Source organism: Haliotis rufescens, unplaced genomic scaffold (genome assembly GCF_023055435.1).
Source record: "Haliotis rufescens isolate VD_foot unplaced genomic scaffold, xgHalRufe1.0.p SCAF_1, whole genome shotgun sequence".
In the NCBI taxonomy this organism is placed as follows: domain Eukaryota; kingdom Metazoa; phylum Mollusca; class Gastropoda; order Lepetellida; family Haliotidae; genus Haliotis; species Haliotis rufescens.
Window position 1 is genome coordinate 1,952,993 of NW_025963779.1, and position 72,089 is coordinate 2,025,081.

At 45.0% G+C, this 72,089-nt stretch overlaps 5 protein-coding genes across 6 annotated transcripts; 2 read left to right on the forward strand and 3 right to left on the reverse strand.

The window, feature by feature from the left end:
* The first annotated feature begins 2,671 nt into the window (after positions 1 to 2,671).
* Positions 2,672 to 12,585, forward strand: LOC124146985. Its single transcript, XM_046517573.2, has 4 exons — positions 2,672 to 3,124; positions 10,237 to 10,622; positions 10,870 to 10,977; positions 11,682 to 12,585. Exons 1-4 carry the CDS (start codon positions 3,122 to 3,124, stop codon positions 11,860 to 11,862), a joined length of 678 nt encoding a protein of 225 aa, XP_046373529.1. The 5' UTR covers positions 2,672 to 3,121; the 3' UTR covers positions 11,863 to 12,585.
* A 3,268-nt stretch (positions 12,586 to 15,853) lies between these two features.
* Positions 15,854 to 17,181, reverse strand: LOC125372553 (beta-mannanase/endoglucanase A-like; the record flags this gene model as incomplete). The annotated part of the gene is made up of 2 exons (XM_048382943.1): positions 15,854 to 16,474; positions 16,507 to 17,181. Coding segments are annotated over 2 exons (1,296 nt in total), but the record flags the coding sequence as incomplete, so codon positions are not given.
* Positions 17,182 to 22,917: 5,736 nt separating this feature from the next.
* On the reverse strand, positions 22,918 to 34,338 carry LOC124147041 (calcium-activated chloride channel regulator 3A-1-like). Of its 2 annotated transcripts, XM_046517642.2 has the most exons (14): positions 34,278 to 34,338; positions 33,531 to 33,690; positions 32,034 to 32,328; positions 30,636 to 30,901; positions 29,819 to 30,103; positions 28,596 to 28,826; positions 28,258 to 28,441; positions 27,994 to 28,103; positions 27,293 to 27,415; positions 27,078 to 27,182; positions 26,717 to 26,990; positions 25,483 to 25,647; positions 24,598 to 24,807; positions 22,918 to 23,806 (listed from the first exon to the last, which is right to left on the reverse strand). In XM_046517642.2, exons 1-14 carry the CDS (start codon positions 34,280 to 34,282, stop codon positions 23,220 to 23,222), a joined length of 3,000 nt encoding a protein of 999 aa, XP_046373598.2. In that variant the 5' UTR covers positions 34,283 to 34,338; the 3' UTR covers positions 22,918 to 23,219. The 2 variants fall into 2 exon arrangements, with proteins under 2 accessions (XP_046373598.2, XP_048251091.1); XM_048395134.1 differs by lacking the exon at positions 34,278 to 34,338 and having other exon boundaries at positions 33,467 to 33,568.
* Positions 34,339 to 37,192: 2,854 nt separating this feature from the next.
* Positions 37,193 to 39,780, reverse strand: LOC125372555 (S-antigen protein-like). Its single transcript, XM_048382950.1, has 3 exons — positions 39,694 to 39,780; positions 38,530 to 39,252; positions 37,193 to 38,428 (listed from the first exon to the last, which is right to left on the reverse strand). The coding sequence occupies exons 1-3, from the start codon at positions 39,778 to 39,780 to the stop codon at positions 37,193 to 37,195; spliced, it is 2,046 nt and encodes a 681-aa protein (XP_048238907.1).
* Positions 39,781 to 51,577: 11,797 nt separating this feature from the next.
* On the forward strand, positions 51,578 to 66,752 carry LOC124147039 (calcium-activated chloride channel regulator 3A-1-like). Its single transcript, XM_048395193.1, has 14 exons — positions 51,578 to 51,677; positions 53,028 to 53,187; positions 56,426 to 56,720; positions 57,199 to 57,464; positions 60,301 to 60,585; positions 61,402 to 61,632; positions 61,785 to 61,968; positions 62,097 to 62,206; positions 62,816 to 62,938; positions 63,049 to 63,153; positions 63,241 to 63,514; positions 64,164 to 64,328; positions 64,882 to 65,091; positions 66,068 to 66,752. Exons 1-14 carry the CDS (start codon positions 51,673 to 51,675, stop codon positions 66,586 to 66,588), a joined length of 2,934 nt encoding a protein of 977 aa, XP_048251150.1. The 5' UTR covers positions 51,578 to 51,672; the 3' UTR covers positions 66,589 to 66,752.
* The last annotated feature ends 5,337 nt before the right edge of the window (positions 66,753 to 72,089 follow it).

The window sequence follows — 72,089 nt, forward strand, 5'->3', positions numbered from 1 at the left end:
CATGTAGGTCACCAAGATGAAACATTAGTAACATGTAGGTCACCAAGATGAACCATTAGTAACATGTAGGTCACCAAGATGAACCATTAGTAACATGTAGGTCACCAAGATGAACCATTAGTCACATGTATGTCACCAAGATGAACCATTAGTAACATGTATGTCACTAAGATAAACCAATGTGAACATGTATATCACTAAGATGAACCATTAGTAAAATGTATGTCACCATGATGAACCATTAGTAACACATATGTCACCAAGATGAACCATTAGTAACAGGTATGTCACCAAGATGAACTATTAGTAACATGTATGTCACCAAGATGAACCATTAGTAACATGTATGTCACCAAGATGAATCATTAGTAACATGTAGGTGACCAAGATGAACCATTAGTAACATGTATGTCACCAAGATGAACTATTAGTAACATGTATGTCACCAAGATGAACCATTAGTAACATGTATGTCACCAAGATGAAACATTAGTAACATGTATGTCACCAAGATGAACCATTAGTAACATGTATGTCACCAAGATGAATCATTAGTAACATGTATGTCACCAAGATGAACCATTAGTAACATGTATGTCACCAAGATGAACCATTAGTAACATGTATGTCACCAAGATGAACCATTAGTAACATGTATGTCACCAAGATGAAACATTAGTAACATGTATGTCACCAAGATGAACCATTAGTAACATGTATGTCACCAAGATGAACCATTAGTAACATGTATGTCACCAAGATGAACCATTAGTAACATGTATGTCACCAAGATGAACCATTAGTAACATGTATGTCACCAAGATGAACCATTAGTAACATGTATGTCACCAAGATAAACCATTAGTAACATGTATGTCACCAAGATGAAACATTAGTAACATGTATGTCACCAAGATGAACCATTAGTAACATGTATGTCACCAAGATGAAACATTAGTAACATGTATGTCACCAAGATGAACCATTAGTATCATGTAGGTCACCAAGATGAACCATTAGTAATATGTATGTCATCAAGAGGAACCATTGCGAACATGTATGTCACCAAGATGAACCATTAGTAACATGTATGTCACCAAGATGAACCATTAGTAACATGTATGTCACCAAGATGAACCACTGTGAACATGTATGTCACCAAGATGAACCATTAGTAACATGTAGGTCACCAAGATGAACCATTAGCAACATGTATGTCACCAAGATGAATCATTAGTAACATGTATGTCACCAAGATGAACCATTAGTAACATGTATGTCACCAAGATGAACCATTGCGAACATGTATGTCACCAAGATGAACCATTGCGAACATGTATGTCATCAAGAGGAACCATTGCGAACATGTATGTCACCAAGATGAACCATTGCGAACATGTATGTCATCAAGAGGAACCATTGCGAACATGTATGTCATCAAGAGGAACCATTGCGAACATGTATGTCATCAAGAGGAACCATTGCGAACATGTATGCCCCCTGGGCCGAAATATTGTGAGCAAACATGTCCCCAAAATGAAACACACCTAAAGTGATTAGTGTACATCCGAGAATACAGTCAAAACAAATGTGCAGTTTAATTCTTTGAAATAGTCATAGAAAAAGCCTTCTTGAATTACCTGAAAAGTTATCAACAACAGACGCCAAAGACGGCACTGAGTCGTCATGGATCGGGTGACTTGGTTGATTTATATACATAATAATATAATAAGATTCAAACAATTTCCTCAATATTCCACGGTCTTAAACTCGTTACTCCCACACTTCCCACACAGCTTGCTCACGTTAGCAAAACGTTACGAGGCTGAACAGTCGCCGAAACAGTGCAAAATGAGTGAGTGAGTGAGTTGGGTTTAACGCCGTTTTAACAGTATTCCAGTTATATCACGGCGTGTCAGCTTAATGTGGGAGGAAAGCCGAAAGTGATGCAGATCTCAGACGTTTACCTCTTCAGTGAAACCCACGAGCACGGGTATGGTGCTGACAAATCTAGAAACATAATGGGGGCGAACCGGGATTCGAACCCACAATCATAGGTTTCTGGCGTACCCAAGGGACGCATAGCTGCACAGCGAATCGCGGCGCCTTGGACGACTGGGCCGCCCGTGCCCCAAGTGCAAAATGAAGGTCCAAAACAGAACTATGATACCCCTATCAGATCCATCGCCATCGAATAACAATATCTTGATTGTTTCATTTTTAGCCACCGTCAAACATTGGTCTATTCCTCTTTTGCCAGGTACTTTAGGACGAATATGTCAATGTGCAAGTATCTTCCCATGTCCACAATTACCCGTTTCAGGTTCCCGTACTCAAAGTAATGATTTGGTCAAAAGGGTTACGTTGTTTCAAAACATCGTACAATATAAGTTCGTGTTGAAGTGGCAATTAGCACAATCTTGTTCTCCTATATTGTCATCTAAATGCCATATCTAAACGGCAGTTATTGAATAATGGTTTACGCGATATAACATTTTAGGTAGACCTATGACGTATAACACGATATATGAAAAAACCTTACACGTCATACGACCTGCCACAAAAATATCATTGAATCTCAGAATGATGTAATTTCTACAGCCAATGGCTTTACGACCTATCAGCGGACAGAGTGCCGAGTTATCTCATATCCCTCCGCGGTGCGAGAAGGCCCAGAATTGATGTGTCCTTGTCTCCGCTAATCACACCTGTGACAGGTAACACGGAGTAGGCGGAACACAATGTACATAAGAAACAAGCCGAGCCTTTGGGAACAGTTGCCGAACAGACAGCGGAACTGACGAGAGTAACCGTTACCATCTAAAGAAGGCTTTTTCATAACAGGGGAAGTATGGCGATTTTTTGTTGACGGATAAAGATGCGATTTGCGTCAGCTGATTTTATTAAGCGAAATATACTCTGAGGTAACAAGGACGTTCCTGCCTTACACCCCGGAATAAAACGTTTTCAATCAGTACATCGTCAAGCCAATAGAAGGTTCTTCCAGACAAGACACTCGCTATAAAGAGAGTGAACCTCAGGTCCAGGGACATACAAGACACTCGCCATAAAGAGACTAAACCTCAGGTCCTGTGACATACAAGACAAGAGTACTGGGACAATGGTATGTAGTCGATGGTGTGTCGGTTTTGTGTCGGTGGAGGTATTTCTTTGACATATAACCGTAGATCTGATTGATTTATTTCATTCTTACAATGCATTTAACCATTTAAAATTGTCCACATTGCCTGAGTATGGTCGTTGTAACCCTAACCTTGAAGTGGCATGTGTCCCCTAAGACATGGCATACATGGTGTTTCGCGTGATTCAGATATAGAAATTGTTAGACTGTGATTAGTAAGTGTTATTTCTATGTCTGTGTACGTATTTCCAATAAGCGTCAAACGACAACAGTTCCACTTCCAGTTGCAGATACACGTAGCAGGAAATAATGTGGTTGTAATTGCCTTCCGTCACGTGTCTTAATTCTGTAAAAAACAACTCATAATTCTACTGTTTCTTCTGTTTCTATTGCACATTGCAATGAACTGCACGCCAAATTACAGGCTCGACAGAATAAGTGGCATTAACTGATCCCTACAATCCCGGCGTGTGTTATCCGTCTGTTATTACCGCCATGTTATCCTGTGTCGTACTTAGACAAACGATAACACGGACGTCACTCCGCTACAGCTGTCTGTGGACGTGCGTCACCTATCTGATGGTCACATATGTTAAGGTACTTTGTTCCTCGAACAGGGCCACCTTCACTTCGTACCCAGCCCTGGTGCAGCATTTATAGAAATAGTTCCGTCTCTTTATGACCAGATTAATAGTTTCTTTTTGATACGGAGACAGGTGACAAGTTTACGTCCATCATTTTGTAATATATAACCAAAACCGGAACACTAGGATGTTCTCGCTTGTCATTTATGAAATTTCATATTTCCCTGAAGAAACATGTTTGTATATTTAAGAGACGTGACGAAATCGCAAATGTACAAGGTCATGTCAGAATATAACTGCATAATATTAACTGGGGCACTACTTAACAGAGCAAGATCGTTTCTAAATAAAAGAGCTAGATAAAGTGCCCAGACTGTTCAACCCTTGCTTTGCCCTGGCTGTCTTGGTGTTTCCTGCGCGGACACATGACAATGTTTCTAACCATAGATTGCTCAAATGGTGAACCCCACAACACTTCATGAATTGTTCAGATATAGGTGTTCATAACCACAGTTATACCAAACGTCTTCCACCATCAACTGCCAGTGGCTGCTAATGTCTGTTGTACCACCGGCCGGCCTGAAGCGTAATCCAAGCCTCTCCGAAGCCGCGTATAACAACGCGTCCGCCGACAGTTTACAAACCTGTAGTTGACAAATCTCTTTCTTCTTGAAACCTGAGCAGCTTTATTTTCTAGGTTTATCAAAACGTGTTTCTTAGAATGACACGAACACTTCAAACAAATGCTAATGCTTGACGATGTCACGTGCACTTTCAACTTCTTTTGAACGAAATGCAATCCACATCACCTCAACTTCTTAACTAAACTTAGTTGTGCGAAAACTTTAACTCTGTCATAAACAGCTCTCTATCGTGTTCATAAGACACTATCGCACTATCACTCGTATATCCTGATATATTTGTTTGTTGTTAGGTGCGAGGTAAGGTGAAATGGTTTGTTTGTTTGTTTGTTCTTTGACGCTGCACCCAGCAATAATCCAGCTACGCGGTCTGTAAATAATCGAGTCTGGACCAGACAATCCAGTGCTTGACATCATGAGCATCGATCTGCACAATTGGGATACGATGACATGCAACCAAGTCAGCACGTCTGACCACCCGATACCGTTAGTCGCCTCTAAAGACAAGCATAGCCGCCCCATAAGATAAGCAAGGGTTTTTGAAGACCTATTCTAACCCGGATCCTGATAAGTGTATTAGTGAATCGTGACTATTGTATATTAGTCGTACATACTCTAATACCCTGTAACTTAAGGTAACCTGGAGTCTTTTCTGAACCATATATAACGGTGCATATTATATGTGTAAAATGATATTTATCTAAAAAAAAAAACAGCGGTCAAAATCACGGCGAAAACATTGGGACCATAGTACTGGGATTACGGCTGTTAGCTATTCGTCTGAATTTAAATGATCTTTTGAATAAAAAAGCTGACATTGGTAACTGCATCCTGAAGCAACGGCATTTCGCATGTGCAGTTTCATGTAATCAGCATTATAACTATGTTAATATAGTGGCTTATAATATTAGCCCGCATGGTGGCTACATGTATGTACTGGCTTGTACATATCGTCCAACATTGATATCCCGGTGGTCATTGCTGAAGTAATTAACTCAACTGATCTCAACGAGACACACCGCCTCGAATACGGCGTAGAACAATACTTCACTTACTCACATCTGTACTATGAATATTGCTCGGTTAAACTTTATACCAGACTGTAAAGGGGCATGGGAAGGTCCCTTTAAATGATGTAGACTTCACCCAGAAAGGCATATGCACAAATACGTATTTTTGCTAAATTGCACGCGAAGTAAACCTGCATCATCATGCTGAGAAAGCATTTTCTTGCTATTCATCATGAGGCAACATGTAGTTTATTATCAAGCCCACTTGCTTCCGAGAGTAGCTTTGTTTGACGGATGGCTTGACAGATGCACACCGCACAACCAGGCGGAACCATTCTCTTACTGGGCCATAGCAGCCCTAGGCTTACATGGCTGACCGACATGACCCTATGGGGTGGTCGAGTGTATTACAGGGCCATAGCAGCCCTAGGCTTACATGGCTGACCGACATGACCCTATGGGGTGGTCGAGTGTGTTACAGGGCCATAGCCTCCCTATTCTTACATGGCTGACCGACATGACCCTATGGGGTGGTCGAGTGTGTTACAGGGCCATAGCGTCCCTAGGCTTACATGGCTGACCGACATGACCCTATAGGGTGGTCGAGTGTATTACATGGCCATAGCAACTCTAGGCTTACACGGCTGACCGACATGACCCTACTGGGTGGTCGAGTGTGTTACAGGGTCATAGCAGCCCTAGGCTTACATGGCTGACCGACATGACGCTATGGGGTGGTCGAGTGTGTTACAGGGCCATAGCAACTCTAGGCTTACATGGCTGACCGACATGACCCTACTGGGTGGTCGAGTGTGTTACAGGGTCATAGCAGCCCTAGGCTTACATGGCTGACCGACATGACCCTATGGGGTGGTCGAGTGTGTTACAGGGCCATAGCGTCCCTAGGCTTACATGGCTGACCGACATGACGCTATGGGGTGGTCGAGTGTGTTACAGGGCCATAGCGTCCCTATTCTTACATGGCTGACCGACATGACCCTATGGGGTGGTCGAGTGTGTTACAGGGCCATAGTAACTCTAGGCTTACACCGACATGACCCTATGGGTGGTCGAGTGTGTTACAGGGCCATAGCGTCCCTATTCTTACATGGCTGACCGACATGACCCTATGGGGTGGTCGAGTGTGTTACAGGGCCATAGCAGCTCTAGGCTTACACCGACATGACCCTATGGGTGGTCGAGTGTGTTCCAGGGCCATAGCGTCCCTATTCTTACATGGCTGACCGACATGACCCTATAGGGTGGTCGAGTGTGTTACAGGGCCATAGTAACTCTAGGCTTACACCGACATGACCCTATGGGTGGTCGAGTGTGTAACAGGGCCATAGCGTCCCTATTCTTACATGGCTGACCGACATGACCCTATGGGGTGGTCGAGTGTGTTACAGGGCCATAGCAGCTCTAGGCTTACATGGCTGACCGACATGACCCTATGGGGTGGTCGAGTGTGTTACAGGGCCATAGTAACTCTAGGCTTACACCGACATGACCCTATGGGTGGTCGAGTGTGTTACAGGGCCATAGCGTCCCTAGGCTTACATGGCTGACCGACATGACCCTATAGGGTGGTCGAGTGTGTTACAGGGCCAATATTAACTCTAGGCTTACACCGACATGACCCTATGGGTGGTCGAGTGTGTTACAGGGCCATAGCGTCCCTAGGCTTACATGGCTGACCGACATGACCCTATGGGGTGGTCGAGTGTGTTACAGGGCCATAGCGTCCCTATTCTTACATGGCTGACCGACATGACCCTATGGGGTGGTCGAGTGTGTTACAGGGCCATAGCAGCTCTAGGCTTACATGGCTGACCGACATGACCCTATGGGGTGGTCGAGTGTGTTACAGGGCCATAGCAACTCTAGGCTTACATGGCTGACCGACATGACCCTATAGGGTGGTCGAGTGTGTTACAGGGCCATAGTAACTCCAGGCTTACACCGACATGACGCTATAGGGTGGTCGAGTGTGTTACAAGGCCAAGCAATTCTAGGCCTACATAGCTGACCGACATGACGCTATAGGGTGGTCGAGTGTGTTACAGGGCCATAGCAACTTTAGGCTTACATGGCTGACCGACATGACCCTATAGGGTGGTCGAGTGTATTACATGGCCATAGCAACTCTAGGCTTACACGGCTGACCGACATGACCCTACTGGGTGGTCGAGTGTGTTACAGGGCCATAGCAACTCTAGGCTTACATGGCTGACCGACATGACCCTACTGGGTGGTCGAGTGTGTTACAGGGTCATAGCAGCCCTAGGCTTACATGGCTGACCGACATGACCCTATGGGGTGGTCGAGTGTGTTACAGGGCCATAGCGTCCCTATTCTTACATGGCTGACCGACATGACCCTATGGGGTGGTCGAGTGTGTTACAGGGCCATAGCGTCCCTATTCTTACATGGCTGACCGACATGACCCTATGGGGTGGTCGAGTGTGGTACAGGGCCATAGCGACCCTAGGCTTACATGGCTGACCAACATGACCCTATAGGGTGGTCGAGTGTGTTACAGGGCCATAGTAACTCTAGGCTTACACCGACATGACCCTATTGGTGGTCGAGTGTGTTACAGGGCCATAGCGTCCCTATTCTTACATGGCTGACCGACATGACCCTATGGGGTGGTCGAGTGTGTTACAGGGCCATAGCAGCTCTAGGCTTACACCGACATGACCCTATAGGGTGGTCGAGTGTGTTCCAGGGCCATAGCGTCCCTATTCTTACATGGCTGACCGACATGACCCTATAGGGTGGTCGAGTGTGTTACAGGGCCATAGTAACTCTAGGCTTACACCGACATGACCCTATGGGTGGTCGAGTGTGTTACAGGGCCATAACGTCCCTATTCTTACATGGCTGACCGACATGACCCTATAGGGTGGTCGAGTGTGTTACAGGGCCATAGCAGCTCTAGGCTTACATGGCTGACCGACATGACCCTATGGGGTGGTCGAGTGTGTTACAGGGCCATAGTAACTCTAGGCTTACACCGACATGACCCTATGGGTTGTCGAGTGTGTTACAGGGCCATAGCGTCCCTAGGCTTACATGGCTGACCGACATGACCCTATAGGGTGGTCGAGTGTGTTACAGGGCCATAGTAACTCTAGGCTTACACCGACTTGACCCTATGGGTGGTCGAATGTGTTACAGGGCCATAGCGTCCCTAGGCTTACATGGCTGACCGACATGACCCTATGGGGTGGTCGAGTGTGTTACAGGGCCATAGCGTCCCTATTCTTACATGGCTGACCGACATGACCCTGTAGGGTGGTCGAGTGTGTTACAGGGCCATAGTAACTCTAGGCTTACACCGACATGACCCTATGGGTGGTCGAGTGTGTTACAGGGCCATAGCGTCCCTATTCTTACATGGCTGACCGACATGACCCTATGGGGTGGTCGAGTGTGTTACAGGGCCATAGCAGCTCTAGGCTTACATGGCTGACCGACATGACCCTATGGGGTGGTCGAGTGTGTTACAGGGCCATAGCAACTCTAGGCTTACATGGCTGACCGACATGACCCTATAGGGTGGTCGAGTGTGTTACAGGGCCATAGTAACTCTAGGCTTACACCGACATGACGCTATAGGGTGGTCGAGTGTGTTACAAGGCCAAGCAATTCTAGGCCTACATAGCTGACCGACATGACGCTATAGTGTGGTCGAGTGTGTTACAGGGCCATAGCAACTTTAGGCTTACATGGCTGACCGACATGACCCTATAGGGTGGTCGAGTGTGCTACAAGGCCATAGTAACTCTAGTCTTACATGGCTGACCGACATGACGCTATAGGGTGGTCGAGTGTGTTACAAGGCCAGGGCGTCCCTGGGCTCACACGGCTGACCGACATGACGCTATGAGATGGTCGAGTGTGTCAGTAGGACTACCTCCGGGCAGTGGGACGTCAGGAACTACAGCCACATCAACTGTCACACCCTCAACATCACGTCGGCAACAATGCCCCTTATTGTCAGCAACTGCCTAGGGCGAGATAGACCATATACGCCCATAGATTAAATGGCCGAGATTTATGTTGTCCACTGACGTCGGTAGAGGTTACTACAACCAAATGTTTTCCCATAGACTTCTATAGTAACCTTATTTTTTTTTAAAAATAACTAAGCATTCAACAGCCATTACCTGTACATGTGTGCTCAGTTTGGCCTTAGAGCAACAATAATAACAAAAATAATAACTAGCTTAGACAGCTCTTTTTCCGAGTACAGAAATCTCAACACACCACCCCCAGTTCCGCACCAAATGCCTTTTGCTTGAAAATATCTGTGGTCATATTCAGCATAAGTCATCATGTTATAAAAAAAACCCTCTAAACGTGGTCAGTTTTAATTACTGGATGGATGTACATTTCAAAAACATCAAAATCTTACACAAAATCATCCAATCACAGCTGCCAGAGGATTCAACCGGCACTGAAGAAAACTGCTTGTTGAACGACTCATTCTCTTGTGAAGTAGTAGATCTAGAGTAAAGTAGAAGTATTTAAAGGAGGTCGTCAGTTTGCTGTTAATGGTACTATAGAGTCAGTGTCCAGCCCATACACTATCTCAGCTTGGAATTGTGGCTGCTTCTGTATTTCGACATATAGTGAAACAATAAATGTAAATAAGTTTACAAACAAATAACTGTTATCTAGTTTCTGGGTTACTGTATCTAGCATACTATTACACGTTATTAGAATGTCCGGGAATGACCATTTTTATAGAAGAGTACTTGTCAGGTTGATCACGTCATTGGCAAGGCGCTGAACTGAACACACCCTCTTCGAAGCAACTATGTGTTAAATGAGTACAATTTCAATTGCAGATGCCACCACAATTCTCGTTCCTCGCCACACTACTCTGCATCACTGCACACGTCCCTTGGGCAGTCTCCATGTACTACAACTGGCAACCTCTGCGCCCGCAGGTCATGAGGTCACCATTTCAACCGTTCAGCCAATCAATGATGAACCTCAACAACGCGTGCTCCATGCAGCGTCCTAGTGATGTTCTGCGCATGCTCCCAGGTCGCTTCCTGTCAGACGATGACCTGCTGAGTATGGTGCCGGAACCTCATATCCTGTCACGCACTCGCAGACCGACATTCACCGCTCTGAGGCGTGTGATTATGGGGTCGTTCAGCTCCAACTCCCCCTTTAAGACGGGCAACGTCAGCTACATCAATGACGGACTCTGCGGCTGTTGTCTAACGTACGTACCCACTGAGTGAGTGAGTGAGTGAGTGAGTGGGGGTGAACTTCTTCTTTATCAATTTTACAATAATATCACGATAGGTACACAAGAAATGGGCTTCACACATTTTACCTAAATGGGAAATGCTCTACCGCTCCTATAAGCTGTGAAGCTACACTGGTCTATGGTTAAACATAATTAAGATTATATTAATATGATTTTAGATGTGATTGTTTAGCTGAGACTGTTTGTCTTACGTTGACAGTGAAATCGGTTACGAGGTGATAGAGACGGTGACTGATTTCCAGGGCAGGAACCACACCCTCATCAACTTCAACAATAACTTCCAGTTCATCCCAACTGGCAGATGCTCGTAAGTAGTCTAATGTAGCGGCGGGATAATGAAGCTGCAGTATTACATCCTCGATTACCAAGTACATTGTATCGCCAGTCTGTTTGTTCCACATACCCTGGGCTGACCCAAACTGTGTGAGTGAGAGATGGAGATGAGGACGTCATTTCCCAAGCGATGCGATGATAGCAGAGCTTCGAATGATACTTATCTTTATAGAACGCACAATGCAGTGTATAATCAAGAATGTTCAATCAGGGTATTATTATTATTTTGATGATGATGATGATGTACATTTATTATTATTATTTTTATTTTTATTATTATTATAATTATTATTGAATCTTAGCTACATTACCATTTAATTCTGTACCTGACGCATATTTTTTATTCGCATTCAGGCATGTAACATAAATACTTTCAGACGATATTTAATAGTAATATAAATCTTACATTACACCTAGAAATGTGATATTGAGATGTGTTGAACTTGTAACCAGACTGCCTGTTGGCGTGTATCACACTGGTGGCACCGGTTCTGCCAATTTACCAATAAAACAATCAGGAGATAAACCTACTGTGACGTTGTCTAACTGTAGATTTGATACTTCTTATATTAATTTAGATCCGAGGCATTTAGAATTTAATACCAAATTTTAATCCTACTCTGACTGATCAGAATTGCAGTAACAGTGCTGGTTCATCATGTTGTTTGCACCTTTCAGGAACGAGGACGCGCCATGTGGGGGAGGGGGGCGGGCACGCTGTAAGCAGGTGACCCGGGCTCACTGGAGCCTTGCGTGGACCCCGGGGGTCGGGGCTCAGCTCATAGCACATGAAGTACCCTCCCACTGTCAGTGTCTCAATATCGGAACGACCGGAAGTAACCCTCCCACCACTGGCTAGTGCGCATGCTAGCAGACAGTGTACAAGGGAGACAAACGTTACACAGTGTTCCCACATACTCGCGGTACGGAACTGGTTGTCTCACGCCAATCGACGGTGATAGGCGGAAGATACCCGCACAGTGACACCCCGCCATATTCCACTCTCACGGGCAAAGGTGGATCAAGCATTTTTTAAAGGGAGGGGTCCAAAATATCAAAATCCCCTCCCAGCTGGTGGGGGTGATTATCTACACCATACTGTTTGTCAAGGGGAAAGCGGACCCCCTGGACATTCCCTCTGAATTCGCCAAATCGGAGGTTAAACTTTCCTGCAAAGAACATATCATATATACAAAGGGACGTAACTCCATAGTGATGATTCATAAATCATCGGACAATGACTATGCGAACATTAACTTCCGGATTAAAATGTGCACGTGTAAACTCATAAACTGTGTATGTTGTATATACATTCTGCCTGGAAAGCACTGAAAAGTCCATCTTGCTTTGGAGACTGATTTCCAGGTCTTGTAAATATCATGTATATATCGATTCAGATTGATGGATTAAACCTATTAATGTATTGTGATTTCATTGGTTTATAATAAACCTGTCTGTTGATATCTCCAAGTGTATTTACCATGGTAGTACGATTGTACCGTTGTGTATAGATGGAAAGCTGGCGTATTGTGTGATAACATAAATTGAAATGCGAGTCATCTGTTTGGATATGTGCTGTTCAATTGGGTATATTTAAATGATTTCAATAAACTTTGCGTTAAAACGAATACAGTCTTGCTGTTCTATGTCGCAGTGTGGTTTCATCATTTCTGCCAAAACAGAGGCATGCTAAATAATGTCCCTGTCATACTAAAACTTGAACATACACGACAAGACAATCACCTCTGCTGAAAATAGTGGACAGCCCCCTTACTCAACGGACAGGCTCCTTACTCCACAAACAGACCCCCTTACCCCACAAACAGACCCTAGTACGCTTCAGAAAGACCCCCTCACTCAAAGGACAGACCCCTAACTCCACAGACAGACCCCCCTACTCAACAGACATACCCCTTACTCCACGTAGAGACCCCTTGCCATGCCAACTGACTGAAGTGCCTGGCTAGCCTGCCTGATTGTGTGTCAGGCTGCCTGGACTGTGTGGCTCGTGGCCCGTGTTGCGCTTAACCGGTTCGTCTCGATGGGCTACACAGGGCGGCTCCCGCCTTGAGCGTATGGCAACATTCATACGCTTGTTCTATCCTCGACGTCGGCGACCCACATCCGACATTTGGCACAGTTTATCTGTTTGCTTGTTTCAGTACATCCATCGGCGTGCACAGGTACTCATCCGTCCTAATTACCCCCTTCAGATTAGCGAAACCTCGCTTACTCGAACTATGTTTATTCGTTGTCTTCTGAGACGACGTGACTTTGTGCAACCAGCAGATTTTTGTCGTCACTATAGTCTCATATCACTACACTGCTTGTCTCGATGTAATTCAGTAACTCGATAATTCGAGCATTTGTCATGTTCCCGGAATGTCGACTAAACGAGTTTCCCCTGTATTAATAATCCGCATATGATTTCAAGGCGGAGCTGGTTGTGATACAACATTCAATAAAAATGTAGCATGATTCAGAATACAGGCATGTTTAAGATCGTGCGTAAACTGTCAAACACATGACATATAGTTTGCTTTGGACGTCTATGTGATCCGCTGAGCGAGGCTACATCGTCGGCTGCTTTGAGAATGTTGCCGTGAAAAGAACTGCACCGAAGGACCTGTTTTTCGACGAGAAAAATTGAATGTTCTTAGTCGTAAAGTGCGGTTTTAGTGCAAAAGGAGAAGAGTGTCGTATAAATGGAACATCTACCACGTCATTATATACACTACCCACTTCACTGGAGCATCCGGACTACGACCTACAGCCTGGTATTTCCACAGTGAAACTAATATTGTGTGTCATGGGGTTAACTCTTGTAATATCGGCATAGACAAATCGAGTAACTAGTTGTTCGAGAAGCGCGAATGCAACTTTAAGGCACTGTGTCGTTGTGGTGAATTATCAATAATATTATTAAGTACAGATAAAAAAAAAATGCTGCAAAGAGGGTTTGGGTGATCCTGCCACAGTCAGGCTGGTTAGGCTCATCATCAGCTCAGGGTCCTTGCCCCCTCTACACGCAGCCCAGACAGCGAATGGGACTTCTCCCAGGAAGCGCTGCCTAGTCAAACCCACCCAGAACTTTTCGGAGAATGTGAAGACTCTCCAAACACTGCAGCCTTCTGCATTACCCAGATTGTCAGAAAGGCTTTTTTCCTGGTAGCAAACCCGGATACTCTCCCGATTTCAGTCAACAGATTGGGGGTACCAAACGTAAGGCACCGAGAACAATGGGGTGTCGGACAACTTGGTGACTTGGGATGCAAGCGTGACATTTCGAAAGCGAGGTCTGCATATTTGCAATCTTTTTCCTCAATCTTGTCAATCAGATAACTGTCAAAAGGGACAGAAAATTCAATGATATAAATGATTTCATTGGATTTATCAAAAAGGACAAGATCAGGTTTGTTGGCCTGGATACGACTGAGGCTGTAAACTGGCCTATTCCAAAGGATTTTGTATGCATCATTTTCCATGACGCCCTCTACATATTCTGGATCGTAAAATGGATGGACCTATGTGTCAAAACCACAAGCATGGCGAAGACGGCAAATGACCGAGCCACTCCTTGGACATTACGACGCAAAATCGGTAGAACAACAGGGCCGATGATCTCGTCGCGGTAGCGCTGTCCATTGAGATTTCCCTCTACCACTATCAAACGGGTCCTCTGTCTTACTGTAATCCCACCCCATACCATAACGCTGCCGCTCTCGAACCGATCTTCTTCCATGACACAATGATTGACGTAACGTTCACCTCGACGTCGGTACACTCGAATCCGTCCATCGCCGTGGCTGAGGTGAAAACGAGACTCGCCATTGAATAGAACTTGTCCCCACTGCATGGCCGTCCAGCGTAGACGCTGTCTGCACCACTGTAGACGTGCTTGATCGGTGGTTTCCTGTCAAAATGGGACATCTGGCGGGTCTTCTGACGACAATCCCTGCATATCTGAGGCGACGACGTACGGTTTGTGAAGATATTCGTCGAAGGCCAGGGATGCTTCTTGCAGTCACTGTTGCTGGCTGGAATCGATTTCGTACGTGTGTTGTTCGAATCCAGTTGTCTTGTCGATAATTGGTTTCGCGTGGCCTGCCACTCCAAGCATTGTCTCTGACAGCATTCGTCTGTTGCCAGCGTTGCCATAAACACCAAATGGTGGTTCTGTGGACGTTAAATTGTCTTACAAGATCACGTTGACTCGATCCTGCTTCAAGTATACCAAAGGCTCGCAGACGCTCATTTTCGGACAGGTGTAGCATTTCATAATGTTGAATAATTACGTAATGTTTTGTTTTTTTGAATGGTTGTTGTCAGCACGATGCAAAACAATGCATATGGAATCCCGTTGACAGACATGTTTGTTTACCCATTCTTGGGTAATGAAATGCATGGGGCTTGCATAAAAGTCAACTTTTGCATGCTTTTCTGTAGCAGTTGCGTTTTTGTGACTTGATTCCATACATGTACTACAATATTGAAAACCGAACTTTACTTGTTTGAAACAACACACTAAAATATTGGTGTCACAGGAACTTTTGTTGTTGAGTATACATTTGTTGGTAAGATTTATGCTGTAACTGTTAATTCATAATTCTCTGAAGATAGTAATTGACTAAGGTTCTAATTGTGGTTATGTTTTATTATGATATGTAAATGATTGATTAGACAAAGCGCATAAAGATTGACCAAGACTAGGTGATGCTCTTAGTTATTTTAACTAAGCTAATTCCCCGACCACAAATCCAATTCTTGGTATAACAATCATCCTAGACCAAACAAAGCTTCAAAGGTTAATTTATAGGTCAACAGGTTATGTCATGACTGGAATCGACGCATCAACATGATGAATTCCTCCGAATCAAATTTCTCCTCCCACAGAAACCAATACCAACACCAATAGCAACAAGAGCACATGTCCCCACAACACTGACGGATATCACCACTGGGACAAACTTGTCTTTGAGGCTAAATGATGTCACTGGGGATGCAGGTGTGGGTGGCTGTAAAGTCGCTGTTACACTGTAGAAGTCGGTGTTGCAGTAGTAGTCGGTGTTGGAGTAGTAGTCGTTGTTGAAATAGTTATCGGTGTTGGAGTAGTAGTCGGTGTTGCAGTAGTAGTCGGTGTTGAAATAGTTATCGGTGTTGGAGTAGTAGTCGGTGTTGGAGTAGTTGTCGGTGTTGGAGTAGTTGTCAGTGTTGCAGTAGTAGTCGGTGTTGGAGTAGTAGTCGATGTTGCAGTAGTTGTCGGTGTTGGAGTAGTAGTCGGTGTTGCAGTAGTTGTCGGTGTTGCAGTAGTTGTCGGTGTTCCAGTAGTGGTCGGCGTTGTTGGAGTAGTCGGTGTTGCAGTAGTAGTCGGTGTTGGAGTAGTTGTCAGTGTTGGAGTAGTTGTCGGTGTTGCAGTAGTAGTTAGTGTTGGTGTAGTTGTCGGTATTGCAGTAGTAGTCGATGTTGGAGTAGTTGTCGGTGTTGGAGTAGTGGTCGGTGTTGCAGTTGTAGTTAGTGTTGGTGTAGTTGTCGGTATTGCAGTAGTAGTCGGTGTTGGAGTAGTTGTCGGTGTTGGAGTAGTTGTCGGTGTTGCAGTAGTAGTTAGTGTTGGAGTAGTGGTCGGTGTTGGAGTAGTGGTCGGTGTTGGAGTAGTAGTCGGTGTTGGAGTAGTTGTCGGTGTTGGAGTAGTTGTCGGTGTTGGAGTAGTTGTCGGTGTTGGAGTAGTCGGTGTTGGAGTAGTTGTCGGTGTGGGAGTAGTAGTTAGTGTTGGAGTAGTAGTCGGTGTTGCAGTAGTGGTCGGTGTTGGAGTAGTCGGTGTTGGAGTAGTTGTCGGTGTGGGAGTAGTAGTTAGTGTTGGAGTAGTAGTTAGTGTTGGAGTAGTGATCGGTGTTGCAGTAGTGGTCGGTGTTGGAGTAGTCGGTGTTGGAGTAGTTGTCGGTGTGGGAGTAGTAGTTAGTGTTGGAGTAGTAGTCGGTGTGTGAGTAGTTGTCGGTGTTGGAGTAGTAGTCGGGGTTGGAGTAGTGATCGGTGTTGGAGTAGTTGTCGGTGTTGGAGTAGTAGTCGGTGTGTGAGTAGTTGTCGGTGTGGGAGTAGTAGTTAGTGTTGGAGTAGTAGTCGGTGTTGCAGTAGTGGTCGGTGTTGGAGTAGTCGGTGTTGGAGTAGTTGTCGGTGTGGGAGTAGTAGTTAGTGTTGGAGTAGTAGTTAGTGTTGGAGTAGTGATCGGTGTTGCAGTAGTGGTCGGTGTTGGAGTAGTCGGTGTTGGAGTAGTTGTCGGTGTGGGAGTAGTAGTTAGTGTTGGAGTAGTAGTCGGTGTGTGAGTAGTTGTCGGTGTTGGAGTAGTAGTCGGGGTTGGAGTAGTGATCGGTGTTGGAGTAGTTGTCGGTGTTGGAGTAGTAGTCGGTGTGTGAGTAGTTGTCGGTGTTGGAGTAGTAGTCGGTGTTGGAGTAGTGATCGGTGTTGGAGTAGTCGGTGTGTGAGTAGTTGTCGGTGTGGGAGTAGTAGTTAGTGTTGGAGTAGTAGTCGGTGTTGCAGTAGTGGTCGGTGTTGGAGTAGTCGGTGTTGGAGTAGTTGTCGGTGTGGGAGTAGTAGTTAGTGTTGGAGTAGTAGTTAGTGTTGGAGTAGTGATCGGTGTTGCAGTAGTGGTCGGTGTTGGAGTAGTCGGTGTTGGAGTAGTTGTCGGTGTGGGAGTAGTAGTTAGTGTTGGAGTAGTAGTCGGTGTGTGAGTAGTTGTCGGTGTTGGAGTAGTAGTCGGGGTTGGAGTAGTGATCGGTGTTGGAGTAGTTGTCGGTGTTGGAGTAGTAGTCGGTGTGTGAGTAGTTGTCGGTGTTGGAGTAGTAGTCGGTGTTGGAGTAGTGATCGGTGTTGGAGTAGTTGTCGGTGTTGGAGTAGTAGTCGGTGTGGGAGTTGTGATCGGTGTTGGAGTAGTAGTCGGTGTTGCAGTAGTGGTCGGTGTTGGAGTAGTCGGTGTTGGAGTAGTTGTCGGTGTGGGAGTAGTAGTTAGTGTTGGAGTAGTGATCGGTGTTGGAGTAGTTGTCGGTGTTGGAGTAGTAGTCGGTGTGTGAGTAGCGGTCGTCGTTTGGCCATGGAAGGCAATCGGTTTAAAAGATCGCGGGGCGGGGTTTGATATCTCCGAATACTTATTGTTCTCATCAAGGTCTGAGGCTTTGTCTTGGTGCCTTTAGAACTTTTCCCATTAGTAGTCTGTACGTGGAGGCTGACGAGCCATCCCTGAAACACCGTCGCTTAAAATTAGCGTTGCAATATGTTAGAAAACTTTATTCCAATCCAACTAATCCTGCATTTGAATGTGTTTTTCACCCATCTTATGAGGATCTAAACTAGTGTCCAAAAGAAACGATACCACCTGTTTGCAACGACATAAAAGAAAAACTAAACAATGCAGAAGTTTAGGATTGGTGTTATGCTTTTGAGAAATCCTTTCACAACATCTGTACACAAATTTCATTTCAATAAAATCTGTACAACCAATATGACAAGCCTTTAAAGATGGGTGGGGTCGAAAAATGAACATTTCGTTAGAGCACTGATCACAGAAACAACGGGAAATGTCACACCACACGTCTCAAAGTCAAGTCAGTAGCAGGTATGTCCACCGTGAGCATCAATACATGCCAGAACACGCCTACGGACTGATGACGTCAAACGTCTGATGACGTTGGGAGTGATGCGTTGCCATTCCTCGAGGAGACATCGTTTCATGTCCTGGACGTTGACTGGAGGCACACGGCGACGTCGGATTTGCCGATCGAGGTGGTCCCATAAGTGCTCGATGGGATTCATGTCCGGTGAACATGCGGGCCATGGCAAAACCTGTACGTTGGCGTTGGCAAGGAAGTTCTGTGTCAATCTTGCTGTGTGTGGCCTTGCATTGTCATGTTGGAAAAGGAGTCCACGAGGCTGTTGCTGAATAAAGGGCACCACAACAGGCCGTAGGATGTCATCAAGATAACGCTGTGCATTCAGGTTTCCACGAATTACGACAAGCATCGTTTTGACGTCACCACATATGCCACCCCAAACCATTAACCCTCCACCTTCAAACGGCCGGACCTGTTGGATACAGTTAGGCGCCAAACGTTCACCGAATCGTCGGTATATAAGCTGCCGTCCATCGTTTCTGAAGATGAGGAATCTGCTCTCATCAGAGAACATAACACGTGCCCAGTCCCGCCGATGCCAACGTCGAACTCGCCTGGCCCAGATCAGTCTGTTGTTCCGGTGTCGAGGCGTCAGGAGCGGTCCGCGGTAGTGATGACGTGGCCGGATACCATACTGCCGTAGTCTCCTGTAGACGGTCTGTCGACTGATCCTGTGTCCCAGTGCTGTAGCCGCCGTGGACGTCGCTGTTACGGTGCGGTTCCTCAGGTGTAATACCCGGATGTAACGATCTTCTATGGGCGTGGTTACTCGTGGTCTTCCACTCCTGGGCCTGTCTGACGTCTGACCCGTCTGACGTAACCGCTGCATTAACCTGGTGATAGTGATGCGTGCGCAGCCCAACCTTCTGGCGACGTCGACGTGTGACGCTCCTTGTTGGACCATTCCAACGGCTCTCTCTCTCTCGATGGCTGTCAAACGTGGCATATCTTGTGTTCTTTTTGTTGCTGTGATATCAACGTGTCTGATCAGCCGTTTTATACAGTTTTTCTGCACGTGCAGAAATTTACGTTTTTTCCCGGAAGTGATCACGTGTTCCCGGTATTTTTTATCGACTATGCTGTGTTTGGGATGTGCAATACGAATTGGCATGTTTTCATACTTGACAATTCACTTAGTAAAAAACAATTTTGAAAATAAGTTGGTATCGTTTCTTTTGGACACTAGTTTATATGGGAAAAAAACAGCGCTTATTCCTCCACTTGGAATAAGAATAAAACCTGCCATTTCTGATGCTAACATTAACCTTACAGTTATATCTCCTACTCAGATTTTGTCGTCTCCTCCGTGGCTGTTTATAAAGCCACAGGTCGATCTGACGTTAACCAACCTAAAGAAATCAGATACAAATCAGTCACTTTATCAACAAAATTATAATGAGCTAAGAGGCACCTATAACACTTACAAATCTATTTTCACCGATGGATCCAAGGACGGTGGTGCAGTTGCTAGTGCCACTGTCATTGGATCCAACACCATATCATCAAGAATACCAGACGCCAGTTCAATTTTTACTGCAGAATCTAAGGCAATTTTAACAGCTCTCCAATATATACATTCACAACCTTAACATAAACAGTTCATCATATTTTCTGATTCCCTTTCCTGTCTTCAGGCCATTAAGAATATTTCCTGTGATCATCCATTTTTACTTGAAATAATAGAATAATTACATAATTATCTTGCTACTGGCCAATATGACATCGTCTTTTGTTGGTTACCAAGCCATGTTGGTATTATTGGTAACACAATGGCCGATGCTGCTGCAAAGGCAGCACTCAACAAATCTGTGACACCACTTTCTATCCCATACACTGATTATAGGCCTGTTATTAGATGTTATATCAGGGATCTCATACAGAAGAAGTGGGACACCCAAGTAGGTATCAATAAATTACATGAAATTAAACCAACTATCGGTTATACCTACTTGGGCTGTCAGTCCAGATTTGAAGAGGTCATTATACGACGATGTCGTATTGGCCACAGCAGATATACCCACGAATATTTATTGAAAGGTGAGGATCCTCCATTTTGCATCCCTTGTGATGAGAGAATCACAGTCAAGCATGTCCTGCTTGATTGCATTGATTTTTCCATCACAAGGGATAAATATTTCAAATCGTCATCTATTAAGGATCTTTTTAGCAGTATCAATTCTCGTTTAATCATTGGTTTTTTAAAGGAAATAGAGTTGTGTGCAAAGTTTTGATTGTGTTTTGTGAAATGCAAATGTTTTATGATTGGTAGATTAAATAAGCAACTGGGAATGTTAGTGACTGTATCCTCGAGGGGGGTTAAAGTACTGTAAAATTATTGTCCTCCTGAGAGGGTACATAAGTTCCACTTCTTTCAAGGTAAATTTAGAACTACCGTGTTTATAATCGTAGAATATGTGTCATTTTAAGATGTTAGGCTAACTCTGCCAATAATCGCCAACACTTGAAGGGGTGATGTAAATCCTGCTGGGGTCCATGCAGGTAGCTAAGGTACTGTAAGTCCCGATGGTCCCCAGTATGGTGATCTCCCTTCAGGGGCTGGCGATCTATAGCCCGTTTTTATCATGTTATTGTTATGTATAAGTGTTATCATTTTTTATGATTCCATACTACTTTTAAAATCTTTTTCTGTGATAAGTCTAGTACTTTTTACTGTCCTTCGTTGGCAGGTTTTTATATAAGTTTAATTGTATTTATAAAAATTAACCCTTGGTAGTCACGATATGGCTGAAATAGTGCCGACTTTAAATATTAACTCACTCACTCTGTTCGTCACCGGGTGACGAAGACCGAAGTGGTATTGTTCGCCACCGGGTGAAGAGGACCTAAGTGGTATTGATCACCACAGGGTGAAGAGGACCTAAGTAGTATGGTTCGCCACAGGGTGATGAGGACCTAAGTTGTATTGTTCGCCAGCGGGTGAAGAGGACCTAAGTGGTATTGATCACCACAGGGTGAAGAGGACCTAAGTAGTATGGTTCGCCACAGGGTGATGAGGACCGAAGTGGTATTGTTCGCCACAGTGTGACGAGGACCTAAGTGGTATTGTTCGCCACCGGGTGACGAGGACCTAAGTGGTATTGTTCGCCACTGGGTGACGAGGACCTAAGTGGTATTGTTCGCCACTGGGTGACAAGGACCTAAATGTATTCTTCGCCACCAGGTGACGTGGACCTAAGTGGTATTGTTCGCCACCAGATGACGAGGACCTAAGTCGTGTTCTTCGCCATCGGGTGACGAGGACCTAAGTGGTATTGTTCGCCACAGGGTGACGAGGACCTTAGTGGTATTGTTCGTCACAGTGTGACGAGGACCTAAGTGGTATTGTTCGCCACCGGGTGACGAGGACCTAAGTGGTATTGTTCGCCACTGGGTGACGAGGACCTAAGTTGTATTCTTCGCCACAGGGTGACGAGGACCTAAGTGGTATTGTTCGCCATCGGGTAACGAGGACCTTAGTGGTATTGTTCACCATCGGGTGACGAGGACCTAAGTGGTATTGTTCGCCACAGGGTGACGAGGACCTAAGTGGTATTGTTCACCCACAGGGCGAAGAGGGCCTAAGTGGTATTGTTCACCACCAGGTGACGAGGACCTAAGTGGTATTGTTCGCCACTGGGTGACGAGGACCTAAGTGGTATTCTTCGTCATAGGGTGACTATGACCAAAGGGGGATTATTCACCACTGAGTTACGAGGACCTAAGTGGTATTGTTCGCCACCGTTTGACGAGGACCTAAGTGGTATTGTTCACCACCAGGTGACGAGGACCTAAGTGGTATTATTCGCCACTGGGGGACGAGGACCTAAGTGGTATTGTACGTCACAGGGTGACGAGGACCAAAGTGGTATTGTTCGTCACAGGGTGACGATGACCTAAGTGGTATTGTTCGCCACCGGGTGACAAGGCCAAATTGGTATTGTTCGCCACCAGGTGACGAGGACCAAAGTGGTATTGGTCACCGCCGGGTAATTAGGACCTAAGTGGTATTGTTCACCACATGCATCACTGAGGGCGTTCCTCCACGCCGTGATGTTCAGGGTGACGAGGACCAAAGTGGTATTGATCACTAGCTTCATCACTGAGGGCCTTCCTCCACGCCCTGGTGTACAAGGAACTGACATACGGCCGTGTAGGACGGTATGAAAGGATGATATCAGTGCTAAGTTATAAATGTATGTATTGCTTATAAATCACACACGCAGACACATACATATATGATACATTAATAAGAGACATCGTGAAAATGTATTTTACTTCATCTATACATATCATTGTGAATTAGAAGTACGAAGAAATGTCTTTGTTTTGTATACCTCATTGATCATATGCCTTGTCTAGACTTACGACAACAATCTATATTCACTGTCAGAAACACCATTCTGTCAGTGTATTTTCTGTCTCTGTTCTGGTTCAGCGATGATCTCTGTATAAGCTTTGTCAGATAATGTCATTTGTGGTCAGTTGATAAACACGAAGTTTTAAACACGAACTGATCGTGATTACATGTCAATTTCCCCTGCATTCATCGTTCAGTATTTCAATATTTCATTTGTAAGAAAACCGACTCGTTAGGAACAGCTGGCTCGGTCATTGGGGCATCCAGCGGGTCTGACGGCATGTGGAGAACCTTCTTGCTGATGAACATCCTGGCTATAACAACAGCAGCTACAGCAGCAATAGCAACACCGCCTAACGTGCCGCCCACAATGGCGACGATCACACTTGCGCTTGGAGCCGGAGCCTGAGCCTGAGCCGGAGCCGGAGCCACACCGCCTAACGTGCCGCCCTTCGTTGTCATAGGTCGTGGCGTCACCGACTGTCCAGTCAGTGGGCGTGTTGGACGTGTGGTTTCGGCAGTTTTTAGGTCATTCATCGTTACTTGTTTGAAAGTTGCCACAGCTATGTTGGATTTATCAGATGCGTGATTGACTTCATCAAAGGTCACCAGGGCAAAACAGACGGTCGTCCAACCCACTGGGGTCTTGATCGTCATCTCCTCTCTGCTGTTGGCCGGTTTAGGCGCCATAAGTCCGGATATCATAGGTTGTGTCACCTTTTGGCACGACGAGAATTTTGTGCTCAGTTCTTTAGCAGTTTCTGCGATTCGTATTTCGTATCTGGAAGCTGAAATTTATATTAAGAATACTTATTTACGAAAAGAATTATATCTGCAAGAATGACAATATAATATAGAAATGTCGTTGGTTCGAGAAGGCAGCTAACTCTGTTTGCCTAATCGAAAATTCGAGGTGGGCACACATTCCAAACAAACTGCCCCTGTAATATGAACTTCGTCCAAAAACACTGTATCACGAACTTGCTTTTGTTTCTTTTTATCATTATAAATTATTTATAAATGTGGGTCAACCATCTTCTCGAAGCAAGGGAGTTAACTGACTATAAAAGTGACCTGTATTGACAGTTGACTCGGGAAGATGTGGGCCCACTAAGTGAACCTAAGCCTAGCGATTCACAAATGTGGGCCCACCGGTTCAGATCCCTATATCTATAGTAAACCCATATTTCAGAAAATGGTTATCAGTAAGTATTTAGTAAAATGTGGTTCCTCCTATTGTAATCACTATGACATAAATAGTGGGCCAAACGTTAGAAAAGTACAAATAAAGCAACCTAATGAAGCTTGGCGATATTCAAGTGTTGGTCCACTTGTTTTTTAACACCATATATGACGGGGAACTTGTTATCACATAATAATCACACTACGCCAACATCAATTGCAATATTTTTGTTCCTGACTTACAGATTATATTGTCAGTCGCAAAAAGAACACTGCTGAAAGCTGGTTTTCTTAGGCTCACAGTCTTAAGTAAACACATAGCTGGCTTTGCAGATGTAACTGAAGATATTAACCCACACCCTCCCCTTTCGTCAACTCAACAAACCAAAATATTCACCAGTGCCAACGTCGAGATCGTCCCCGGGGGCAGTCCAGGTCAAGGTCACTGTTCCAATATTTGCATTGAAAGCGACGACCTTGAAATCGGTGACTCTAACAGGGGGATACACGTCTTTTCCAGGTACAGAGCCAGTAACGTCCATGGCACCAGGAGACGTGGTGCGTGTGAAGTTGCCGGCCTCCACAGTTTTTACAGTTGCTGTGGTATCTAGTAAACACAGACAACAAGGCTGCAGGGTTACAGAGGACGCCTTGAGATATAAGGACAATTTACCATTATATTGAAAGTTCAATTCATTCGGTTACAATCTTTCAGCGCTTATTAATGAGTGCACACATTATGCTCTATTTGAACCACGACACACTGTGGGATCTCACCGACAAAAGAAAAGCGAACACCACATATATTGGTTAATATATGAAGAATGACCCATATGCAAGAGATATTAGATTGGCTTGACGCACAAACGAACATACTGGTATGTTGTGTAAACCGACGCTCATGAAAGCATCACATGTGACGTCAGAGATCCGTGACTCGAGATGTCCCATGTGTCTCGTGCAGGTTTACTGTGTAAAGTTTGGAAATCACATGCAGCATACCGTTATAAGAATAAAGACAGTCCATTGTAACATCTGACTGATTGTTAGTTTGTTATTAATTGGTACAATGTGGAAACATCGCTCCTTAAACTTAAACAAACTTCCCCACATGTTTGTATAGTTCTCATTTCTTTTGGCGGTGAGCATAGTGTACGAAATAGATAGATGCCTGAAATCATTGGATTCAATGTTAGTGTTTACGCCTCGGGTATTTAAGTGATCATTAAGGCGCAATGTATGCAGAAATGATGCCCTTATTGTGGCACAGATACAAACATACTGGGGTATCTGGAGTTGGCCCTCCCGAAGGCAGGACCCCCCTGAAGGAAGTAGCGTGTTTTGTGGGCGATAGTTCTCACGTCCACATCCAGGGAGTACCTCTCGTTGCCAGTGAACAGGGTGAAGTACACAGAATACACCCCGTCATCAGCCTTGTTGTCCGGCACTGGAACACAAGCATGTGACGGCCTCTCTCAATGTAGGGACATAGGATTGCATGGAATATGTTAATATGTATTATAGAAATGTATATTTTGTGGATAGAACAAGTGAATAAGTAATGCCAGCAAATGTAAGCAGTGACGTTGCCTCACTTGTATATTAAAGAAATTAGACGATCTGCTACACACCACCAAAACAGTAAACAAGAGTCATGTCGGAACATGTGCTTACACTTTCATGAACTCCGGATCGAACCTGGTCCTGTTATTGGTAGTAACTTAACATTTTCCATGGCATCGGAAAGACAAAAGCAATTAAAAGTATATATCATACAGGCACCTCGAGGCTGTGTGTCTATTACTTGTATCACTTCCAGAAGCCTCATGGTCAGTATATGTTGCTAGGTCCCTGAGTACCTCTACACAACCCTATACAACACGGCCATGTTAGAAACACACATAGGGACGTTGTGCAACTCCAAGCAAAGGCTGTACATACACACCCTCTCAATAATTACAGAGTACATAAATAACATATTACCCACACCCTCTCAATAACTAAAGAGTACATAAATAACATATTACCCACACCCTCTCAATAACTACAGAGTACATAAATAACATATTACCCACACCCTCTCAATAACTACAGAGTACATAAATAACATATTACCCACACCCTCTCAATAACTACAGAGTACATAAATAACATATTACCCACACCCTCTCAATAACTACAGAGTACATAAATAACATATTACCCACACCCTCTCAATAACTACAGAGTACATAAATAACATATTACCCACACCCTCTCAATAACTACAGAGTACATAAATAACATATTACCCACACCCTCTCAATAACTACAGAGTACATGAATAACATATTACCCACACCCTCTCAATAACTACAGAGTACATAAATAACATATTACCCACACCCTCTCACTAACTACAGAGTACACGAGTAACCTATTACCCACACCCTCTCAATAACTACGGATTACATATACACTACAGTTTACATACCCTATTACCCACAATCTGTTACAAAGACCTATGTTATACTTACACGTCCCCTTGTCCATAGGCTTTAACGTCACGGGAGGCCCAGAAGGTCGTTCCACCGTCACTGTTACGTCAGCATCAACGACGGGGGAGTATCCTTTTCGTACACTGACGTAGACGACAAGTTTAGTGGGGTTAGGTCCGGAGAGATCGGCGCCCGTGGAGGACAGCCAGGAAGTGATCTCATAGGGTTGTGTGTGATCCCCAGGTAGTGCCTTCACCACAAGTGTCACTATGCCAGGCGTCGGGCTCAACAACGAATAGTGCCATACTCCTGTCTTAATACAGAAACAAATGCAGCTGTCATGCTTGGCTTGGTGATTAGTGAAACGGCTCATGATTATATAAGTAATGAAGTATGATACTTGCGCTTTCTGGAAGTTGAATCTGACAATGTTGAGTTTGCTGTCGAGGGAATATTCAGGACTAGCTGAGGTATACTTGGTGCCAGTAGGGGACGTCAGGGTTACCTAAACACAATAAGGAAATGCATAAAACTAACTACATGTAGCTTCTCGTGGCAACACGGCTTTGTTAAATAACTTGAAGTATGAAGCCGCAATGGAGGAAACATACTCACCGTCACTGATGCTCCATGCGTGAGTGTAAAGACGAACATTGTGTCACTCCCAACTGTAGCGTCCATGGTGATGACGCCTTCAACGGGTGTCGTTGGAATTAAAGGCTTAGCTACTCTCATTATCTGAAATTAAACCTGAAATTACACTGGTTCGGAAACCATAGGAAATTGCCTTGAACCTTATCCTCCAAATCGAAGAAGCCGAAGAAATCAGTTAACTCGTAAGAACAGGATTAAATCGTTACAAAATGAATCACACATATTTGGGTCCACTCCATATACTCCCCGTGTCTGGACACAGACATCTTCACAATGAACAGGTAATGGAAAGGGGGACACTGTCATAAGTAATGCCATAGGAACAAAATCCGGGTATTCTAAGTTTCTGTCCCCTTGAGTTTGAGGAAACAAGTGAGACAATGCAGCGCATGGCATAATTTGCCTCCGACCAAGCTAGGCATCCAACACAATCCAAGCGCAAGAAAGTCGAAAAGGAATTGGGGTTGCTTAAGGCGATCGGTCTGACAAACATGCAGGACTAGTAAAAGTCAACTGTGTAAACTTTATTTGTAAACTCTGTCATTTTCTTAGTATATTTTGTGACACACAGTCTTGACATGCTGTCATCATGGGTGACTTTTACCGACGCGGAATGTATGACTACATACATGACTTGATTTGGCACGATGTCATCAACGTACCTCAATACGGACCCTGTGGGTACAGATAGATATGTCTTTCATCAACGTCTCGATGACGCTGTCCAGGACGGTGGAGGTGGCGTCCTCAGAGTAGTAGGCGTACTGACCACCTGACAAACAGAAGCAGGCCAGTAAGAAGACCTTTCGTTGCTTAATGAAATATCCCTTAGCAACAACTTCCAATCAATGGAGACAGACAGACAGACAGACAGTTAGAGAGAGACAGACAGTCGGACAGACTTGCCCCGGTGTAACTTGACTGACCTGTTTCATCAGCTAATTTCCCTATAGCCAGGGCAGCTGCACTACTGTATGCCACTGCATGTACCCGGACTCCTGCTTGGATCAGTTCTCCTTTCACATCAGCTACATAAGGGAGAACATTCTCCTCTCCATCTGTGATCAGCACTATCCTGCCTTCCTTTGACACACCTGCTTCCTGCAGCATCTGGGGGCAACAGTTAGTATTTCATGTGTCAAACCACATTTACAAAAACAACAGTAAGTGTAAGGTACGTCTTTCATCAGCACTAGTTTGACGAATACGAATTCTATATAAGATATAACATTCATGTACTTTCATAATTGTATGTTCTGTCTACCTGTTTAGCACGAAGGAGTCCTCTTCCAATCCCAGTACCACCCCGGTAGTCCTGCAGTTTCGGCAGCAGCTGGGACACCCTGTCTCTTTCAGAAGTTGCCGACAACGACGTCAGCGGTATTCTTGTAGGCACAATGGAAGAAAACGTTACCACGCCGACCTTTGTTCCCACGGGGAGGATGTCTCTGATGAGTTTGTCTGCTGTCTGACTTTGTTTGAAGTAGCGGTTGTTCTGAAAGACAATTCAATCTCCAAACAGTAATTCGCATTAAAAAAACTTGATAAATACAAGACAACAGTGGCAGTGAACTACACATGCCTATGGTGTCACTTGTACCAGAAACAGATACTGTGAGTAGCAGAGCTTGGTTTCTGGTATTTAACATTGATATTTGACAAACCGTACGTTAAGACCTAGAAGGAGTGGCTGAAACATTCTGAGCCTAACTAGGATGGACTGCATGTGCATTGATAGAGTTGGTTGTTCATAATTTTTCAACATTATTGACTCCGAGATCCACACATTTCTGTCAACGATGCTGGAAGTGCCAGGATCTCACTCTGTAGAACAAAATCCTTTCAACAGGCAGAGAAAACATGTGCTGAAAGCAGAGAAGGCTGGTAGGCTAGAAGTGCAGGAAGGCTTTAGATCCAGTGTTAGACGCCCCACTGATGACATCATCATCACCTGCATAATGCTTGAAAGATTGTTCTTTCTTCAAGTTTGGGAAGAGGTGGAAAGATCAGGTGGCTCTGCTTCAATTTTCACGAGAGAAAAGCTGCACTGTTTCTAATCAGGAGTCAGAAGCCGCAGAACCTAGTGTGCTGAAACCTTTGTCATGCCCATTTCATTCTTCCGATTGTTCTGAACTCTCCTCTCATGAGAGATGCCTACTCTAATTGCTATGTGACATATGGTGAGTGGTAAAGGAAAGAGCATCAAGCCCGAAAGTTGACATCATGTCTGCATGGCTGTCTGTTGGAGATAGACCTTTCAGTGACTTGATGACAGTACGGTAGCCAATTTTGTCCATTTTCATCAACAGAGAATTCCTATTCGCGTTGAGGCATGCAGAATTGTACAGCCAGATGTATGTAGTCCCAGTGTATCTAGTAAGCATAGAAAGTGGTGTACTTAACACAGGTAAACTGTTAGGGTGTACTATACGCCATCCGAACTGTTCAGCCACCTCTGTAGCATTGACGTCTCAACCTAAAACTTACCGATACCATTGAGCCGGAAAGATCCAGGACCAGGACAACGGGTCTCCCACAGACCTCCCCTCCGATGTGTGTGGTGGTCTTATCGTTGAACAGGACATTGAATGTAGGTCTTATTTCCGCCTCTGTCCTGTTGACGGGAGGGTTGGCTCCTCCCACGAAGTCTGGGTTCTCCAAGATGATGTCCCAGGTGCCCCTCCCCTCACACATCTTGTTATGCTGGTTCGGGGACAGGTCGTTGTGGAGGTAATCCGGGTCATTGGAATTACTCTCACAAAATGTAGTTACCTGCACATTAAAGAGCCAGATAGGGTATATTTTGGAAAGTTCCGATCCATAAGACACTGATGAAAACTAACACATTAATTGTTTATAAGAATGACGTTTCTACAGAGATTCCAGGCACCCAGTTCCCAGGCATGCTGCATATTACACAAATTCACGACATTTGTAAAGCACAAACTCCCCTTTACAACTGGAAGGTACTGATACCTACAGTTGCCCACTGGGACATAAATTACATCAGTAGAAATGTAAAGATCAACAGTACGCAGTAACAGCCAACTAACAGCAGGTGTCATCTCTGATTTTCAGTGGTCCATTCATATTATTTTCACACCTATTTTGCCCTTACGCCAAATATTAATCTGTTTCGGCGAATAATCTAGACTAGTTATTTTCTTGCAACGACAACTTATATTTGCATATGAATAATGAAACTCAAAGAACAGTATGTAGAATGTAGTATTTTGAGAGAGTATTTTGAAATTTTGGAACCCTCCCTTTTAAATTTGTTGGATCCGGCCTTGTTACTGCTTACCGATTTGACAAAGAGGTCATTCATGATGGACGCCCTGGCGGTGTTCCCGTCTATGTCCGTCAGGAAGTAGCAGTCGCTCCCCGGCAGGTGTGTCGCCGGATCGACGGTGCAGTTCCCTTGAGGATGACCTTTGATAGAGTATGTACACCCAGTTGGCATCAAGGTGTCGTCATCCAAGTAGAAGTTGGGGAATTCCGCGGTGTTCAGTCCATATTCATCAAACACTCCGTAACGGAGATGCGCGAATTCGTGGACGAGCGTCCGACCTGCAGAGCGTATTCCAAGCGTTTGTTTGTTATTTTATGAATACATTATTTCCTTAATAATCCAATCAAATTCACATGTCTACTTGGCCATATGGTAAACAGCATGGCATAATAGAAACCTGTTTTAGGCGGCTTTTAGCAATATTCCAGCAATATCACGGCGGGGGACACCAGAAATGGGCTTCACACATTGTACCCATGTGGGGAATCGAACCCGGGTCTTCGGCGTGACGAGCCAAAGCTTTAACCACTAGGCTACGCGACCGCCCCCTGTACGTAATAACATTTTACATGCTACATAATATGCCCATCAACAGCATTTGCCCCCCAAACAGCATCCGCCCATTCAACAACATCCATCCACACAACAACATCCGTCCACACAACAACATCCGTCCACACAACAGCATCCGCCCAAACAACAACATCCGTCCACACAACAGCATCCGCGCAAACAACAGCATCCGCCCATACAACAGCATCCGCCCACCCAACAGCTTCCGCCCATACAACAGCATCAGCCCAAACAACAGCATCCGCCCATACAACAGCGTCCGTCCATACAACAGCATCCGTGCAAACAACAGCATCCGCCCACCCAACGGTATCCGCCCATACAACATCATCCGCCCACACAACAGCATCCGCCCACCCATCAGCATCCGCCCATACAACATCATCCGCCCACACAACAGCATCCGCCCACCCATCAGCATCAGCCCAAACGACAGCATTCGCCCAAAACAACAGCATCCACCCAGCAACAGTATCCGACCCAAAATCAGCATCCGTCCTGACACCAGCATCCACCATACAGCAGCATCAGCCAAAACAACAGCATCCGCCCTAACAACAGCATTTGTCCATACAACAACATCTGCCCATCAAACAGCATCCTTCCATACAACAGTATCCGCCCATACAACAACATCCTCCCAAACAACAGCATCCGTCCATACAACAGTATCCGCCCATACAACAACATCCTCCCAAACAACAGCATCCGTCCATACAACAGCATCCGCCCAAACAACAGCATCAATCCATACAACAGACCCTGCCCATCATTGAGTGTTGATGTTAAACTTTGAACTGTGACAATGTCGCGAGATGAAGACCGATGGCCACCTACCTCCCTCGCCCCAGTTGGTGAGCCTGTAGTGAGGGTTGAGGATATACTCCGGGGTGAGGTGGATGTACTCCCCGGGGTCGCCACACCCAGCGGGCTGCTCCGTGTAGGGGTTGTTGCCATACACTGGGGACGCCTGGTCGATTCGGATATCTGCCTCTTCAAATGTCTCATCCTTCGCATTGGCCCAAGCTGGCTGTTTAGACCACGTGCCCGGGATAAGGAACGTGACACTACCTATGTAGGAGCGCTTCCTAGTTGCCTTGTACAGCGCGGTGGACGCATCGCTGATAATGCTCTGTAAGAAATACATGACGATCATATCATAGGAAGTGCCTTCCAACTTTGTTTTTCTACTGTGCAAACTGCAAGTTGCAAATGTTCTTGATTTTATTCTGCGTTCTGTACACATAGAACGGTGCATGACAGATGTCAAGCTTTGACAAAATAAGGATATGTTTCTCGGCAGACAAGACTAGTTCAGCTCGTACAACGCAAGAAATAAACCATATTTTATTTAAATTTAAAAGGCATTGCCCTGCCATCTGTTTTAGTGTCCATGTATCTAACAGTCAGGGTGAACCAACTCAGACTGACAATGCTGTAAGCGGTGTATTGTTGCAGGGGACACGCCCTAGGCACGACTCATGACATGTCGAAGTTGGTTAGTCTACTTGTTTTACCCACCCTCCCACCCGTAGGTTTTATATTTTCAATTGGACATTTGTCTTTATTAAGTGACCTTTACCCCCAAGAGGAATTGTTTGTTTTCAGGCCCGTATGACACTGGTGCTATTCTCAGTTTGATTTCCTGTTGGTTGGCTTTCAAGATGATTGCAATGTTCGGGGACTACTGGCCCATCAACCAAGGATCGGATGATGGAGTTTAAATGGGGAATTAGGCATCAAGACTTGTTTTTTTTGTTTATCGATGCAGTCAACTGTATGACGGTGGACCAAATTTGGACCAGACAATCCAGTGATTGCCGTCATGCGCATGGATCTACGTAATTGGGATCGGATGATAAGCATTAACCAAATCAGCGAACCTCACCACCCGATCCCGTTAGTTGCCTTTTACGACAAGAATTGGTTGCTGAAGATCGATTCTAACACGGGGAGGCATCAAGACGAGTAGGTAGGCAGATAGACAAATACAGACACAGACAGATTATATGTCCACGGAAAAGAATAAACAAGGTCAACCTGAGAGAGGTGGGCGCACAGATGAGAATCTGTGTAGGATGACGGACAGGCAAACAAACAAGGCCACACTGAGAGAGGTGAGTGTACAGATAGGCGTACAGATAGGCCTACAGATAGGCCTACAGATGGGCATGGAGTGAGGGAATAGACAACTAAGACAAATATTAGCCTCGGGACGTGTTCGAAATATTTCTCAAAAGAATAAATGCTGCTCTATACACCTTGCTTACCTTCATCTCGGAGATGAGGGTGAGGTTCTCTGGCACGCTGTCCGTCATCCTACACCTTGCTTACCTTCATCTCGGAGATGAGGGTGAGGTTCTCTGGCACGCTGTCGTGAATGGCTACAACGAGGTTGTCATATTTGTTGTTGTGGATGTTGAGGAGGGTGCTTCCAGTCGGGGAGAGTTGGAGAAACAGGAGGGCAATCAGCACGGCTGCTGAAGACATGACCCTGGGGGACAGAACACATGACCTGTCTGAGGAGACCATAGTAAATAAACAGCCCTTGGTGATGGCGCGAGGGCGCAACTGCTTGGTACAGTGCGGGACACATTAGTTGCAAATATACCCCGGAAGAAACAGCATATCTTATACAATCGGTCACAAAGGCATTTCTTGATTGCTTTCATGAAATATACACCATGGGAAAAATTAAGCACTGCTTACGGTCTAAAACCATACAGAAAGACAGACAGATAATACCACTGAAAATATTCCTCTTTTTTCATTTAAAATCAAAGCACACTTATTTTTGTTTACAAAGTGTCATAATCATTTTGAGAAACAGAAACAGAAATAGATTATTTGATGACATGTACCAATTGCCTCAGAGGTACAGGGTTTATGGCGGACAGCTACCAAAGTCAGATGTGGCAGATATGGTAGACAGGACGTATTTCTCAAAAGACAGAAGAAATTCCTATGAACTCTAAAACTATCCATTACACTGGCTTTAACTTAACCAGCAGAATGAATGTGACTTTGTGATATTAAGTCAAGTTTGCATACCACCCTGTACTGGGAACAAAGCATACATACCCCATGACTCGGCTCCGTTATGGATCGTACTATGTGTTTTCAGGGAACGAAATTACAGGGCCTTTTATAACGCAGTACGGCATGCTTAAAGGAGTATTCATTAACACATGAAAGCTTAACCCGACAGTAAAATCGATGAAAGCAACTATTACAACCTGATTAAGAAAATCATAAATAAACAGTGAACATGATTCAATTGAGAGAGAAAAAAAACGCCTCCATGTTATCTGCCTCGGTGGTGTCGACTTAGGCCGTCAACCTTGGCGGCTACGATAGATGTCAACTACACATGAGATTACCAGCAGAGCAACGTTATCAACGACAGTAACATAACATGTTTCAGAATGCCATGACACCAGTCTGATAACATCTGCCCTTGTTTAAATGCATTTTGTATTTCATACTATAACACATGTCATTATACAACAATAGTTCCAGGTGCGGTGAGGCAGCCTAGTGGTTAAAGCATCCGAAAACCCGGGGTCGATTCCCCTGGTGGGTATATTGTGTGCCATGTGTGGTGTCGCCTGCCATGAACTTGCTGGAATGTTGTTGAAAGCGGCGTAAAACCATACTCAGTCACGTGTGTTTATGTTCGTAATAGTAATACGAGAGGTAGGCAAACATTCTTAATTCTACAATGTGGTCGCTGAAATTAAACAACCATGGAAATTCCCGCAAGTGCAAGCGTTCGGTTTACGTTTGACAGACACGCTGGGTCAGATATACAGGATCACACTCTCCTATATCTGGTGACGGTTATTACTAAAAGAGTCGTACATTATATGTACGTCAGGGCGACATCAAGTTTCTGAAGCGTATAGGGTATTGGTTGTATGAAACCACGTGGGATATCCAGGCCGGCGAGGTTGCTTGGACATTATGGGCGGAACAAGACGGGTCAGCCGGACAAGCACCATGACGTCGTACAATACCGGTTGACGTTAGTTACACAATCCCGTCAACTCCACCTGCAGTTCAGTGAGGGGTTTGCTGGCGTGATTACGTTGTTGGTAATCCAGTGTTTCAATCTCCACGTACAACTAGTCTCGCTACTTTTAACATATACTGACATGAAGCTATATAGGAACTACAATCATGAGCGATACATTTGCACGGTGCCGAGACGACAAACTAAGTTATACGAAAGAATATGTTCCCACATCGGCAAACAATGATGTTGTTCTTAGAAACTGTGAAATGCATAAATGTGTTGCATTGTCAGATATATCGATAAACAACGATCACGAGCCGATTGTCTTATATGAGATGACCAACATTATGTACAGCCTCCCAAATTTTAATAATGATGACTCCCTGAATAGAATCCTACATCGACAATGTCGGACAAGTCAATTTTACGAACTGGTGGGTTAAGTTTGGTATTTCCCGCATATTCTCACAATCCTCACGTCGATTATCTGTACCTTTGCTCCTAATATCGATATCTCTCCCACTTTTGGATGCGATCGTTCAGACATTGCGTTTATCTGTGCAGCCCAGCTACATCTATAGGGAACATCTTAGTTGTCACTTCCCTCTCAAAAAATAACGTCGTCCAATATATGACGTCATGAAGTTGCAAGCGCATATTCGATTGACCAGAAATGACGTCTTGATAGAACAATGTTTTATCGTGAATTAAACCACGCTTCGTTCTTCACAGCAAGCTATCATCCCCGTTGGTATTCCGGGTTAGATTAGATCCCTAGCAACCTCTGTTTGTCGTAACGCAATGAGTTGGGTGGTACAACTCGGTTACTTGATAGATTGCCAGCTTGTAATAGAAACAAATGAGTTTTACTCTTTATAATTACACCTTACACAAGCTGATTCTATTCCACTTATAGACATGTGGTTTCGAGGTTTCTTGTGGTTGGTGTTGTCAAATAGTGGAGACAGTGAGACCTAGGCCTGAATCGTCAAAGTCGCTTGCGTAATTCCATTAACTGCTTGAGCACGGTCAACCCTCTGTAGAACGTTAACATATTTACAAAAAGGTATTACTCCCTGCCTTCCATGAAATCCCATGCAACTCTCATGCCTTCATGTTTCTGAACGGGTGGTCAGGCTCGCTGATTTGGTTGACACATGTCATCGTATCCCAAATGTGTGGTTCCATGCTCACGATGTCAATCACTGGATTGTCTAGTCAAGACTCGATTTTTTACAGACCACCGTCATATAGCTGTAATATTGCTGAGTGCGGCGTTAAACAACAACAACAACAACAAACACAAATCCTAACTGTCCTGATCTCTAATTAAATACTTCATGGAATGAAACTACATTGACAACAATGAGCATCACTTACATGGCAACTGGGAGTAATTACGTTATCAAATGCACCATTTTTCAGAAGCAATTAACAGGCATGCGACTAAAACCTGAACTAATGTCATATCTGTTTACTAACATTTTGTTTGAGATGGAACTGGAGCCATACAACGTTACTAACATCGCTTCAAAGGTTTAGACCCAGGAAGTATATGTAGCAGCAACGCTAGAATGTATATAACGTTTGTATTACCACGAATGTCAAATGTAGGTCAGTGTTCTTCATTTTCAGGTCTGTTGATTTGCCTGCCTGGGTTACCGCCTGGGTTACAGCCTGGGTTACCGCCTGGGTTACCGCCTGGGTTACCGTCTGGGTTACAGCCTGGGTTACCGTCTGGCTTACAGCCTGGGTTACCGTCTGGGTTACCGTCTGGCTTACAGCCTGGGTTACCGTTTGGGTTACCGCCTTGGTTACAGTCTGGGTTACATCCTGGGTTACCGCCTGGGTTACAGCCTGGGTTACCGCCTGGGTTACCGCCTGCGTTACCGCCTGGGTTACCGCCTGTGTTACCGTCTGGCTTACAGCCTGGGTTACCGTCTGGGTTACCGCCTGGGTTACCGTCTGGGTTACCGTCTGGCTAACAGCCTGGGTTACCGTCTGGGTTACCGTCTAGCTTACAGCCTGGGTTACCGTTTGGGTTACCGCCTGGGTAACAGTCTGGGTTACATCCTGGGTTACAGCCTGGGTTACCGTCTGGGTTACCGCCTGGGTTACCGCATGGGTTACCGTCTGGCTTACAGTCTGGGTTACAGTCTGGGTTACCGTTTGGGTTACCGCCTGGGTTACAGTCTGGGTTACATCCTGGGTTACCGCCTGGGTTACAGCCTGGGTTACCGCCTGGGTTACCGCCTGGGTTACCGCCTGGGTTACCGCCTTGGTTACCGCCTGGGTTACCGTCTGGCTTACAGCCTGGGTTACCGTCTGGGTTACCGCCTGGGTTACCGTCTGGGTTACCGTCTGGCTCACAGCCTGGGTTACCGTCTGGGTTACCGTCTGGCTTACAGCCTGGGTTACCGTTTGGGTTACCGCCTGGGTAACCGTCTGGGTTACATCCTGGGTTACAGCCTGGGTTACCGTCTGGGTTACCGCCTGGGTTACCGCCTGTGTTACCGTCTGGCTTACAGTCTGGGTTACAGTCTGGGTTACCGTCTGGGTTACAGCCTGGATTTCCGTCTGGGTTACCGCCTGGGTTACAGCCTGGATTTCCGTCTGGGTTACAGCCTTGGTTACCGCCTGGGTTACCGCCTGGGTTACAGCCTGGGTTACAGCCTGGATTTCCGTCTGGGTTACCGCCTGGGTTACAGCCTGGGTTACCGTCTGGCTTACAGTCTGGGTAACCGTCTGGGTTACCGTCTGGGTTACAGCCTGGATTTCCTTCTGGGTTACAGCCTGGGTTACCGTCTGGCTTACAGCCTGGGTTACCGTCTTGGTTCCCGCCTGGGTTACCACCTGGGTTACCGTTTGGGTTACCGTCTGGGTTACAGCCTGGATTTCCGTCTGGGTTACAGCCTGGGTTACCGTTTGGGTTACCGCCTGGGTTACAGTCTGGGTTACATCCTGGGTTACAGCCTGGGTTACCGTCTGGGTTACCGTCTGGGTTACAGCCTGGATTTCCTTCTGGGTTACAGCCTGGGTTACCGTCTGGCTTACAGCCTGGGTTACCGTCTTGGTTCCAGCCTGGGTTACCACCTGGGTTACCGCCTGGGTTACCGTCTGGGTTACAGCCTGGATTTCCGTCTGGGTTACATCCTGGGTTACAGCCTGGGTTACCGTCTGGGTTACCGCCTGTGTTACCGCCTGGGTTACCGTCTGGCTTACAGTCTGGGTTACAGTCTGGGTTACCGTCTGGGTTACAGCCTGGATTTCCGTCTGGGGTACCGCCTGGGTTACAGCCTGGATTTCCGTCTGGGTTACCGCCTGGTTTACCGCCTGGGTTACAGCCTGGGTTACAGCCTGGGTTACCGTCTGGGCTACCGTCTGGGTTACCGCCTGGATTTCCGTCTGGGTTACAGCCTGGGTTACAGCCTGGGTTACCGTCTGGCTTACAGCCTGGGTTACCGTCTGGGTTACAGCCTGGGTTGCCACCTGGGTTACCGCCTGGGTTACCGTCTGGCTTACAGCCTGGATTTCCGTCTGGGTTACCGCCTGGGTTACAGCCTGGGTTACCGTCTGGCTTACAGCCTGTGTTACCGTCTGTGTTACCGTCTGGGTTACCGCCTGGGTTACAGCCTGGATTTCCGTCTGGGTTACCGCCTTGGTTACAGCCTGGGTAACCGTCTGGGTTCCCGCCTGGGTTACCACCTGGGTTACCGCCTGGGTTACCGTCTGGGTTACAGCCTGGATTTCCGTCTGGGTTACCGCCTGGGTTACAGCCTGGGTTACCGTCTGGCTTACAGCCTGGGTTACCGTCTGGGTTACCTCCTGGGTTACCGCCTGGGTTACAGCCTGGGTTACAGCCTGGATTTCCGTCTGGGTTACCGCCTGGGTTACCGTCTGGCTTACAGCCTGGGTTACCGTCTGGGTTACCGTCTGGGTTACCGTCTGGGTTACAGCCTGGATTTCCGTCTGGGTTACCGCCTGGGTTACAGCCTGGGTTACCGTCTGGGTTACAGCCTGGGTTACCGTCTGGGTTCCCGCCTGGGTTACAGCCTGGGTTACACCCTAGGTTAACGCCTGGGTTACCGTCTGTGTTACAGTCTGGGTTACAGTTTGGGTTACCGTCTGGCTTAAAGCCTGGATTTCCGTCTGGGTTCCCACCTGGGTTACAGTCTGGGTTACCGCCTGGGTTACAGCCTGGGTTACCGTCTGGGTTCCCGCCTGGGTTACAGTCTGGGTTACCGCCTTGGTTACCGCCTGGGTTACAGTCTGGGTTACCGCCTGGGTTACAGTCTGGGTTACCGCCTGGGTTACAGCCTGGGTTACCGCCTGGGTTACAGCCTGGGTTAAAGCCTGGGTTACAGCCTGGGTTACCGTCTGGGTTACCGTCTGGGTTACCGTCTGGGTTACCGTCTGTGTTACAGTCTGGGTTACCGTCTGGCTTACAGCCTGGGTTACAGTCTGGCTTACAGCCTGGGTTACCTTCTGGGTTCCCGCCTGGGTTACAGCCTGGGTTACCGTCTGGGTTACCGTCTGGGTTCCCGTATCTTGGGATACGATGACATGCATCTACTAAGTCAGCGAGCCTGACCACTCGATCCCATTAGTTACCTTTTAAGGAAAGAATGGGTTGCTAAAAAACCTATTCTATCCCGGATCTTCACGGGCTAGGGACATGTGAATGGGAATATGGCAACATGTGAAGAGGAATATGGGGACATGTGAAGGGGGATATAGGGACATGTGAAGGGAAATATAGGGACATGTGAAGGGAAAAATAGGAACGTGGACGTGTGAAGGGAAATGGCATTTGAAGGGGATTATAGCGACATGTAAAAGGGAATATAAGGACGTGTGAAGGGGAATATAGGAACATGAGAAGGGAATTATAGGGACATATGAAGGGGAATATAGGGACATGTGAAAGGGAATATCGAAAAGACTACAAAGTTTTCAGACTACCAAGGCATAATTGGTGAACATCAAGGAGGGTTTAAGAAAGATCATTCAACTATTGATAACATTTTCATTTTGCAAGCTATTATACAAAAGTATATCACTCGCAAAAAAAGAAAAGTATATTCCGCTTTTATTGATTTTCGAAAAGCATTTGATATGGTTGATAGGAGTAAGTTTATGTATATTTTATTGCAAAATGGTATTTATGGCAAGTTTTTATGTATTATCCAGAGTATGTATAATCATGTTAAAGCAAATGTAACATACGATTATGGCAAGAAAATTACTGAGTATTTTGATAGTTCATGTGGGGTAAGACAAGGTTGTACTCTTAGTCCAGTACTGTTTTCTTTGTTTATCAACGAATGAGTTATATGTTTGGAAAGTAAATTCCAGGATGGTGTTTATATCTCGGAGGAAAAGTAAAATATAATTGCCCTGTTGTTTGCCGACGATTTAGTACTTGTTGCAGACTGCATTAAAATTAGAAAAACGTCTTGATGAATTACATTTATACTGTGATAAATGGGGTGTGGATATTAATACTGAAAAGAGTAAAATTATTGTGTTTAAAATGGGAGGACCCTTGTAAATAAATGAGAGAAGGTATTATAACGGTGAACGTATGAATACGGTTAACACCTATAAATATTTGGGACTTGTTTTCACTCCCAAATTAATTTGGCATAAGGCCTGTAAAACTTTATGTGAGCAAGCAAGCAAAGCACTTTGGTCAGTTAAAATCGTTATAAAGACGTTATGACATTTTGGTTACAGAAGCATTCTTTATATTTGATAAAAAAAAGGTTCCGATATTAATGTATTGTGCTGAGATTTATGGATGCCAAAAATGGAATACGACTGAAATTGTTCACCGCAAATTTTGTAAATGTTTACTTCACACGGCTATTTTGCGAATGAGTCCAAACAGATACCCATACCAGTGTTATAAAATGTTAATATCTATTGCTGATAGAAACGTCCTAACTGGGCATCGCATATCAGACTTTTGCTAAGTCGTTATTGTTTTGGGGATGCATGGGCTGCACAAGGCGTTGGCAATGCAGAATTATTTGTACATATGTTCAGCGAAAGAGATAAAGATTGTTCATTTCAAGATTGGCATGCATCTCTAGGCAGCAAGACCCTCTCTTTCTATAAACTGCATAAATCTTATATCGTTTGTGAAAAATATTTATCAAATATTAAGCATTGTGAATATAGGAGGCTAATAACCAAATTTAGATGTGGACAGAATACTCTTGGTATTCAACTTATACGTAGGGGTGTTGCTAATATTGAGGAGGATGCCGTCTTATGTAAAAACTGTCATGTATTTTAGGATGAACTTCATGGTATATACAACTGGCCCCTTCATGCAAGTTGGCGGGCAATGTATATCCCAAAGACAGTTAATCATAATCATTTTTGTTTAGAAAGACTCTGTCATACGAACACATATGACCTGTGTTATATCAGCTCCACTGGTTACTGATCAACCAGAGAATTCAGTTCAAGATTCTGTCATTTCAGCTTTAAATGCAGACTGCTCACCAGTCTTCTGATTCAAATTCGTCAACCGCCAAGACAGTTACGATCAGCACAGGAACAGCGACTGGCCATGCCAGACACAAACCAAACACATTGGCTGAACGCTCTGTCTCTGTTGCCACCCCCAGTCCAGGAACTGTATACCACTCGAGCTGAAGCAAGGACATACTCTTGATACCTTCTGACGTCAACTTAAATCTTTTTCTCTTTACACTCATTGACTTTTCAGTGCCTGTATTTTCCATATCTTTCTGTAAGCGCCACCGTGTGCAGCTGGGAGGCTAGGCTATGCAGGTGCATTATTATATCACAGAACTGTAACAAGGCGCCAGCAAGTGTAGCGAGCGGTCTTCTACACCAAATCAGAATCCGTTGTTCAGAACGTGCAGTGAGATAGTTGTGTGTGGATGACATTGTGTCTTAAGATTTACAATTTATAAAATGTACATCCAAGCAGAAATTAAAATGATTTTATATATTTAGCCCTGTCTTATTTAACATGATGACTTATGCTGAATGTGACCACAAATATGTTGTTGCAGGTGACATTTGGTGGAGAATTAAGGCTGGTGTGTTTAGCTTCCTGTACTCGGAAATGGCGCTGGATGAGGTTGATAAACTTAGTGATTTTATTGCTGCTTTAAGGCCAGGTGTAAATGTACATGGACTAGCTGTGGAAAACTTGGTTAGTGCACTATTTATACATTTCACAAACTAAGCATTCGGAGTAGTCTCTCTTGTATATGTTTTACCTGCTCGGGATCAGGCGCAGGCCCATTGTAAAGTGAGTTCGTCTTTTCGTTATCACCAAGAAGTTGTTATTAAGACTAGTATATTAGTATGCAAAAGAATCCAGGGATAGAAAAGTTCCCCAGCATGAATCGGGTGGTCGGACTCGTCGGACTCGTGGTACATTGTCGTCGATTCCCCACAGGGATGCAATGTATGAAGCGCCCTGAGACTGGTGGAATATTGCAAGAAGAAGTGTCAAACCCAACTCACTCACTCACTCACCCTTCTCCGCTTTAATCTGTGCTTAACCCATTCCCCGCTCTACAAGTCAATATTCATCCCCTTCTCTGCTCTACAAGTCAAAACTCATCCCATTCTCCGTTCTACAAGTCAATACTCACCCCCTTCTCTGCTCTACAAGTCAATACTCATCTCCTTCTCCGCTCTACAAGTCAATACTCATCTCCTTCTCAGCTCTACAAGTCAATACCCATCTCCTTCTCAGCTCTACAAGTCAATACTCATCTCCTTCTCAGCTCTACAAGTCAATACTCACCCCCTTCTCCGCTCTACAAGTCAATACTCATCTCCTTCTCAGCTCTACAAGTCAATACTCATCTCCTTCTCCGCTCTACAAGTCAATACTCATCTCCTTCTCGGCTCTACAAGTCAATACTCATCCCCTTCTCGGCTCTACAAGTCAATACTCATCTCCTTCTCCGCTCTACAAGTCAATACTCACCCCCTTCTCCGCTCTACAAGTCAATACTCATCTCCTTCTCAGCTCTACAAGTCAATACTCATCTCCTTCTCCGCTCTACAAGTCAATACTCATATCCTTCTCGGCTCTACAAGTCAATACTCATCTCCTTCTCGGCTCTACAAGTCAATACTCATCTCCTTCTCGGCTCTACAAGTCAATACTCATCTCCTTCTCAGCTCTACAAGTCAATACTCATCTCCTTCTCAGCTCTACAAATCAATACTCATCTCCTTCTCGGCTCTACAAGTCAATAATCATCTCCTTCTCAACTCTACAAGTCAATACTCATTCCCTTCTCCGCTCTACAAATCGATACTCATCTCCTTCTCCGCTCTACAAGTCAATACTCATCTTCTTCTCAGGTCTACAAGTCAATACTCATCTCCTTCTCCGCTCTACAAGTCAATACTCATCCCCTTCTCGGCTCTACAAATCAATACTCATCTCCTTCTCAGCTCTACAAGTCAATACTCATTCCCTTCTCCGCTCTACAAATCGATACTCATCTCCTTCTCAGCTCTACAAGTCAATACTCATCCCCTTCTCCGCTCTACAAATCGATACTCACCCCCTTCTCAGCTCTACAAGTCAATACTCATCCCCTTCTCCACTCTACAAATCGATACTCATCTCCTTCTCAGCTCTACAAGTCAATACTCATCTCCTTCTCAGCTCTACAAGTCAATACTCATCTTCTTCTCAGGTCTACAAGTCAATACTCATCTCCTTCTCAGCTCTACAAGTCAATACTCATCCCCTTCTCGGCTCTACAAATCGATACTCATCTCCTTCTCAGCTCTACAAGTCAATACTCATTCCCTTCTCCGCTCTACAAATCGATACTCATCTCCTTCTCAGCTCTACAAGTCAATACTCATCCCCTTCTCCGCTCTACAAATCGATACTCACCCCCTTCTCAGCTCTACAAGTCAATACTCATCCCCTTCTCCACTCTACAAATCGATACTCATCTCCTTCTCAGCTCTACAAGTCAATACTCATCTCCTTCTCGGCTCTACAAGTCAATACTCATCCCCTTCTCCGCTCTACAAATCGATACTCATCTCCTTCTCGGCTCTACAAGTCAATACTCATCTCCTTCTCGGCTCTACAAGTCAATACTCATCCCCTTCTCCGCTCTACAAATCGATACTCATCTCCTTCTCAGCTCTACAAGTCAATACTCATCTCCTTCTCAGCTCTACAAGTCAATACTCATCTCCTTCTCGGCTCTACAAGTCAATAATCATCTCCTTCTTAGCTCTACAAGTCAATACTCATTCCCTTCTCCGCTCTACAAATCGATACTCATCTCCTTCTCAGCTCTACAAGTCAATACTCATCTCCTTCTCGGCTCTACAAGTCAATACTCATCTCCTTCTCGGCTCTACAAGTCAATACTCATCTCCTTCTCAGCTCTACAAGTCAATACTCATCTCCTTCTCCGCTCTACAAGTCAATACTCATCCCCTTCTCCGCTCTAAAAAACGATACTCATCCCCTAATTAGCTCTACAAGTCAATAATTCATCTCCTTCTCCGCTCTACAAGTCAATAATCATCTCCTTCTCAGCTCTACAAGTCAATACTCATCCCCTTCTCCGCTCTACAGATCAATACTCATCCCCTTCTTAGCTCTACAAGTCAATACTCATTCCCTTCTCCGCTCTACAGATCAATACTAATCCTCTTTTCCGCTCTAAAAAACGATACTCATCCCCTTATTAGCTCTACAAGTCAATAATCATCTCCTTCTCAGCTCTACAAGTCAATACTCATCTCCTTCTCAGCTCTACAAGTCAATACTCATCCCCTTCTCCGCTCTACAGATCAATACTCATCCCCTTCTTAGCTCTACAAGTCAATACTCACCCCATTCTCCGCTCTACAAGCCAATACTCATCCCCTTCTCCGCTCTACAAGTCAATACTCATTCCCTTCTTAGCTGTACAAATAAATACTCATCCCCTTTTCCGCTCTAGAAGTCAATACTCATCCCCTTCTCCGCTCTACAGGTCAATACTCATCCCCTTCTCCGCTCTACAAGTCAATACTCATCCCCTTCTCCGCTCTACAGGTCAATACTCATCCCCTTCTCCGCTCTACAAGTCAATACTCATCCCCTTATTAGCTCTACAAGTCAATACTCACCCCCTTCTCTGCTCTACAAGTCAATACTCATCCCCTTCTCCGCTCTACAAGTCAATAATCATCTCCTTCTCCGCTCTACAGGTCAATACTCATTCCCTTCTCCGCTCTACAAGTCAAAACTCATCCCCTTCTCCGCTCTACAAGTCAATACTCATCCCTTTTTCCACTCTACAAGTCTATACTCGTCCCATCCTCGTGTCTAAAAGACGGTAACCCAGGCTGTAACCAAGGCGGGAACCTAAACGGTAACCCAGGCTGTAAGCCAGACGGTAACCCAGACGTTAACCCAGGCTGTAACCAAGGCGGGAACCCAAACGGTAACCCAGGCTGTAAGCCAGACGGTAAGCCAGACGGTAACCCAGGCGGGAACCCAAACGGTAACCCAGGCTGTAAGCCAGACGGTAACCCAGGATGTAACCCAGGATGTAACCCAGGCTGTAACCCAGACGGTAACCCAGGCTGTAACCCAGACGGTAACCCAGGCTGTAACCCAGACGGTAACCCAGGCTGTAAGCCAGATGGTTACCCAGGCTGTAACCCAGGCGGGAACCCAAACGGTAAGCCAGACGGTAACCAAGGCCGTAACCTAGGTGGTAACCCAGGCTGTAACCCAGGTGGTAACCCAGGCTGTAACCCAAACGGTAACCCAGACTGTAAGCCAGACGGTAACCCAGACTGTAACCCAGGCGGGAACCTAGACGGTAACCCAGGCTGTAAGCCAGACGGTAACCCAGGCTGTAAGCCAGACGGTAACCCAGCCTGTGAGCCAGACGGTAACCCAGACGGTAAGCCAGACGGTAACCCAGACGGTAACCCAGGCTGTAACCCAGGTGGTAACCCAGGATGTAACCCAGACGGTAACCCAGACTGTAAGCCAGACGGTAACCCAGACGGTAACCCAGGCTGTAACCCAGGCGGGAACCCAGACGGTAACCCAGGCGGTAACCCAGACTGTAACCAAGGCGGTAACCCAGACTGTAACCCAGGCTTTAAGCCAGACGGTAACCCAGACGGTAACCCAGGCGGTAACCCAAACGGTAACCCAGGCTGTAACCCAGACTGTAACCAAGGCTGTAACGCAGGCTGTAAGCCAGACGGTAATCCAGGCGGTAACCCAGGCGGTAACCCAGACTGTAACCAAGGCGGTAACCCAGACGGTAACCCAGGCTTTAAGCCAGGCTGTAACCCAGGCGGTAACCCAGACGGTAACCCAGGCGGTAACCCAGACGGTAACCCAGGCTGTAACCCAGGCTGTAACCCAGACTGTAACCCAGACGGTAACCCAGGCTGTAACCCAGGCGGTAACCCAGACGGTAACCCAGGCGGGAACCCAGACGGTAACCCAGGCTGTAACCCAGGCTGTAACCCAGGCTGTAACCCAGGCTGTAACCCAGGCGGTAACCCAGACGGTAACCCAGGCTGTAACCCAGGCGGTAACCCAGACGGTAACCCAGGCTGTAACCCAGGCGGTAACCCAGACGGTAACCCAGGCTGTAACCCAGACTGTAACCCAGGCGGTAACCCAGACGGTAACCCAGACTGTAACCCAGGCTGTAACCCAGGCGGTAACCCAGACGGTAACCCAAACGGTAACCCAGACGGTAACCCAGGCTGTAAGCCAGACGGTAACCCAGACTGTAAGCCAGACGGTAACCCAGACGGTAACCCAGACTGTAACCCAGACTGTAACCCAGGCGGTAACCCAGACGGTAACCCAGGCTGTAAGCCAGACGTTACCCAGACTGTAACCCAGACGGTAACCCAGGCTGTAAGCCAGACGGTAACCAAGGCGGTAACCCCGACGGTAACCCAGGCTGTAAGCCAGACGGTAACCCAGCCGGGAACCCAGACGGTAACCCAGGCTGTAAGCCAGACGGTAACCCAGGCTGTAAGCCAGACGGTAACCCAGGCGGTAACCCAGGCAGGCAAATCAACAGACCTGAAAATAAAGGACACTGACCTACATTCGAGATTCGTGGTAATACAAACGTTATATACATTCTAGCGTTGCTGCTACATATACTTCCTGGGTCTTAACCTTTGAAGCGATGTTAGTAACGTTGTATGGCTTCAGTTTTATCTCAAACAAAATGTTAGTAAACAGATATGACATTAGTTCAGGTTTTAGTCGCATGCCTGTTAATTGCTTTTGAAAAATGGTGCATTTGATAACGTAATGACTCCCAGTTGCCATGTAAGTGATGCTCATTGTTGCCAATGTAGTTTCGTTCCATGAAGTATTTAATTAGAGACTCCTTCAGGGCAACCCCTGCAGAGCATCATCGGGGCAACCCAAGCAGAGCATCATCAGGGCAACACCTGCAGAGCATCATCAGGGCAACACCTGCAGAGCATCATCAGGGCAACACCTGCAGAGCATCATCAGGGCAACACCTGCAGAGCATCATCAGGGCAACACCTGCAGAGCATCATCAGGGCAACACCTGCAGAGCATCATCAGGGCAACACCTTCAGGACAGTTAACGTTAAGATTTTTGTTCTTTGTTGTTGTTATTGAACGCAGCACTCAGCAATATTACAGCTATATGACGGTGGTCTGTAAATAATCGAGTCTTGACCAGACAATCCCGTGATTGACATCATGACCATCGATTCACACAATTGACATGTATCAACCAAGTCAGCGAGCCTGATCACCCGATCAGAAACAAGAAGGCATGAGAGTTGCATGGGATTTAATGGAAGGCAGGGGTTACACTTTTTTGTGTAAATATGTTAAAGTTCTACGGAGGTTTGACCGTGCTCAAGCAGTTAATGGAATTACACAAGCGACTTTGACGATTCAGGCCTAGGTCTCGCTGTCTCCACTATTTGACAACACCAACCACAAGAAACCTCGAAACCACATGTCTATAAGTGGAATAGAATCAGCTTGTGTAAGGTGTAATTATAAAGTGTTGTACCACCCAACCCATAGCGTTACGACAAACAGAGGTTGCTAGGGGTCTAATCTAACCCGGAATACCAACGTGGATGATAGCTTGCTATGAAGAACGAAGCGTGGTTTATTTCACGATAAAACATTGTTCTTTCAAGACGTCATTTCTGGTCATTCGAATATGCGCTTGCAACTTCATGACGTCATATATTGGACGACGTTATTTTCTTAGAGGGAAGTGACAACTAAATTGTTCCCCATAGATGTAGCTGGGCTGCACAGATAAACGCAATGGCCGAACGATCGCATCCAAAAGTGGGAGAGATATCGATATTAGGAGCAAAGGTACAGATATTCGACGTGAGGATTGTGAGAATATGCGGAAAATACGAAACTTAACCCACCAGTTCGTAAAATTGACTTGTCCGACATTGTCGATGTAGGATTCTGTTCAGGGAGTCATCATTATTAAAATTTGGGTAATAATTTTAGAGCTTGTACATTTTATCAACATCCTGAAGAGGCTGTACATAATGTTGGTCATCTCATATAAGACAATCGGCTCGTGATCGTTGTTTATCGTAAATAAAACACAGCAGAGAGAAAAAACACTCGGAGCTGCGCCCCTCACGGTTTATTCTCCCCGCAGTGTTTTAATGTTCGACAAACAACTCCCATTCGTCAGTTATGTCTTCAATAAAGAATCTACTTTCACCCAGAGATACAAGCTGAGGCCAATGTTCGATATTTCTGACAATAAAGTTTACAACAAATGAATACATTTCACTGTAGGTAGAGAACATATTCTTCCATATAACTTAGTTTGTAGTATCAGCACCATGCAAACGTAGTACATATATATTTTTATGTCAGTATATGTTATAAGTAGCGAGACAAGATGTACGTGTAGATTGAGACACTGGATTACCAACAACGTAATCACGCCCACAATCCCCTCACTGAACTGCAGGTGGAGTTGACGGGATTGTGTAACTAACGTCAACAGGTATTGTATGACATCATGGTGCTTGGCGGGCCGACCCGTCTATATCCCCCTTCAGATGTCCCTATATTTCCCTTCACATGTCCGTATATTCCCCTTCACATGTCCGTATATTTCCCATTACATGTCCTTATATTTTCCCCTTTACATGTACGTATATTCCCCTTCACATGTCCTTACATTAACCTTCACCTGTCCCTATATTCCCCTTACCATGTCCCTATATCCACCTTCACATGTCCCTATGTTTCCCTTCACATGTCCGTATATTCCCCTTCATATGGCCGTTTATTTTCCATTACATGTCCTTATATTTCCCATTTAGATGTCCATATTTCCCCTTTACATGTACCTATATTCCCCTTCACATGTCCGTATATTCCCCTTCACATGTCCTTATATTTCCCATTACATGTCCTTATATTTCCCATTTAGATGTCCATATTTCCCCTTTACATGTACCTATATTCCCCTTCACATGTCCTTCTACTCCCCTTCACATGTCCTTACATTAACCTTCACCTGTCCCTATATTCCCCTTCACATGTCCCAAATTTGCCTCATATGTCCCTATATTCCTCTTAATATCTCCCTATATTCCCCTTTACATGTTCTATATTGCCCTTCACATGTCGACCCGTGAAGATTCCGGGGTAGAATAGGTCATCAGCAACCCATGCATGCCGTAAAAGGTGACTCTGTTTGTCGTAAAAGGCGACTAACGGGATCGGGTGGTCAGGCTCACTGACTTGGTTGATGCATGCCATCGATCCCAATTGCGTGGATCGATGCTCATTATATAAATCACTGGATTGTCTGGTCCAGACTCGATTATTTTACAGACCGCCGTAATATTGCTGAGTGTGGCGTTAAACAACAAACCAACCAACCAACCAACCTTCACATGTCCCTATATTCCCCTTGACACGTTCCTATATTTCCCTTCACGTGTCCCTATTTTTCCCTTCACATGTCCCTATATTCCCCTTCACATGTCCCTATATTCCCCTTCACACGTTCCTATATTTCGCCTCACATGTCCCTATATTCCCCTTCACACGTCCCCATATTCCATTTCACATGTCGCTATATTCCTCTTCACATGTCGCTATATTCCTATTAACATGTCCCGAGACACGTGAAGATCTTGGGTAGAATAGGTTTTCAGTAACCCATTCTTTCCGTAAAACGCGACATATGGGATCGAGTGTTCAGGCTCGCTGACTTAGTTGATGCATTTCATCGTATCCCAATAGCGTGGATCGATGCTCATGATGTCAATCACTAGATTATCTGGTCCAGACTCGATTATTCACAGATCACCGTCATATAGCTGGAATATTGCTGAGTGTGGCTTTACAAATCACCCTATATTCCCCTCATATGTCGTGATAGTTCCCTTCACATGTTATACAGTTATATCGTGACATATAAGTTTGATGTGGGAGGAAAGTGATGTTTTAGACCTATCCGTGAATACATCCGGGGTAGAATAGCTCTTCAGCAACCCATGCTTGCTGTAAAGGCGACTCTGCTTGTCGTAAGATGCGACTAACGGGATCGGGTGGTCAGGTTCTCTGACTTGGTTGATGCATGTCATCGATCCCAATTGCGTGGATCGATGTGAATGACGTCAGTCACTGGATTGTCTGGTCCAGACTCGATTATTTACAGGCCGCCGTCAGCTGGAATATTGCCTCGCTGGCCTGGGTATCCACGTGGTTTCATGCAACCTATACCCAATACGCTTCAGAAACTTAATGTCGCCCTGACGGACATATAACGCTTACAGTAACGGGAAGATCCATGGTTGTTTAATTTCAGTTAACTCCATTGGAAAATTAGGAATGTTTGCCTACCTCTCGTATTACTATTTCGAACATAAAGATGAACACACGTGAATGAATATGAATTAACGCCGCTTTTAGCAACATTCCAGCAAGCTCACGGCGGGAGGGCCAGACAGGGGCTTCACACAATGTACTCACAAGGCTGCCTCACCGCACCTGGAACTATTGTTGTATAATGACATGTGTTATGGTATGAAATACAAAATACATTTAAACAATGACAGACGTTATCAGAAGAGTGTCATGGCATTCTGAAACATGTTTTGTTTCTGTCGTTGATAGTGTTGCTCTCCTGGTAATCCCCCGTTGACGGCCTAAGTCGACACCACCGAGGCAGATAACGTGAAGGCGTTTTTTTCTCTCAATTGAATCATGTTCACTGGTTATTTATGATTTTCTTTTTCAGGTTGTACTAGTTGCCTTCATCGATTTTACTGTTGGCTAAGCTGCATGTGTCAATGGATAATCCTTTAAGCATGCCGTACTGTGTTATCAAAGGCCCTGAAATTTCGTTCCCTGAAAACACATAGTACGATCCATAACGGAGCCGAGTCATGGGGTATGTATGCTTTGTTCCCAGTGCAGAGCGATATGCAAACTTGACTTAATATCACGAAGTCACATTCATTCCGATGTTTGAGTATAAGGCAATGTAATGTAGTTCATAGGAATTTCTTCTGTCTTTTGAGAACTATTTCCTGTTTACGGAATCTACAAATCTGACATCTCACTTTGGCCATTAAACCTATACACGTGAGGCAATTGGTACAAGAACACTATATGTTCCTGTAGATGGTCACATCATAGGATACCACTGTATGTTCCTGTAGATGGTCACATCATAGGATACCACTGTATGTTCCTGTAGATGGTCACATCATAGGATACCACTGTATGTTCCTGTAGATGGTCACATCATGGGATACCGCTGTATGTTTCTGTAGATGGTCACATCATGGGATACCGCTGTATGTTCCTGTAGATGGTCACATCATAGGATACCACTGTATGTTCCTGTAGATGGTCACATCATAGGATACCACTGTATGTTCCTGTAGATGGTCACATCATAGGATACCACTGTATGTTCCTGTAGATGGTCACATCATAGGATACCACTGTATGTTCCTGTAGATGGTCACATCATGGGATACCGCTGTATGTTTCTGTAGATGGTCACATCATAGGATACCACTGTTTGTTCCCGTAGATGGTCACATCAAAGGATACCACTGTATGTTCCTGTAGATGGTCACATCATGGGATACCGCTGTATGTTCCTGTAGATGGTCACATCATAGGATACCACTGTTTGTTCCCGTAGATGGTCACATCATAGGATACCACTGTATGTTCCTGTAGATGGTCACATCAAAGGATACCACTGTATGTTCCTGTAGATGGTCACATCATAGGATACCACTGTATGTTCCTGTAGATGGTCACATCATGGGATACAAAGACCGTGAAAGAAGCAGGGATCAAGTGAAAGTTAGTCAAGATACTATCGCCGTGGAGCAGCTACAAAACATGGCACTAAATAATCTATTTCTGTTTCCGTATTTCAAAACGAGTATGGCACTTTGTTAACAAAAATAATTGTGCTTTGTTACAAAATGAAAAAAAGATTCCATTCAAAACAAATGACTATTTCCATTGAATGTACACGGATTATATTTTCCATGGTGTATATCTCATGAAAGCAATCACGTTGACACCCATGGTGTAGACCAATACAAGGTTGAAGAAATACCTATGTGACCGATTGTATAAGATATGCTGTTTCTTCCGGGTATATTTGCAACCAATGTGTCCCGCACTGTATCAAGCAGTTGCGCCCTTGCGCCACCACCACTGGCTGTATATTTACTATGGTCTCCTCAGACAGGTCATGTGTTCTGTCCCCCAGGGTCATGTCTTCAGCAGCCGTGCTGATTGCCCTCCTGTTTCTCCAACTCTCCGCGACTGGAAGCACCCTCCTCAACATCCACAACAACAAATATGACAACCTCGTTGTAGCCATTCACGACAGCGTGCCAGAGAACCTCACCCTCATCTCCGAGATGAAGGTAAGCAAGGTGTAGGATGACGGACAGCGTGCCAGAGAACCTCACACTCATCTCCGAGATGAAGGTAAGCAAGGTGTAGGGTAACGGACAGCGTGTCAGAGAACCTCACCCTCATCTCCGAGATGAAGGTAAGCAAGAGTGAGATGACGGACAGCGTGTCAGAGAACCTCACCCTCATCTCCGAGATGAAGGTAAGCAAGGTGTAGGATAACGGACAGCGTGCCAGAGAACCTCATCCTTATCTCCGAGATGAAGGTAAGCAAGGGTGAGATGACGGACAGCGTGTCAGAGAACCTCACCCTCATCTCCGAGATAAAGGTAAGCAAGGTGTACATTTCTTCTTTTAAGAAAATATTTCGAACATGTCCCGAGGCTAATATTTGTTTTGGCTGTCTATTCCCTCACTCCATGGCCATCTGTACGCCTATCTGTACGCTCACCTCTCTCAGTGTGGCCTTGTTTGTTTGCCTGTCCGTCATCCTACACAGATGCTCATCTGTGCGCCCACCTCTCTCAGGGTGACCTTGTTTATTCTTTTCCGTGGACATATATCTGTTTGTGTCTGTATTTATCTTTACAGCTACCTACCTACCTGTCTTGATGCCTCCCCGTGTTAGAATCGATCTTCAGCAAACCATTCTTGTCGTAAAAGGCAACTAACGGGATCGGGTGGTGAGACTCGCTGATTTTGTTAATGGTTTTCGTCGTATCCAAATCACGTCGATCCATGCTCATGATGGTAATCACTGGATTGTTTGGTCCAGATTCGATTATATACAGACCACCATCATAAGCTGACAGCAGCGATAAACAAAACAAACAAGTCTTGATGCCTACGAGGGGTGTTGAAGATTTCCCCTGACCCACTTCCGATGGACCTAGTGGAATGAAACTTGGCATAGGTATTAGTCATTCTCCACATAGGAACCACCAAGAGTTACACAGTGTCACGTATTGAATCAACCACAAACACAAATGAAGTTGTAATAAAGATTTATTCCCTCCCTTAAGTTAATTTTAAAACCCAATAACAATATTTAAATTCAAACAAATACCAAATCATTACCATCTACTACTAATACTAATATCTTAATACTAACAGTACAAATGACTAGAACTAATAATACAACTATCTACTACTAACAATACAACTATTACGGTACACTATCCTAATACTAATAATCTACTTCTAACAATACTAACACTACATGACCATACTGATTCTGGCTGACTGTACAAATTATTACCCTGCCCCGCTATTTAAACTGACCCCAAAGCCCAAGCTACCACTGACCTCCCTATTGTTACACCAATTAACTCCCCAGCTATCACCCGTACCCAGTCACGCTTCCCTGAACCTAACTTGTTCCCATAGTATTACCTGACAATATCTAAAAACAACCCGCTAAGCTTAATATACTAATGTAACCATACCATAATACATCTATCTGAAGTACTAACATATAATTTATACATACAAGATTATTTGTGATCTTGACACACACTTCTCCCATCGTTTTATGCAACTATGGAGACCTCGCTTGTAAAAGCCCTCATTTTGCGTCTCAAACCAGGACTTGACTTCTGAAATCAGTGTTTCATCATCTGTGAAACGTTTTCCCTTCAAAAATGACTTCATGGTTGGAAAGAGGTGGAAGTCAGATGGTGCAAGGATTTCATAGCCACAGGACCGCGCTTCTGTCTGGGCAACATGAGAGTTGTGTACTGGAGCATTGTCTTGCAGGAGACAGACACCCTAGGTCAGCATGCCACGGCTCTTAAACTTGATAGCGTCCCGCAATTTCCACAGCAGTGAAGCATAATAAGCTCCAGTAATTGTGGTACCCTTTGCCAAGAAATCCATCATCACAACTCCGTGCTGGTCCCAAAACACCGTGAGCATGACCTTGCCTGCAGAGGGTTGGACACGTGCCTTCTTTGGGGGTGGTGACTCCACATGCTTCCATTGCATCGACTGAACTTAAGTCTCAGGATCATAGTGATGGACCCATGTTTCATTCTGTGTGAAAAGTCTGTCAAAAAAGTTTGCCTGGTTTTTTGGGCACATGTCCAAAAGATCCTTTGAGCAATTGACTCGTTCCTGCTTTTGGACAGGTATGAGCAACCTTGGAATCCATCGTGCAGACACCTTATGCATGTTCAAATTGTCATGGATGATTTTTTCCACAGACCCTACACTGATCTTGACATCTTGTGCTAACTGGCGAACAGTTATACGTCGGTCTGCCAAAATGGCGGTCACCACTTGATGGATAGTGTCCTCATCAATGGCTGAATTGGGGCGACCAGGAATGGCAGCTGTTTCCACAGATGTCCGACCACACTTGAACTGGCGATGCCAGTGTTTAACAACATCATATGATGGGGCATCTTCCCCATAAGTTGCTTTCATTTCATCGGAAGTTTCTTTTGGTGTGCGACCTTTCAAATATAAAAAAACCTAATCACTGCTCCGTATTCTACTGGCTCCATTGTCACACCCTACTCGATCATAACACCTGTGAAAGTGGTAAGATTTATAGTTCGGTGCTGCAAATTCAGACATAACCAAAAGATACACGTATCATTACACATGTGAAATTTCAACCAAATATGATAACCCTAAGTGGTTTAGGGGAAATCTTTAATGAACACCCCTTGTAATTCCACATTTTAAACTCCATCGTCCGATCCTTGGTTGATGGGCCAGTAGTCCCCGAACATTGCAATCATCTTGAAAGAACCAACAGGAAATCAAACAGAGAATAGCACCAGTGTCATACGGGCCTGAAAAGGAAAACAAACAATTCCTCTTGGGAGTAGAGGTCATTTAATAAAGACAAATGTCCAATTGAAAACATAAACCACCGGGGAGGAGGGTGGGTAAAACCAGTAGACTAACCAACTTCGACATGTCATGAGTCGTGCCTAGGGCGTGTCCCTAACAACAATAAACCGCTTACAGCACTGTCAGTCTGAGCTGGTTCACCCTGACTGTTAAATTCATAGTCACTAAAACAGATGGCAGGGCAATGCCTTTTGAATTTAAATAAACTGGGGTTTATTTCTACGGGCTGAACTAGTATCCATATTTCGTCAAAGCTTGACATCTGCCATGCACCGTTCTATGTGTACAGAACGCAGAATAAAATCAAGAAAATTTGCAACTTCAGAACACAGAAGAAAAACAAAGGTGGAAGGCACTTCATATGATATGATCGTCATGTATTTCTTACAGAGCATTATCAGCGATGCGTCCTCCGCACTGTACAAGGCAACTAGGAAGCGCTCCTACATAGGTAGTGTCACGTTCCTTATCCCGGGCACGTGGTCTAAACAGCCAGCTTGGGCCAATGCGAAGGATGAGACATTTGAAGAGGCAGATATCCGAATTGACCAGGCGTCCCCAGTTTATGGGAACAACCCCTACACGGAGCAGCCCGCTGGGTGTGGCGACCCCGGGGAGTACATCCACCTCACCCCGGAGTATATCCTCAACCCTCACTACAGGCTCACCAACTGGGGCGAGGGAGGTAGGTGGCCATCGGTCTTCATCTCGCGACATTGTCATTGCAAAGTTTAACGTCAACACTCAATGATGGAAGATGGGCAGGGTCTGTTGTATAGGCAGACACTGGTGAATTGACAAGTGCTTGGCAGACGCTCTTGGATGGGCAGACTCTGCTGTATGGCGGATGCTGTTGTATGGGCGGATGCTGTTGTGTGGGCGGATGATGTTGGTGGCGGATGTTGCTGTTTAGGGGACGGATGCTGTTTGTGGGGGGAGGGAAATGCTGTTGGGGGAGAGAAATGCTGTTGGGGGGGGGGATGCTGTTGTATAGAATGCTGTTGTATAGACATTATGTAGCATGTAAAATGTTATTACGTACAGGTTTCTCTTATGCCATACTGTTTACCATATGGCCAAGTAGACATGTGAATTTGATTGGATAATTAAGGAAATAATGAATTCATAAAATAACAAACAAACGCTTGGAATACGCTCTGCAGGTCGGACGCTCGTCCACGAATTCGCGCATCTCCGTTACGGAGTGTTTGATGAGTATGGACTGAACACCGCGGAATTCCCCAACTTCTACTTGGATGACGACACCTTGATGCCAACTGGGTGTACAAACTCCATCAAAGGTCACCCTCAAGGGAACTGCACCGTCGATCCGGCGACGCACCTGCCGGGGAGCGACTGCTACTTCCTGACGGACATAGACGGGAACTCCGCCAGGGCGTCCATCATGAATGACCTCTTTGTCAAATCGGTAAGCAGTAACAAGGCCGGATCCAACAATTTTAAAAGGGAGGGTTCCAAAATATCAAAATACTCACTCAAAATACTACAGTTCCGGATCCCCCCCATCCCCGCTCAATTTGGATCATGGGGCATGCAATACATATACCTTTGTATAGACATATTTTGTGATATGAAACATGTCATTTATTTATTATTCGGTAAAATGAAGGCCAACAGTACGCTATCACAGCCAAATGTAACGAATAGACTATTAAATGTTTGGCTGCGTCTCGGCGACGATGACAAAAAGTGTGTTACCATCGCAACATGTACATGATGTCACACAGTGGGTGCACGACCCGATATTGGGGTTGTGGGCTGCATGCATTATATACACAGCGGAATAAGCCGATCTAACTCGGAATCTTGAACAAATCACAGCGCCATCTGGCGTTCTTATTGGGAATGTTTCCCTTTAGTTTTCGGTGTCCTTTTGTATTCAGACGTTCTCCAGTACATGTACACATTGTCCTTTGTTTCATGACGTGTTTTCTTTACTATCTATATATCTTATGTTGTTCTTTGAGTTTCATTATTCATATGCAAATATCAATTTTCGTTGCCAAAAAATAATTAGTCTAGATTATTCGCCAAAACAGATAAATATTTGGCGTAAGGGCAAAATAGGTGTGAAAATTATATGAATGGACCACTGAAAATCAGAGATGACACCTGTTGGCTGTTACTGCGTACTGTTGATCTTTACATTTCTACTGATGTAATTTATGTCCCAGTGAACGACTGTAGGTATCAGTACCTTCCAGATGTAAAGGGGAGTTTGTGCTTTACAAATGTCGTGAATTTGTGTAATATGCTGCATGCCTGGGAACTGGGTGTCTGGAATCTCTGTGGGTTTATTGCTGCAAGTAATTGGATTGGATACAAGTAGAAACGTCATTCTTATTAACAATTAATGTGTCAGTATTCATAAGATTTGATGTTACATTAACATTTGAATATGCTGCACTGACACCACGCAACTGAATGTGTAAAGATTGTTTTGGGCTGTGTTGATAATTTCACGATTGTTGTAATGAATATCTTCCAAATGTTTCTGTGGAGAGCGTTATGTTGTTATTTTAGTGTTCATTTATGATTGTAACATGAAGGTAGCTAGTGTCCAAAAGAAACGATACCAACTTATTTTAAAAAAGTTTTTTTACTAAGTGAATTGTCTAGTATGAAAACATGCCAATTCGTATTGCACATCCCAAACACAGCATAGTCGATAAAAAATACCGGGAACACGTGATCACTTCCGGGAAAAAACGTTAATTTCGTGAAAGTGACATTTCCCTCTCTAGCACGTTCTGCACGTGCAGAAAAAACTGTATAAAACGGCTGATCAGACACGTTGATATCACAGCAACAAAAAGAACACAAGATATGCCACGTTTGACAGCCATCGAGAGAGAGAGAGCCGTTGGAATGGTCCAACAAGGAGCGTCACACGTCGACGTCGCCAGAAGGTTGGGCTGCGCACGCATCACTATCACCAGGTTAATGCAGCGGTTACGTCAGACGGGTCAGACGTCAGACAGGCCCAGGAGTGGAAGACCACGAGTAACCACGCCCCGTGAAGATCGTTACATCCGGGTAATACACCTGAGGAACCGCACCGTAACAGCGACGTCCACGGCGGCTACAGCACTGGGACACAGGATCAGTTGACAGACCGTCTACAGGAGACTACGGCAGTATGGTATCCGGCCACGTCATCCCTACCGCGGACCGCTCCTGACGCCTCGACACCGGAACAACAGACTGATCTGGGCCAGGCGAGTTCGACGTTGGCAACGGCGGGACTGGGCACGTGTTATGTTCTCTGATGAGAGCAGATTCCTCATCTTCAGAAACGATGGAAGGCAGCTTGTATACCGACCATTTGGTGAACGTTTGGCGCCTAACTGTATCCAACAGGTCCGGCCGTTTGAAGGTGGAGGGTTATTGGTTTGGGGTGGCATATGTGACGATTCTTGTCGTAATTCTTGGAAACCTGAATGCACAGCGTTATCTTGATGACATCCTACGGCCTGTTGTGGTGCCCTTTATTCAGCAACAGACTCGTGGACTCCTTTTTCAACATGACAATGCAAGGCCACACACAGCAAGATTGACACAGAACTTCCTTGCCAACGCCAACGTACAGGTTTTGCCATGGCCCGCATGTTCATCGGACATGAATCCCATCGAGCACTTATGGGACCACCTCGATCGGCAAATCCGACGTCGCCGTGTGCCTCCAGTCAACGTCCAGGACTTGGAACTATGTCTCCTCGAGGAATGACAACGCATCACTCCCAACGTCATCAGACGTTTGACGTCATCAGTCCGTAGGCGTGTTCTGGCATGTATTGATGCTCACGGTGGACATACCCACTACTGACTTGACTTTGAGACGTGTGGTGTGACATTTCCCGTTGTTTCTGTGATCAGTGCTCTAACGAAATGTTTATTTTTCGACCCAACCCATCTTTAAAGGCTTGTCATATTGGTTGTACAGATTTTATTGAAATGAAATTTTTGTACAGATGTTGTGAAAGGATTTCTCAAAAGCATAACACCAATCCTAAACTTCTGCATTGTTTAGTTTTTCTTTTATGTCGTTGCAAACAGGTGGTATCGTTTCTTCTGCAGAATATTAATTGGTATTTGTAATGTTTACTGGCTTGTAAGACTATGTAAAGACTATATTCAAGGTATGTTACATAAACAGCAGTGGTACTCATGCATTAATTCCATCACTTGTGAGTTATGGATCGGGTGGACTAACTTTCCAAACTATCTGGCTTTTTAATGTGCAGGTAACTACATTTTGTGAGAGTAATTCCAATGACCCGGATTACCTCCACAACGACCTGGCCCCGAACCAGCATAACAAGATGTGTAGGGGGAGGGGCACCTGGGACATTATCTTGGAGAACCCAGACTTCGCAGGAGGAGCCAACCCGCCCGTCAACAGGACAGAGGCGGAAATAAGACCTACATTCAATGTCCTGTTTAACGATAAGACCACCACACACATTGGGGGGAAGGTCTGTGGGAGACCCGTTGTCCTGGTGCTGGACCTTTCAGGCTCAATGGAATCGGTAAGTTTTAGGTTGTGACGACAATGATACAGAGGTGGTTGAACAGTTCTGAGCCTAACTAAGAAGGGTGTATAGTACACCCTAACAGTTTACATGTGTTAAGTACACCACTTTCTATGCTTACAAGCTACACTGGGACCAAAAACACAACCTGGCTGCACATTTCTGCGGGCATAAAAGCCAAAAGGTATTCTCTTTTGATGAAAATGGACATAATTGACTACCGTACTGTCATCAAATCAGAGAAAGGACTATCTCCAACAGCCATCCATGCAGACATGATGCCGACTTTCGGGCTTGATGTTCTTTCCTTTACCACTCACCATATGTCACATAGCAAATAGAGTAGGCATCTCTCATGAGAGGAGAGTTCAGAACAATCGGAGGAATAAACTCGGCATGACAAAGGTTTCAACACACTTGGTTCTACGGCTTCTGACTCCTGATTAGAAACAGTCCAGGTTTTCTCTCGTGCAAATTGAGCAGGGCCATCTGATCTTTCCACCTCTTCCCAAAGGAGAAGGTTTTACTGTTCTCCACCTGTGATAATGTTGAAAAATGATTAACAACCAACTCCATCAATGCACATGCAGTCCATCATACTTAGGCTCAGAATGTTTCAGCCACCCCTCTTGGTCTAAACATACCGTTTGTCAAATATGAATGTTAACTACCAGAAACCAAGCTCTGGTACTCACAGTATCTGTTTCTGGTACACTTGACGCCATAGGCATGTATTGTTCACTGCCGTTGTTGTCTTGTATGTATCATGTTATCTTATGCGAATTACTGTATGGAGATTGAGTTGTCTTTCAGAACAACCGCTACTTCAAACAAAGTCAGACAGCGGACAAACTCATCAGAGACATCCTCCCCGTGGGAACAAAGGTCGGCATGGTAACGTTTTCTTCCATTGCGTCCACAAGAATACCGCTGACGTCGTTGTCGACAACCTCTGACAGAGACAGGGTGTCCCAGCTGCTGCCGAAGCTGCAGGACTACGGGGGTGGTACCGGGATTGGAAACGGACTCCTTCATGCTAAACTGGTAGACAGAACATACAATTATGAAAGTACCTGAATGTTTTATCTTATTTAAATTCGTATTCGTCTAACTATTGCTGATGAAAGACGTACCTTCCACTTACTGTTGTTTTTGTAAATGTGGTTTCACACATGAAATACTAACTGTTGCCCCAGATGCTGCAAGGTATAGGTGCGTTAAAGGAAGGCAGGATAGTGCTGATCACAGATGGAGAGGAAAATGTATCCCCTCGTGTAGCTGATGTGAAAGGAGAACTGATCCAAGCAGGAGTCCGGGTACATGCAGTGGCATACAGTAGTGCGGCTGCCGTGGCTATAGGGAAACTAGCCAATGAAACAGGTCAGTCAAGTTACACCGGGGCAAGTCTGTCTGTCTGTCTGTCTGTCTCCATTGATTGGAAGTTGTTGCTAAGGAATATTTCATTAAGCAACGCAAGGTCTCCTTACTGGCCTGCTTCTGTTTGTCAGGTGGTCAGTACGCCTACTACTCAGAGGGCGCCACCTCCACCGTCCTGGACAGCGTCATCGAGACATTGATGAAAGACATATCTATCTGTAACCACAGGGTCCGTATTGAGGTACGTTGATGACATCGTTTCAAATCAAGTCATGTAAGTAGTCATACATTCCTCGTCGGTAAATGTCATCAATGATGACAGCATGTCAAGGCCGTTGTTGGGTCGAATGGTGAAATATAATAAGAAAGTGACAGAGTTTACAAATAAAGTTTACACAGTTGACTTTTACTAGTCCTGCATGTTTGTCAGACCGATAGCCTTAAGCAACCCTAATTCCTTTTCGACATTCTTGCGCTTGGATTGTGTTAGATGCCTAGCTTGGGCTGAAGCAAATTATGCCATGCGCTGCATTGTCTCACTTGTTTCCTCAAATTCAAGGGGACAGAAACTTAGAATACCCGGATTTTGTTCCTATGGCATTAACTATGACAGTGTCCCCCTTTCCATTACCTGTTCATTGTGAAGATGTCTGTGTCCAGAGACGGGGAGTATATGGAATGGACCCAAATATGTACGATATATTTTGTGACGATTTAATCCTGTTCTTTCGAGTAAACTGATATAGAACAGTCATATCTTCAACTTCTGCGTTCAGGGCCAACTTGGAGGATAAGGTTCAAGGCCATGACTATGGTTTCTGAACCAGCGTAATTTCAGGTTTAATTTCAGATAATGAGAGTAGCTAAGCCTTTAATTCCCACGACACCCGTTGAAGACGTCATCACCATGGACGCTACAGTTGGGAGTGACACAATGTTTGTCTTTACACTCCCGCAAGGAGCATCAGTGACAGTGAGTATGTTTCCTCCTTTGCGGCTTCATACTTCAAGTCATTTAACAAAGCTGGGTTGCCACGAGAAGCTACATGTAGATTGTTGTATTCATTTCCTTATTGTGTTTAGGTAACCTTGACGTCCCCTACTGGCATCAAGTATACCTCAGCTAGTCCTGAATATTCCCTCGACAGCAAACTCAACATTGTCAGATTCAACTTCCAGAAAGCGCAGGTATCATACGTCATTACTTATATAATCATGAGCCGTTTCTGTAATCACCAAGCCAAGCATGACAGCTGCATTTGTTTCTGTATTAAGACAGGAGTATGGCACTATTCGCTGTTGAGCCCGACGCCTGGCACAGTGACACTTGTGGTGAAGGCACTACCTGGGGATCACACACAACCCTATGAGATCACTTCCTGGCTGTCCTCCACGGGCGCCGATCTCTCCGGACCTAACCCCACTAAACCCGTCGTCTACGTCAGTGTACGAAAAGGATATTCCCCCGTCGTTGACGCTGATGTAACAGTGACGGTGGAACGACCATCTGGGCCTCCCGCGACGTTAAAACCTATGGACAAGGGGACGTGTAAGTATACCATAGGTCTTTGTAACAGATTTTGGGTAATAGGGTATGTAAACTGTAGTGTATATGTAATCCGTAGTTATTGAGAGAGCATGGGTAATGGGGTGTGTATGTACTCTGTAGTTATTGAGAGGGTGTGGGTAGTAGGGTGTGTATGTACGGCATTTGCTTGGAGTTGCACAAAGTCCCTATGTGTGTTTCTAACATGGCCGTGTTGTATACGGTTGTGTAGAGGTACTCAGGAACCTAGCAACATATACTGACCATGAGGCTTCTGGAGGTGATACAAGTAATAGACACACAGCCTCGAGGTGCCTGTATTATATATACTTTAAATGTTAAGTTACTACCAATAACAGGACCAGGTTCGATCCGGAGTTCATGAAAGTGTAAGTACATGTTCAGACATGACTCTTGTTTACTGTTTTGGTGGTGTGTACATGGAATCAGTTGCAAATCGTCCAGCTTCATTAATATACAAGTGAGGCAACGTCACTGTGTACATTTGCTGGCATAGACGTACGTATGTCCCTGCATTACTTTATTCACTTGTTCTTTCCACAAAATATACATTTCTATAATACATATTAACATATTCCATGCAATCCTATGTCCCTACATTGAGAGAGGCCGTCACATGCTTGTGTTCCAGTGCCGGACAACAAGGCTGATGACGGGGTGTATTCTGTGTACTTCACCCAGTTCACCGGCAACGAGAGGTACTCCCTGGATGTGGACGTGAGAACTATCGCCCACAAAACACGCTACTTCCTTCAGGGGGGTCCTGCCTTCGGGAGGGCCAACTCCAGATACCCCAGTATGTTTGTATCTGTGCCACACTAAGGGCATCATTTCTACACACATTGCGCCTTAATGATCACGTAAATACCCGAGGCGTAAACACTTACATTGAATCCATTATGAAGAAGTTTGTAAGTTAAGAAGAAAAAGAGAATAACTATCAGTCAACAGAGTGTCTTTATTCTTATCACGATATGCTGCATGTGATTTCCAAACTTTGCACGTTAATTCTCTACGAGACAAATGGGACATTTCAAGTCATGGATCTCTGATGTCACATTTGAAACAACATACCAGTATGTTCGTTTGTGCTTTGAACCAATCTAATATCTCATGCATGTGGGTCATTCTTCATATAATAACCAACACATATGGTATTTGCTTTTCTTTTGTCTATGGGATCCCACAGTGTGTCGTGGTTCAAATAGAGCATAATGTGTGCACTCACTCATTAATAAGCGCTGAAAGATTGTAACCGAATCAATTGAACTTTCAATATAATGGTAAATTGTCCTTATATCTCAAGGCGTCCTCTGTAACCTTGTGGCCTTGTTGTCTGTGTTTACCAGATACCACAGCCCCTTTTAAAACTGTGGAGGCCGACAACTTCACCCGCACCACGTCTCCTGGTGCCATGGACGTTACTGGCTTTGTACCTGGAAAAGACGTGTATGCCCCTGGTATAGTCACCGATCTCAAGGTCGTCGCTTTCAATGCAAATATTGGAACAGTGAACTTGACCTGGACTGCCCCTGGGGACGATCTCGACGTTGGCACTGGTGAATATTTTGGTTTATTGTGTTCCGGATTATATAGAAGCAATGTTATCGAAGTTGAAGGAAATAAAATACAACAATAAATCATTCCGGTGTCCGAGGATGGGTGGGAGGTTATTAGCTATATTTTCAGCTATATCTTCAAAGCCAGATAGGAATTTACTTGAGACGGTGAGCCTAAAAAACAGCTTGCAGCAATGTACTTTTTGTGACTGACAATATCATCTTTTTCAACTGTCAGAAGTACATTGATCTGAGGTTGGCATAGTGGGTTTACTAGGGTTGATGATCAATTCTTCATGCTTTATTTTTCATGTAGTAGGATGAACCACATATATAAATCGCGACTGATAATTATTTGCTGATAATCATTTTGTAAGATTTTGAATCACATCTACACCGTCATTTATGGTGTTAAAAAAAAGTGGACCTACATTTATGTATTGCAAAGCTTCTTTGGGCTGCTTAATTAGTACTTTTCTAAAGATGTACCAACTATGTCCGTTAAAGAGATTGCAATAGGAGGGACCACATTTTACTAAATATTTACTTTTAACCATTTTCTGAAATATGGGTTCACCTCTTCCGTCATATATATATATATATATACCGGTGGGCCCACATTTGTAAATCGTTTGGCTGAGGTTCAGTAAGTAAATCCGCATCTTCCGGAGGCAAGGGAGTTAACTGTCAACACAAGTCACGTTTATAGTCAGTCCTTGCTTCGTGAGGACGGTGAACCAACATTTGCACATAATTTACATTGATAAAAAGTAACAAAAGCAAGTTCCTAATACAGTGTTTTTGGACGTAGTTGATACTACAGGCGCAGTTTGTTTGGAATGTGTGCCGACTTCGAATTTTTGATTAGGCAAACAGAGTTAGCTGCCATCTAGAACCAACGACATTTCTATATTATATTGTCACTCTTGCAGATTTATGTCTTTTTGTAAATCAGTATTCTAAATATAATTTTCAGCTTCCAGATACGAAATACGAATCGCAGAAACTGCTAGCGAACTGAACGCAGAATTCTCGTCGTGCCAAAAGGTATCCGGACCTGTGGCGCCTAAACCGGCCAACAGCAGAGAGAAGATGACGATCAAGACCCCAGTGGGTTGGACGACCGTCTGTTTTGCCCTGGTGACCTTTGATGAAGTCAATCACGCATCTGATAAATCCAACATAGCTGTGGCAACTTTCAAAGAAGTAACGATGAATGGCCTAGTAACCGCCGAAACAACACGCCCAACACGCCTAAAGACTGGACAGTCGGTGACCGCACGACCTATGACAACGACGGCTCCAAGCGCAGGTATGATCGGCGCCATTGTCGGCGGCATGTTAGGCGGTGTTGCTATTGCTGCAGCAGCTGCTGTTGTTATAGCTAAGATGTTCATCAGCAAGAAGGTTCTCCATAGGCCGTCAGACCCGCTGGATGCCCCAATGACCGAGCCAGCTGTTCCTAACGAGTCGGTTTTCTTACAAATGAAATATTGAAATACTGAACGATGACTGCAGGGAAATTTGACATGTAATCACGATCAGTTGTTGAAATTTAATGTATACGATATTCCACTTGATCACACTTAAACTTCGTGTTTGTCCATCAACCACAAATGACATTATCTGACATGGCTTATACAGCGATCATTGCTGAGTCAGACAGAAAATACGCTGATACAATGGTGTTTCACAGAGTAAAGATTGTTGTCCTAAGCTTGGACACGGCATGAGGTCAATGACGTATACAAAACGAAGACATTTATTCATACTTCTAATTCACAATGATGTGTATAGATGAAGTAAAATTCATTTCCACGATGTTTCCCTTATATATGTATCATATATGTATATGTCTGCGTGCGTGATTAATAAGCAATAAATACATTCATAATTTAGCACTGATATCAACCAGGTCGTGGAGGAACGCCCACAGTGATGCAGTTAGTGAACAATACTACTTAAGTCCTCGTCACCCTGTGGCGAACAATACCACTTAGATCCTCGTCACCCTGTGGTGAACAATACCACTCGTCCTCGTCAACCTGTACATCACGGCGTGGAGGAAAGCCTACGGTGATGCATGTGGTGAAGTATACCACTTTAGTACCAGTATGTAACGTCAAGTTTGCCGAGGTTGACCGTCGAGAAGAGACTAATGCCTGTATCGTTGATGTGAGTGTTTATCCACCTGAAGATCAATGGTGAAATCCCTGTTTGGTTCATGTAAGTGTTTAGGGGCGGGCCATTTGATATTGAGCGGGGAGCCCGGGATTTTGGGGTAGAGTCATGTTTTTCTTTTCTTCATTTATAGGGGCTGAAATATTTTTTTCTGAAAAGAGATCTGAGATTTTCTTTTACGGCACATTTCAAATTCAACCTGTGGAAAGAATGCTAACATTTTCTCACTGTTCACTACAAAATAATAACCGTACACATGTGGGTGATTTTGAAACAGAACAATTAAAATAGCAGTATAATAAAGCATTTTCTATAATACTAAATAAAAGTCATGTGTAGCAAAAAATAATTTAAAAAATTACCAAACTGAAAGTTTGGAACTTGGGTCCAAACCCAAATAGTGTTACAAAATGACAACCCCAACAGTTTGCTGAGTAATGCACGTGAAACATTACCAAGATCAGTGGAACTTGAGTTTGAAGTGAAACTGTTGGTGCACTTGCAGCATGCCAGCCTGCAAAGATATGGATATAAAAGGAATTACGTACTGCTATTTCACACCCAAACCGTTGGACAGTGACAAATTACATGCTGAGATTAATGGTACTGAAAGAACAAGCCATTGGTATGATAGGTCAAGAAGCAACGCATGACCATGTTTCAAGGAGATTGGCTGTAGCCGAATGACAGTCACCTGGCTGATGGTCCGTTATAGGCACACCAGCTGGACGGGAGACTGGCGATACTTCATTGTCGCCTTGGCCGACGCCACAACTAGCCATGCACCATAACAACATCCATGAACGTCGTGGAGTTCTTTTTCCCAAAAACATTTTTAAAAATATTGAAAGTCCCAGAACACAGTCAAATGCATTTCTCCAATCACAAAGATCAGTTACATACTAATATATGTAGATGACATAATATTTTCTGAAACGTTTTTGGAACATTTGAGTCACCTCAAGGCAGTATTCCAAAAGATGAAAGAAGCAGGGATCACTCTAAAATTGTAACAAAACAAGTCACCTACTTAGGGTATAGCTTCAGCAAAGATGACATCCATGTCGATATACTTCAAAAATAGATTCAGTAACGCAGATCCAACCCTCTAAAAATGTCCATGTCGTGTGTCATTTCTTAGATTTGGTTTGGTATTATAAATTTGTAGCAAACCTTCCTGTCATCGCGTCTTTCGAATGGTCCAACAATTGCCAACAGGGATTTGAAAAGCTAAAGCAAGCCCTTACAACAACCCCCATCCTTGCATATCCCGACAAAAAAAACTTTCATCCTCACAACTGATGCATCTCAAACAAAACGTAACGTGGAATGATGTTGTGAATTCATGTCTATTGGCCATACAAGTATCTTCCTGTTCTGTTTTGGGGAACAAACAATGTTGATTGGTAACGTTTCTTTTGCTTATCAGTTTCAAAGTGAGGGTATATGATGCTTAATGGTCACATCCCATCACAGTCGAAAACTGTTACGGACTCTTGAAACGGAAGATTTGAAATGATTATTAATAAATAAGTGTTACAGGCACACTTGCTCACGAAATGTTTTGTATTGATAAGGATGGCCATATTGTGGTCGAGACTTTTTATTGAGGCTGAGATATTTTTTTAAAGCAGATGGAGTTTTTTATTTTCACAAAATTATGAGCTGTGTTTTTTTAACCCTTTCCCCTAGAAATCATGTGGTTCAACCCGCCTGAAGACCAGTCACAAATCCCTGTATTTTTAATATGAACGTTGATTCACATGGAGGCCAGTGATAAATAGATCGATGGATGTTAAGTGTGACAGACCAGTAACACTATCTGTTGGCAGTATATGACTGCCCAATAGATTTTCCCCAAACAAACTTAGGTGTCAGTGTTAATTTGAAAACCGCATGCCCTGTAATCTGCGAGGGGACATTGCTGATCGAGAGGCAGCTGATCGATGGGTTCGCACTGGTGTCGCCCAGTGATATATGATGTGTACACTTCCTTTTTTGGAGTAGGGGGATCACTACCAGGAAGACATGATATACAAGTTTACTGGAAACCGTACAGGAAAGACATGACGTCCCTTGAGACGCTCATTTTGATCCGATAGTATCATGCAAAGTAAGATTGAAGAGGTAAAAAATACACTAAGATATTAATCTTTTCTTTCCAATCCAACACAAAACATAGCAACTAATCCATTTTGCACTCACGCTCCACATTGCACACAGACACCATACGCTGTACACAGACTCCATACGTTGTACACAGGCTCACTACATTATGCACTGACACCATACGCTGTACACAGACTCCATACGTTGTACACAGGCACAGTCGGCACAGGTACGTACAGTTTACAGGGCTGAGGCTACACTGGGGTGGTGACAGTCAGTATAGAGGAAGTCGGCTCACAGATACGTACAGTCTACAGTGCTGACGCTACACTGGGGTGGAGACAGTCAGTATAGAGGAAGCCGGCTCACAGATACGTACAGTCTACAGTGCTGACGCTACACTGGGGTGGAGACAGTCAGTATAGAGGAAGTCGGCTCACAGATACGTACAGTTTACAGGGCTGACGCTACACTGGGGTGGTGACAGTCAGTATAGAGGAAGCCGGCTCACAGATACGTACAGTCTACAGGGCTGACGCTACACTGGGGTGGAGACAGTTAGTATAGAGGAAGTCGGCTCACAGATACGTACAGTTTACAGGGCTGACGCTACACTGGGGTGGAGACAGTCAGTATAGAGGAAGTCGGCTCACAGATACGTACAGTTTACAGGGCTGACGCTACACTGGGGTGGTGACAGTCAGTATAGAGGAAGCCGGCTCACAGATACGTACAGTCTACAGGGCTGACGCTACACTGGGGTGGTGACAGTCAGTATAGAGGAAGCCGGCACACAGACACGTACAGTCTACAGGGCTGACGCTACACTGGGGTGGTGACAGTCAGTATAGAGCAAGTCGGCACACAGATACGTACAGTTTACAGGGCTGACGCTACACTGGGGTGGTGACAGTCAGTATAGAGCAAGTCGGCACACAGATACGTACAGTTTACAGGGCTGACGCTACACTGGGGTGGTGACAGTCAGTATAGAGGAAGCCGGCATAGGTACGTACAGTTTACAGGGCTGACGCTACACTGGGGTGGTGACAGTCAGTATAGAGGAAGCCGGCATAGGTACGTACAGTTTACAGGGCTGACGCTACACTGGGGTGGTGACAGTCAGTATAGAGGAAGCCGGCATAGGTACGTACAGTTTACAGGGCTGACGCTACACTGGGGTGGTGACAGCCAGTATAGAGGAAGCCGGTTCACAGATACGTACAGTCTACAGGGCTGACGCTACACTGGGGTGGTGACAGTCAGTATAGAGGACGTCGGCACAGATACGTACAGTCTACAGGGCTGACGCTACACTGGGGTGGAGACAGTCAGTATCGAGGAAGCCGGTTCACAGATACATACAGTATACAGGGCTGACGCTACACGCTACACTGGGGTGGTGGCGGTCAGTATAGAGGACGTAGGCACAGATACGTTCAGTCTACAGGGCTGACGCTACACTGGGTTGGTGACAGTCAGTATAGAGGACGTCGGCACAGATACGTACAGTTTACAGGGCTGACGCTACACTGGGGTGATGACAGACAGTATAAAGGAAGCCGGCTCACAGATACGTACAGTTTACAGGTCTGACGCTACACTGGGGTGGAGACAGTCAGTATCGAGGAAGCCGGCTCACAGATACGTACAGTCTACAGGGCTGACGCTACACTGGGGTTTGAGACAGTCAGTATCGAGGAAGCCGGTTCACAGATACGTACAGTCTACAGGGCTGACGCTACACTGGGGTGGAGACAGTCAGTATAGAGGAAGCCGGCTCACAGATACGTACAGTTTACAGGACTGACGCTACACTGGGGTTTGAGACAGTCAGTATCGAGGAAGCCGGTTCACAGATACGTACAGTCTACAGGGCTGACGCTACACTGGGGTGGAGACAGTCAGTATAGAGGAAGCCGGCTCACAAACACGTACAGTTTATATCGGTGACGCTACACTGGGGTGGTGACAGTCAGTATAGAGGACGTCGGCACAGATACGTACAGTTTACAGGGCTGACGCTACACTTGGGTGGTGACAGTCAGTATAGAGGAAGCCGGCTCACAGATACGTACAGTTTACAGGACTGACGCTACACTGGGGTGGTGACAGTCAGTATAGAGGAAGCCGGCTCACAGATACGTACAGTTTACAGGACTGACGCTACACTGGGGTGGTGACAGTCAGTATAGTGGAAGCCGTCTCACAGATACGTACAGTGTACAGGGCTGACGCTACACTGGGTTTGAGACAGTCAGTATAGAGGAAGCCGGCACAGAGATACGTACAGTTAACAGGGCTGACGCTACACTGGGTTTGAGAAAGTCAGTATAGAGGAAGCCGGCACAGATACGTACAGTCTACAGGGCTGACGCTACACTGGGGTGGTGACAGTCAGTATAGAGGAAGCCGGCTCACAAACACGTACAGTTTACAGGACTGACGCTACACTGGGGTGGAGACAGTCAGTATAGAGGAAGTCGGCTCACAGATACGTACAGTTAACAGGGCTGACGCTACACTGGGTTTGAGACAGTCAGTATAGAGGAAGCCGGCACAGATACGTACAGTCTACAGGGCTGACGCTACACTGGGGTGGTGACAGTCAGTATAGAGGAAGCCGGCATAGGTACGTACAGTTTACAGGGCTGACGCTACACTGGGGTGGTGACAGTTAGTATAGAGGAAGCCGGCATAGGTACGTT

Bases quoted from the DNA above. Each gene is read 5' to 3' on its own strand.
- LOC124146985 (XM_046517573.2), top strand. The intron at 10,623-10,869 runs GTACGTACCCAC...TTACGTTGACAG, and splicing joins CTCTGCGGCTGTTGTCTAAC to TGAAATCGGTTACGAGGTGA. The intron at 10,978-11,681 runs GTAAGTAGTCTA...TGCACCTTTCAG, and splicing joins ATCCCAACTGGCAGATGCTC to GAACGAGGACGCGCCATGTG.
- LOC124147041 (XM_046517642.2), bottom strand. The intron at 28,827-29,818 runs GTAAGTTTTAGG...ATTGTCTTTCAG, and splicing joins TTTCCGGCTCAATGGTATCG to AACAACCGCTACTTCAAACA. The intron at 27,416-27,993 runs GTACGTTGATGA...GTTTAATTTCAG, and splicing joins CCCACAGGGTCCGTATTGAG to ATAATGAGAGTAGCTAAGCC.
- LOC125372555 (XM_048382950.1), bottom strand. From the start codon at position 39,780: ATGCATGTCATCGTATCCCAAGATACGGGAACCCAGACGGTAACCCAG. The intron at 39,253-39,693 runs GTAACCCAGGCT...GCTGTAACCCAG, and splicing joins CCCAGGCGGGAACCCAGAAG to GCGGGAACCCAGACGGTAAC. The intron at 38,429-38,529 runs GTAACCCAGACG...CCAGACTGTAAG, and splicing joins CCCAGGCGGTAAACCAGGCG to CCAGACGGTAACCCAGGCGG.
- LOC124147039 (XM_048395193.1), top strand. The intron at 53,188-56,425 runs GTAAGCAAGGTG...TATTTCTTACAG, and splicing joins CCCTCATCTCCGAGATGAAG to AGCATTATCAGCGATGCGTC. The intron at 65,092-66,067 runs GTGAATATTTTG...TATAATTTTCAG, and splicing joins CGATCTCGACGTTGGCACTG to CTTCCAGATACGAAATACGA.